Source organism: Metopolophium dirhodum, chromosome 1, assembly GCF_019925205.1.
Source record: "Metopolophium dirhodum isolate CAU chromosome 1, ASM1992520v1, whole genome shotgun sequence".
Classification (NCBI taxonomy): Eukaryota; Metazoa; Arthropoda; class Insecta; order Hemiptera; family Aphididae; genus Metopolophium; species Metopolophium dirhodum.
Window position 1 is genome coordinate 94174036 of NC_083560.1, and position 58793 is coordinate 94232828.

Sequence of the window (58793 nt, forward strand, 5' to 3'; positions counted from 1 at the left end):
CTGAACGGGGCTGTCCACAAGGATCACAGCTTGGTCCCACTTTGTGGAAGGCAGCGATGACACCCCTATACAAGGCCATCATAGAAACAAAGGTAACTAAACTGATAACCTATGCCAGCGTTTCTTAAACTTTTTTATCCGTGGAACCCTTTTTGACGTCCACTTTAATCGTGGAACCCCTACTTTGTTTTCTAGCTTTTAAGCTTTTTGTTAGGATTATTTGCAAAAAAAAATATAATTATTTCATATACGTACTTATATTGTGTTACTTAATTAAAAGGTACTTAATTAAAAAATATGTTAAAAATAAATAATAAAAATTGTATATAATTTTACTTTAACAATAATTACTTAATGAGATGTGTGAAATTGCTTTTTATTATTACAAATATTTTTAATATTGGGCTTTATTGATGAAAGTTGTAATAACATATTAGGTTCGGCTTCAAGTCTGTTGCGGTATTTTGTTTTTGTCGATACATAGGTAGAGAACCCCGTGTCACACATATACGTGGTTGCAAATGGTAAAAGTGCTAACACGGCTTTTTGTGACAATTGAGGATATTCATCTTTTGAACTGCACCAAAATTCTGCTAATGGCATTGATTTAAATTTTTCTTGCAGCGATGAATCAGATGTAAATTCAATAAAGGTTTCATATTCTTTTGCTGACATGGCTGGAGGTCGTGTATTGACAATAAATGGATTTTTAATCCACAGTTCATTTTTATATTTCACCAGTTGGTCATTTGGAAAATACTGGTTGAATCCTTCACTCAATCCAGTGAGGTGCTGAATAATTTCCTCAATGAAAACTTCATTAATTTTGACCTCTTCCTCTTCCGAAAAGCATTTAACTGTAGGAAAGCAATCAAACTCGTTGGAGCTCATACAAATTTTCAAAAATCTAACTTTTTCTTAAAAGCATGAATTTTTTTGTGTGCAGTAAAAACATTTACGTGTCTGCCTTGAAGTGTGAAATTAAGCTCATTTATCTTTTTAAAAATATCACTTAAATAGGCGATTTTAAGTAGCCACATTTGATCAAGAAATCGATCTTTTAATTCGAAATTGTGTTCCAAAAAAAAAAGCACGTACCTCGTCCCTTAATTCAAAAATACGAGTTAGTATCTTTCCTCGAGATAACCACCTGACCTCGGTATGTAAGAGAAGAGAAGTATGTACACTTTCCATGTCCTCACATAGGATTTTGAATAAACGATTTTGAAGAGGCCGAGATTTTATGAAGTTTATGATTTTTACGAATTCATCAAGAGCTTTCTTAAAACTAACAGATAACTTTTTTACAGCGAGTGCCTGTCTATGTATCATACAGTGGCTACTAGAACAGATTTTGGCAATATTTTTAATACGCTGTACAGCTCCATTAATTATACCACTCATAGCCTTTGCTCCATCGGTACAGATATCAACGCAGTTTTCCCATGGTATTTCATTTCCTTCAAGAAATGAATTTAGAAGATCAAATATTTCAGCTCCAGTAGTACGTGTTGGTAGAGATTTGCATAAAAGAAGATCTTCCAATAATGTGCTTTCGTGTTGATACCTAACGATGACAATTAATATTGCAAGCCCAGCTACATCGGTAGACTCATCCAATTGTAATGCAAATTTGCACGATTTGAGACAAAAAATGAGTTCATTCTGTATATCGGCTGCTAAATCATTGATACGATTAGCTACCGTGTCATTCGATAGTGAGATTTTAGATATTTCTTTTGCAGATTTTTCATCTAACATACATTTTACCATCTCCATAGCACAAGGTTTTATAAGACTTTCGGCAATTGTGTAAGCTTCACCGCGTTGAGCTATTTGATAGCTAACTTAATAAGAAGCTTTGGTTGCTTTTTCATTCACAGTTTTTGTGGTTTGAACCATACAGTTTATTGATTTTAATAGTTCATCACGCTTTCGAATAAAGCATTCTACATTTTTTTCTTTAAGTTAACCGTGAACAGATTCTAAATGACGACGCATTTTAGCTGGAGCCATAGAGCTATTTGTGAGAACTTTGCTGCAAATAACGCACTGAGGATTATCATTATTATTCATAAATCCTTTTTTAATCCATCTCTCCATATTGCAAACAAAATAACAAAACCAACTTTGAGACAAACAATAAAATTATAACACAACGCACTCGAATATAACGCACAGGTCACAAGACACGCGGTAGACTGCCGCGTTATATTGAAACGTTGAAACGTTATTTTATTAATTTATCTGTTTTTCAGAAACAGGGCCAAACTACATGGCTTCACGCTCGCTTCTGACCCCATTTGCGAGTGTGACCAGAAGCCGGAAACAGTGAGCCATGTCCTCCGATTTTGCTCAAGAACAAAACCAGCCCGACTGAAACTAAAAAGGGCACTCAGAGAGGAGGGAATTCGATGGCCTCCAGCAGATGGAGCAATCCTCACGTCGAAGAAGTCATATGAAGCCCTGGTCACCTTCGGTAAAGAAGCATTGACTAATAGGTCAGACCGTTAATTTTGGATAAAACAAGGTCAAAATGATCTCATGAGTCAGGACGCGGCCACCGTCATCGACGGATGGCACAGCACTCGGGGTGTCTCGAATGAGTGCGTATGGCGTAAGTGAGCAGAAGCGGTGAGACACGCCCGAGTGCATCCTGACCCGGGTCGCACTCATACGTCAGGGACGAGGAGACAGGCCCTGGGGTGGGGGCCTTGGAGAATACCACCCCAGTAATCCCTGCTTGTCGTAGGAGGCGACTAAAAGGGATCAGGCCAGCCGGGGCCGACGCCTGGGGCGGGGACGCTCCGAAACCTTCGGGGATTAGGGCGTTGGAGGTTCTAACCGCGACCTCGAGAAGAGCGGGTTGGTCACTGGGCTTAGCCACCTGGTGACGCCAGGATGGCGAGGATCGAGGTTCTGACCGCGACCTCATGAAGAGCGGGTCGGTCACTGGGCTTAGCCACCTGGTGACGCCTCTGGGAGGCGTAGTAGGGCCCACCGTGAGCCCGTGGTACACGGCCCGAATCTCGGGAGGACCATAAGCAGAGGCTTGCCGCCAACGACGCTTCGTCCGAGCATCCAACCATTGATGCTCTTTACCTAACGGGAAAAGAGAATGGTGCTTCGGGATGTGAGAGGGCCCCTCGGTGTTGAGCGATTAACACCGAGCCATCATACGTCGATCGTGGTGAACACTGCCTCGACCGACGGCGGATTGGTTTCGAAGTGGCAGTTTGCTGGAGCATACTATGTGGTTAAAGGCCGCACGCTTGGCCAGGGGAAGGCGGCTGAGTGACGGGACCGGGCGGACTCGTACGGCGACAGTCGGCCGGGAAAGCACGGTCCCTCCTTAACGCTCACCCAGCTTATCGTTGGAGCTATATTCAGCGAAGGTTGTCCGTGACCATAAACGGAAAGCAACATGGATAGATTGCGGCCTCACCAAGGTGGCAAAAGGCACCTGTATGCCCTAGCCGGATGGTATGGGCATGTTGTAGAAAAGCAGGCCCGGTGCTCGTGGTCCTTAGACGACGTGCGGCCGTCAGCCTCCGGCGGCCCTCTGGCCATGTACTAGTGTGGGGAGGGTCCGTCGGTTGGCGGTCGTATGCCTCTACGGCCCTTGACTAGCACCTAGTGCTAATATAAGGTCCGTAGTTGTAGTCGGATGGCTGGCCGCAAGGCTGGTCAGATTGACGTCAAACCCGGGAGCTTCGTGTCCCTATATACTGGGGATCGAGGAAGGCCCACCTTGTCGCGGTGATCCCTCTTGGCCATCCTTCGGGTCGGTCGCCAAGAGGCCTTCAAATCGGGTCCGTTAAACTAGTTGTGACGGGCTCCAGGCGTCGCGTGAGCTGTTACGTGGCGCCAAGTCGTGCGCTCGCGAGCGGCGAGCCTATACCTCGGGTTGGGAGCAACCCGTGAAAGAAACCAGTCGTCCTGCAGTGTCGTTCGGCTGGTAGGCGTCGCGGGCGTAACCCGGCCTCAGGGTCTGAGGGCCGTCGCGGACGGGTGTTCAGGCGCCAACCCTTAGCTGGGGCGATCACCCGAGGACCTTAACCAGTTCACGGGTGATCAAGCATGGTCGTGCACTTAGCTGTGTGCGGCCTTGCGTGGAGAAGGACTTCCGGAGGTTGGCAACTCCGGTCGTAGGCGCCAGGAAACCTGGCGGCAGGAATAAAACGCAAAGGAGTAAACCTCAAATCACAACATGAAAACTAAACAAGTAAATGTTGTTACCGCCCCAGTGGTGTCGGAAGCCACAGGGGTAGTTGATGTCGGTTTTAGTAGCCTGGCCGGCCTCACCTTTACCGACCCAAAGCGATGCGATGTGGAAGCCCCACCTTCTGACAATGGCTCTCAGCCAGAATTTTATGACCATAATTACAAGCCTCTAGGCGACCACTTGACCGAACATGACAATAATATTCTGATAATAGATGACAATGGCTACGATTTAGTTGAAAAATCAACCATAAGACTCAAGGGCGGCGGAGATACTGATAGTATATCATTTTCAACCCCCCTCACAAAGGGGAAGAAAAGAAAAGCCGATATTTATAACAGCACAACCTCGAATAAATCGGAAGAAATATACTCCCAGTGTATCGATGACCAATGCGAGTTCATTGAAAAGGTAGTCACGAACACAAAAACCTTAATCGAGGATATGGTTAAGGAAGCCTATGTCGCCAGACGTTGGGCAGAGGTGTTGAATCATCAATTAGATGAGTTGCTCATCGGCTCTAGACGTCTCGGTATGGCAGGGTCTAAAATCCTCGGCGCTTGGTCGGAGCAGCGGGTTATGCTCAATGAGTCTCGTCAAACGATTGGCGAACTGTATTGTGACTTAGGCTCATTACGAGAGAAGCATAGCACACTCGTAAGCTTGCATGATAAATGTTGTTCAAATAATGACTGCATAATAATTGAGCCCACAATAGGTACCTCAGGGTATCCCGCACTAAGAAAAGATAAAAGCCCAGCTCTTGAGTACATGGTAATAGACCAAGACGCGATAAAGGTTGTAAGTCCGTCAGGCCAGTCGTACGCTAAAAGCGTTAAGTCTAAACATAAGGAGGTAAATAGGGAAAAATTCCCAGCTCTAAAGCCCATACAAGTAAAAACGTCAAAACCGAAAGAGACGAAAAAGAGCAAATCCACACAGGGTCATAAGAAATCTCAAGCTAGGGCCAGGGAGACCAAGGTCGGATCTCGCTTTGAGGTTGTGAGTGGTCCCGAGGCTTGGAAGGAGGTCCGCAAGTCGGTGGAACAAAAGATCGTTTGCCCAAAAGTCCGCATTGTAAGTAATAAAACTGGAGTGGTTCTGTTCCCGGAAAATCCTGAAACACTAGAGGCGCTCAGAAGAACTGGAAAACTTACTGAGAGAAAACCCGCACTGCCCCGAGGTTAATTGTCAAAGGGGTTGACAGTATGCTCGATGCTGATGTTCTGGCTTGGAGCATTGGCAACCAAAACCCAGATCTAGGCCTGACCGAGGAGGACATACGGACAATAACTCCACTGTTTAAAACAGGACTAAGGGATAAGATCACTGTCGACTGGGTTATTGAGTCTCGACCATGAGACCTTCCGTAAGCTCGAGGGCAAGACTGCCTACCTTGGTCTAACCAAATGCCGTATAAAGTTATATGAGAGTATCCCCCAGTGCTATAATTGCCAAAGATATGGGCACACAGCCAAAACTTGTAAAATGGCAACTCCAATCTCCCGAAATTGCGCTGGTAGCCACAACTCAAGAGAGTGCGAGTCAATAGTAGTAAAATGCTCCAACTGCAAGAGCACAAGCCACAAGGCATCCTCTAAAAACTGCCCGGCCAAGTTAGCAGCAGTTAGGACCGTTCTCCGTCGAACTGACTTTGGGATAACCATGCAGACCCCAAAATGAGCTGCCAAATAAGTTTAATCCAGCACAACTTAAATCGGGACCGTACGGCTAGCCACCAACTGAGTGCTGCCTGCAAAGAACAAAAAATTGACTTCGTCCTAGTACAAGAGCCACTTGTCACTCAGGGTAAGATATATGCCTTTGAACGATGCAAAAGTCACATTAGCAAGAAATCGGGCTCTGTTGTAATCGTCCTGACAGACCGATTTCAATGCATCAGCCTTAGTAACCTGACGTCTAGCTACGTAGCAGCAGTGAAAGTCACCTTCGGAAACCTACCCCGAGACAACGTGGTGCTTGTATCGACGTACTTTAAGTACAACGTGCCGACTATCTCACATCGAACGCCTAGATCAGGCTTTATATTATATAGGCTTAATAGCCAAAACAAGAATCGCTGCAGACACGAATGGGCACTCGCTGAGATGGCTACCAGAAACCGCCGAGGCAGGCTAATCGAACAGTTCGTGGATAATAATGACCTCACTATTCACAACGCTGCGGGTCATATGAAAACGTTCTGTCGACGAGATAACCGCTCGTCTAACATTGATGTCACAATGTCAACTAAGAATATCGAACACACCATTGGTAACTGGTCCGTCAGTGACAAAACTGACAGTGACCACAGGGTCATCACTTTCACAATGAAGATAAATAATACCGCCAAACCCGTAAATGATGAAAAGCGATATGACGTTAGGACTGCTGATTGGGATCTGTTCAACAAAACCCTCTTGAGTGAAATTGGTGGCATAACGAACTCTACCATTGAATCCATGGCTATGGGAATAAGCCGCGTGTTGGCCACAGCAGCGGACCGCGCAATCCATCGCAGGAAACTGGGTGGTACCTCTGGGAAAAATATCTGGTGGTCCCCGGTCCTTTCCACGCTAAGACAAAATCTCGTCCGTAGGAGGCGTGAAGGGCTTAGAGACAGAAATAGGCGGGAATACAACAGGCTTCGAAATGAATTCCTTACCGAAATAAGAAACCACAAATTGGCAGCATGGAAATGTTTTGCAGGCGAACTTAATACCAATCCTTGGTGCAAGGCATTCCGATGGGCTAAAGGCAGCCACCCTTTAAAGAAGATGCCTAGTGCTATGAAAATGCCTGATGGATCCCTCACATCGGATTGTAGGGAGACGGCTGAACTTCTGCTTAATACTTTTGTCCCTGCAGACCCAGCCAAAATAGACCTTGATTTCCATGGCCCTCTCCCGATAATAGTACCACCTAGTCCTGAAGACATAAAAGCCGCAATATGGCGCATGCGCACAACTGGTGCCCCTGGCGCAGACGGAACATCTGCAGGCATACTGAGAAAGGCCTGGCCAGCTCTTCGCAATACCATCACTGAGCTCTTCAGTAGATGGATTGCTGGAAGATCGCCAAGCTTGTCATTATCCCCAAGCCGGGCAGAACCGACACCCAAAACACGAAGGCCTTCCGGCCAATAAGCCTACTACCGGTTCTTGGGAAAACACTTGAAACGATGATAATCAGGAATATAGGAGTAGAAACAAAGCTAAGACTCCTACGCAGAACAGCACGGCTTCACAACTGGTAAATCAACTATCAGCGCCCTCAAGGGTGTACACGACCACATCGATGTGTCAAAATCCAGACACATTTTCGGTACATTCCTGGACATAACAGGCGCGTTCGATAACGTCAGGTGGTCGCCCCTGCTATCGCAGATGAATACACTAGGTGCATCGCACTTTGAGAATAATAAGTTCATACCGTCAGAAATTGGCTAGAGGGTGTCCACAGGGGTCACAGCTTGGTCCGACCCTCTGGAAGGCGGCCATCACACCCATATACGACATAATCCCCGAAACTAGCATCACCAAGATTATCACCTATGCTGATGATATTCTGGTCATGGTAGGAGCCGCCAGACCAGTAACGGCTTTTCGTCGTATTGAAAGTCACCTAGACACATTGATGAACTGGGCCACCATGTACGGTCTTGAGTTTTCTGCAAATAAGAGTCAACTGCTATCACTCAAAGGCGGCCTCAAGGCCGGCTATAGCGTTGGTTTTGGCACTAGGGCAGACGTGCCCAGAATTGTCTCGACACCCACGGCCAAATATCTGGGAGTACATCTTGATCCCTGACGGAGTTTTTGGGACCATATAAAAAATGTCAGCTCCAAATCACACGACATGTACGGACGCATGAGGAGACTCCGATCCGCTAACTGGGGCATGGGACATCTAGCGGCCAGGACCATTTATAGAGGCGTCTTCCTACCCCGCGTCACATATGCGGTGGAAATCTGGTCAAAAGGTACAAAACATGTAAAAAGTCAAAAGAAGCTCTTAAAAGCCCAAAGAGCCCCTCTTATAGCGATGACCGGCGCATATAACACCGTCTCAACTAATTGTCTTCCAGTCATCGCGGGGACAATGCCCTTGGACCTAGATATTAGGCTTCATGCATATAAAAGAAGCATGTTAGTAATGAAATCACAATAGCTGAACTATCCACGAGAGAAGACGAGCTCTTTGAGAAATGGCAGCTTAGATACGACACCTTGCCAAAAGGCAACTGGACAAAAAAAATGATCCCATCGGTGAGGCATAGGTTCAACCTCCCGATGCAATTGGATAACTACACGACCCAGTTGTTAACGGGCCATGGGGATGACGCGGTACGCAGCAGCCACCAGTACAAAGTACAGCTACCGCAGCGACCAGTCTACACTTTTCGTCAACCGCCACTACGGGCTACAGCGCGACAACGCCAACTCTCCCACCACGCCACAAAGGCACAAGGTGGGACGGGAAGGCGAGTCGCGTAGAACGAGTACCGGCCGTCGTAGACCTGTCACTAGTAAAAAGACACCCGTTCGACAACGAGACACGCACCACGACCTAAACGACACAGATATATTCACATATAGCCGTCGACAGTTGTTCGTTTCTTTTTGGATATTCTCTTTTTTTTTGTTATATACATATAATTATATCTCTATACGTGTACCCGCTACGGGGAAATAAACATCAATTCTCTTCTGACCACAACCGAAATTTGCGTTTGTTAATTTACCTCTCGATTGTGCCACCCGACCTACCCATCAACGACCGGCCTCCGCGGACCATCTGCCACCACCGTCGTAGCCGTGTCAGGGATTTCCGGGCGAAATTGCACAGTTCCAACCTTGTCGCCGATCCGATCTGTGAGTGCGACCGGAAACCTGAAACGGTGAACCACGTACTTAGGTTCTGCCCGAGGACAAAGACCGCACGTGTTAGGCTGAAGAGGGCACTCAGCGATGAAGGTATACCATGGCCACCAGCAGACGGAGCCTTCCTCACCAGTAAGGCCTCTTACGAAGCACTTGTAAGATTCGCCAGAGAGGCTCTCACGAACCACTCGGATAGATAATACAAACATGGATATAAAAAATTGAGGTCGTACCTTATGGGTCAGAACGCTGTTATAGGCGATAGGCGGAAGGCATATTCTCGGGGTGTTAGGTTAGATTACCTCCGAGGCGCCCGGTGCTCGTGGTTCTTAGACGACGTACGGTCGTCAGTCCCCGGTGGTCCTCTGGCCATACGCAAGTGTGGGTTGGTCCGCCGGTTGGCGGTCGTAAGCCTCTACAGCTCTTGACTAGCACCTAGTGCTAACATAAGGTCCGTAGTTGTAGACGGAGGTCATGTCGCAAGGCATGTCTGAGGTCATCAAACCCGGGAGCTTCGTGTCCCTATCTAGCAAAACCACAGCCAAGCGAACGGGCTTGGAAAAATCAGCGGGGAAAGAAGACCAGATTAGAGTCAAGCTCAACAGTTGAGCTTGACTCTAATCTGGCATTGTTCGGAGACATGCCGAGGTGTAGCATAAGTGGTAGACCCGGACCAAGGCATGCGGTTTCAGCCGTTCGTCTCCGGGCCGACCTTGAAATACAACTACTCGCATCGTTTCCCCACTTACTCGGTAGAGCTGAACGCGCGGTTCCGGCCGCGGGTGCGTCCGGCCTTCGGTCGTCGTCCCGTCGCGTCGTCGGTTTGCCGTCGGCCTGTGCCCGTTCGTGCCGGGCCGTGGTTGAAATTCCGGTAGCGTTAAGCACCAGCCGAGGGATCCGGGCGTCAAACCGCGGACCGCGTCCATCCGCGTACGGCCGACCGTCAAAAGTCGCCGTCTGCGTTTGCGGCGTTTCCGCGGGCCCGGTCCCTGGTGCGATCCGTATTCCGAGGACACCGCCAGGGGTGATACAGGGTTATATAATATTTACTGTGTATACCAATTAAATACCTTTAACTGGCATAACTTATCCGCTAAAAAACTATGAATTCACCTTTTGGAGAGCAGTGAAAAATTTTTTAGGGTGGTTGGTGTAAAAATATTAAATGCGAGTCAAGAAAAAAAAAGTTCAAGCCGCCACTGCATTCAAATACACTTCACTTAAAGGAAAATATATGCGAAATGTCGGGAAAATACATACAATCTATCGACTCGAGACCCGACTCCACGTTAGGCGATAGGCGTCGACAGCGCTCCCAGTCTTAATCTGTCTTCCCAATAAGAAATACTATGTTTATCTTAAAATTGTCGAAAAATAATTATTGAAATGTTTATCTTTCTTTTTGGGATTATTAAGAATTTTGAACATTTGATAAGCAAATTTGGCTTCTGATATAATAAATTAATCTGATTGGTTCCATTCTCGGCCATTTTCGATAGTTAAACAATCGTGACTTCGATAGTGAAGTGTTTCTACCATGTATTATAATTACCTTGGTTCTGCTGTACAAATGATTACAAGTGGGTCACTGTATTGGATGGTGTTAAATTTGAATTTAATGATATAATATTATCATTGTAAAGGTACGAAAAACAATTCTAAACGGAGACGGTTTGTCAGCCAAGGATATTTTATATTATTATTAATACGGTAGCCGATAAGTTGAATTAATAATTAATATTATTTGTTTATAATAATATACTTAAGACGTTTCAAGCGCCCACGAATAATATTTTTTAATTATAACATAAAACTATAATCGTTCTTTTTCGTTTAAATATCTAATTTTGTCCAATCTTGAACTTAAAATAACTATAAAAACTGTATGAAGGTAGACAAACTTATAAGACATTTTGTATTAAATTTTCAAATCTTAGATATAAAAGAAAAGTGAGCATCGCGCTGACATAGTACCTTAATACTCGTATAATATTTTTATCGCCACCACTTAAATGGTTGGTCTATTTTAGAATAAACATTAAGCCTTAGTAAGAGTTAGAATACCTATCATGAAACTAATAAACTGCAGTTTTGTTTTTTACAGTTGTTTTTTTAAAATTATATAATGCATAAGTATAATAATTAAATAATGCATAGAAACACTGTTAATAAATATTGTTAACGTATTGTTAATGTTTAATAAAATGCATAATATAATATAAATTATGTTATTAACTATAAAGGTAGAAACACATTATTGTCACATCACGTGACATCACGTGTTGTCATGTGAGCTAACATAATGATACATATTGATAAAAATATGCGGAATATCGTTTATAATTATACTTTAATGTATATTATAAAAAAACAGAACCACACTGTTATCACGTCATGTTAGTCACATCACGTCACTAAAGTTTTGCGTGAAAGCACGTTTTTGTTTTCTGAACATCCGCATTTATAGGTATACGTCACGTCACGTTTTGATCCGAAATTCTAGTTTTTTTCACCTTTGAGGTAAATTTTTTTTTAAAAAAAAAAGGAAGAAAAAATAATAGAACTGGTGCGAGAACATACATTTTTATATAACCGGATATCGTGATTACCGTGACCAAAATATACGAAAAACAGCTGCAGCGTGGGAGGAAGTTGGAAGAGAGCTGAATATTTCAGGTAGTAGCAAATTTGTTAAATTGTTGTACTAATATTAATTATACTATTATACTAATAATAATTAGTACTATAGACTAATTAATAGTATATTTTAATATTTAGATGTACTAATATTAATTGAATTTCCCGTCGCTAAAAATCTAAAAAAAAAAATTATATGGATATAATAGTTGAATAATTTAGAGCTATTTCATCATAAATTTAAAATTAATACACGTAAAAACATAGTTAATTCTATTAATTTTTATGAAATTCAAATCGTAGAAAAGGAATTATGTGACTAGTCTATTTAAAAAAAATATATATATATTTTACGTGATAAATAATTGAGATTTTTATGTTTTATATAGAAAAGTTCCTATTTTAGGTGAAAAAATTGAATTTATTAAAGTTTTAACTTTTTACGCGTATGCAAAAAAATCATAACTAACAATTTTTAATTTGATTAAATATCGTAAATTTCACAATTTTTAATCAAAAAACACATTATTGTAAATGTATAATTGTTTTTATAATTATTATGATGTTTAATACATTTTTCATAGGACCAGCAGCTAAAGAACGCTGTTAAAAGCTAAAACGATGTTTTAGTAATGCCAGAAATAGGCAACGTGAAAAAAAAAGTGGTATGGCTTTAAAAAAAAAAGTTTATGAAAATATGAGCAACAAACGGCATTTATTTTACCTTATTTAAAAAGGCGAAAGTAAGTTAAAACTATAAAACATTTATTTAAATATTTTATTAAATAGGTATTCATTTTTAATTTTTACATAAAATTTCCTTTATAAAGACACAGAGTAATTTAGCGGCAGAACAAGAGGACGTATCAGTGGAATCTGAAGTGGAAGGAAATACGCCGTCAGTCAGACAGACAAGAAAGTAGGCATGATATTCAAGACAATCAAGTAAAAGATGACTGGTGGTCGACGATACTGAAACAACTAGACAGCGTTCAAACAATTTGAAACTTTTACGAAACAAAAAGCAAAAACGGCTAACTGATACTACGTCTCAACAAATGATGCAGATTTTAAAGGAAAATGCTGAGTTACGTAAATAGTTACGTTAAGTACGAAGGAAAAAATAGTATTCGCCCTTTACAATCAAGATCAACAAGTATTTTGGAGTACCTTGATGACATGGATTTGTTTTTTTAAGTATGGCCAAGATGACCACCAATCAGATGGCATAATATGAACAAGCACAAATAAAACTTGCTTTGAGTAATTCTGTGTTATCTACAGAATTAAGACTCAATAAACACATATCCGAATATAATTCTCAAAATCAAATGCAAACTTAATCATTTTATTTTGAATCTTCGTCTTCGGCTGACAGCATTCATCCGATTACGTCACCATCAGACTATTCAAGTTTAGGCAAAGAATATTCAACTAACGTTGAAAGACCAACATTATAAATGACGTCTCTTCTAATGTATATAAAATAATATTTTAATTTTATGTAATTTGTATGTAATTTATGTATAGATTATTCATAAGGCTCAATAATAATGTCATAAATATTTATAAGTACACTACTTATTTGATTATTATAATTAGTAATTAATTATTTCTATTTAACTATTTTCTTACCTCAAACAAACAGCTAATCTTTCTTCAGAACTAATAGCTCTCCAAAATAGAGTGTTCCGTTTTTGGATATCACTTCGAATTAATTCATGTAAGTAGTTAAATTCTTCTTTGCTCATTCTGAAATACATATGAAAACGTTTCGAACATTGGCGTAATTTGGGAACTAAATGGTGAAATTTACCTAATTTTTCACGGTTTTTGTTAATTGTATGGACCCATGTTCGACTAAATTCATTAACATCTTCTTGAAAAACGATTAGAGCAGCAACAGTTTCAATTTCTTCTTCCCAGGTTGACGAATTAGTAGAGCTTGCACATTCCATTTTTTAAGTATTAATTATTTTAACGGTGTGATTGAAACAAACTTCTCGAATGACTGGTGACGTGATATACCTAGTAGGTGTTATCGTAGTGTGTTTCTGAGCATGATGTCACGGTTTTATTTTGTCAATGTGACAATAATGTGTTTCAACCTTAATTATACATTTTAAAAATAGTAGCTAAATATTCAAACTCAATAAGTTTATTACTTAAACGTTAAACGTGGATTCAATTGGTAGGTACATACATTTTTCGTCTACAGATACGATACACAATAGGTATGCATTGAAAACAATAGATAATTTATAGTGTATTTATCAAAAAATAGTTGAAACCCTTAGGTAGGTATTGTCAAAAACGAGTTAATAAAACACAAACACAATAATAATAAAATGTGATCCACGTTCACTTAAACAAATTTTTTTCTTATTTTTTAAATACCACTTATTTTTTTACATAACACATATGCGGTAGGCAACGAATTAAACTATTCTAGCGACAATATAGCGTATACAATATCATTATTAAGAAAAAATTGGGCGCTTAACACAAAATTATTACATAATTTACTGCTCACTCAATTAATAAAAATGTCACCTAAATCAAATGTGGTCGCTTACTCAGCATTTTTTTCATACCTGTCGTTTACAGCGTATAGTTTGATCAATGATAACACGTTATAAAATCATGATATCACTGCATGACAACAATCTATGGATCCGTTAGAGCGTTGTCTACAACGCTAGATAGCAAGTGTCACTTACAACAAAAATATCGTTTACAGCAAATAGCTTTTTAACTGACGATATATTAGTGATGAAATTAGCCATAAATCGGAGCTGTCGACTTGTTTACGAGTCAATCTGTCTGACTTGAATTTTTGTTGACAATGGTTGATAATTCACGCTGTTCTGTGTTAATTTTTTTTACGCAAATGCTGCGTAAACATATGTACACATATGTATACATATGTATAATGGCTAGAAATGGCGTTTCATAAATGACTTTCACAAATTCTAAATACTCTAAACAGTCACAAATACGATTTACAAGATTCCGTTACTAGACAAACAAATGTATTATTTCTTAGTGAAACTGTTCCAAAAAGTGGGTTAGCCATTTACCAAAATAATAATGATGTTATCAATATTGTGAGTCCGAATATTGAAATTAAGTGGCAAACGTCATCGATGTAAATGTTAGACACTCAAATGTTGGAGATATTGGTGCTTGCTTATGCAAACTGCAAAATGGCTTAGAAATAGTCATAGTAGGTAGTAATTTGCAGTACTCCGAATCCAAAATTGGACAAGGTAGAATATTTTATTCATCGCACTTTACTCGAGGACACTGAAGACAGGTCAAAAATACTTGGTAGAAAGTCCCATACATTTCCACTTGTTTTGGCTGGCGATTTCAACATCGACTTCTCTGATAAAAATCAGAGCGGCTGACAACTTTTCTCTTAGAAAATTAAATTTACAAATGAATAGTGTAAATTACAAATCCACAAGAATCTACTACAAAATATAATGGGATCACCATCGATGCCGTATTTTCCAGATATTTGGAGGATAATATTAAGTCTCAAACTTATGTTTTTTATTTCAGTTATCATAAGCCTATAGTTTCCATGATACAAATTCCTGAATTTTAGGCTTTGGCGCTTGGAAGAAATACAGAACAAAATTTACTCGACTGAAGAAAAGACTGCCGAAGTCCATTTCGAAAAGACAATAAAACGTGCACCGGCCAACCGATTTATTGTGTCATTACTGTTTCGAGACGAGTCAAAACTAGGGAAATCGTACAATATCGCGTAACGTCGATTTTAGAGTTTAGAAAGACGGCTGGCGGCCGATTATAGGTCGTAAGCTTAGAATTGAATATACACATTTTTAGACGAATATTTGTCACATGAAAATTGTACCGCTCGAAGAACGCGATGTATGAGACAGAAAGAAACCGGGATCCGAATAGTGTGTACATTTTTTTTTCCTAGATAAAACTTATGATAATATCTACAAAGAGCTATACATTTGATTCGGTGTGTGTTAATATACGCTATAGTCAAATTGAACATTTTTTTAAAAAAAAGTTTTATCTATTTTAACTGCTGATTCAGCACAACCGTTCAATTGTGGATGAAATGGTGACTCCTTCATATGTCTTATACATAGATTTTTGGAATATGATCAAAATTCAAAACTAGTAAAACATTTTGCGCCATTTGTAATATTGTTTTCGAAATACCGATTCATGCTATCGTTTCCGAAAACTTGTGTATGACGATTTCTGCTGTCATATTATTTACTGGAAATACTTCTAACCATTTTGTGATTACATAAACTAAAATAAAAAAGTATTTATTTTGTAAAGAGGTCCAAGAAAATCACAATGCACTCTAGTGTGACACTCTTAGCCCGATGCCAGTTTTTCAAATTTTCCGCAATTATATAAAATTTTAAAATTAAATTTTAAATTTTAGTTGCCACCTTAAGCGTAATACATTTCTATTAATCTACTTTCCGATATCTATTTATGGCAGGAAGGGATGGATAGGTAGTATAATATCAATGTTTAAAATAATACTTCACGGGATTAATTCTCAGGCCTTGTAGAATTGTCTGATTTTGATAACTATTTTTTAATCTGAAAGAAGACTTCCACAAGCCGCATCGAACTCCGATTTTTATATTATTTTAAATTATGGTATAACATAATTTAAAAAAAAAACCGCATAAAATTGTATTATTTTATTAAGTGTGAGATTAAACTTTTGAAAAACAGAGTTCGATGGGGCCTGTAGAATATTTCCCTCTACTAATTGAAAAATTATCAAATTTGGTTGATTCTACAGAACAGGATAATTATTTCCTTAGAGCGTATTTTTGTGTACTTTGGCATTGAGTGACATAACCAATTTATGTTAGCTTAGGTTAGGCTATAGATTAAATTATGAAACAATGTTTATGGTGAATTAGACAATAACATTTACAAGAACTAATATAATACATATTAATAATTATAAAATTATCATTAAAATTTAATCATAAAAACAAGTAGATATTATTATAAGTTTTATCTAGGAAAAAAAAATTTACACACTATTCGGATCCCGGTTTGTTTCTGTCTCATACTTTGATAATAACATTATTTTCATACTGAATCTCCTTTCCATGTTTCTCATTGTTTTGTCATGGTATTCGTCGGAGTTTTCAAGATCTAGTTTAATCTTACGATTTTCTTCCTCTAATAAATCTTTTTCGTTCGTTATCTGTTTTAATCGCACTTTAATACTCTGTAATTCTCTATTAAAGCTGTTTAATTGTCTTTTACAATTGTTATAACTTTTATTTTCCCTTTCTAAGTATTCATTTCTTTTTAGGAGTGCTTGAGAAGAGTCATTTAGCAATTTTGTTTTATTTTCAATAATTGACTTACGTTTTTGTAAAAAATGATTATCTTCAGCAATATACTCCAATTTGTGTTGCAACGATTCAGACAATTCCAAAAATTGATCTAATTTTTCTTCATATACCCCTTTTAATTCTTCGATTTCTTTATTGTACGTATCCATCAATATACGTGTATTATCATTATGTAAGGACCTAACTGATCGTAATTCTAGGATATGTTTTTTTTGAACAAAGCGAATCGCGTATTTTTGTTCTTCATCTATTTCGGCTAAATAATGAGCTGCAGTACATTTTATTACATTGGCCCTGTCATTTAAACGTTTAAAACTTCGTACTGCCAGATTTGTTTTTTCGTTTGTATGTTGTGCGCTTTGTTTTTTCAAATCATCCCGAAGCGAATGATTCAATAAAAATAAATCATTGTTATGATTTTCCCACTTTAAATCTGTTGCTTTTTTGGCTAATTCACATTCCAAACGTTTGACGTCCAAATTGTAGGTGTTTTGATAAGTAAACTCTTCGCGTTGCATACGTAATCGTTTTTCAAGACCCTGTATTAAAAATGCATCATCTATCGCTTTTTTTTCCATTTTAGTCATCTCTAATTGAAGTTTATTGACGGATTTATGTGCGACTTTCATAGCTATATTTGCCTGATTTCGATCAACTTGTAACAATGATATTTCTTTATCTTTTTGTTTAAGCATAGTAACACATTTTTTTGAGTACTCCAATAGTTTACTAGGGCTGAGTTCCGTTATATTCACTTCATCCAATTTCATTTTTAAATTTGAAACAAAGACGATTTTCAAAATGTTATAATTAGGTAAATAAGTTTTGTGTATTAATAAAATAACTAAATAATTTTAATTATGAGAAGGTTACGTAGTAACCATAATAACAAATTGCAATATTTTTTTTTTATGTTATTACTAGCATACCCGTCTCAGCTCCACCCAAGCGTGAGTGTGAGCAATCACAGGTAGGAGTAGGTTGCAAATAAATCTAGAATATACAGAAATTATTCAAAACAATTTTTATTAATGTACTGTATCCTAAGCAAAAAAAAAAGTTCACCTTCTTAAAAAAATTAAATTTACAAAATATCAGCTTACACAATATTTTTTGTTTTATCCATCGTCGGCAGTAAAATGAATTGTTTCACGGGATTTCCAGTTCTGGAGAGAGCTACGTATGGCTGACCATGTGAAAAACAATCTTCGCGCAGATCAACTCCCACTCATGTAAGTGTCTGCCCTTGCGACTTATTGGTGGTGACTGCGAAAGAAACTGGAAATTGCACTCTTTTGAACTCAAACGTCAAGTCTAAAGGAATCAAAGGAATTCTTGGAATAAAAGCAAGCTCCCCGGTGGCTGGACCCGTAAGAATTATAGCTTCGATCACATTATTACGCAGAGCCGTAACTTGCAACCGCGTTCCGTTGCACAATCTGGAAGGGTTAAGATTTTGAAGCAACATAATCGGAGTTCCTATTTTCAATCGCAACTTGTACCGTGGAAATCCTAGGGATCTAATGAATTAAGACATTTGGTTGGAAAATTCGTTGCTTCAGCAGCCGGCATCGAGTCTAAAGCAAGATATTCTCTCAGTGTGCCCGGAAAAATCTCTAAAATGGAGTCATTCAATTCATCAGCGGAACTGTTTAGTGGCGTGAGAATAGCTCTTTCGCAGAGCCAAGTATACGTCTTTTGCAGTAAGTTTAGGATGTCAGGATATACGCTTGATATTAAAGTCTCAATCGATCTCACAACTTTTCCGACTTTAGTATTGTCGTCTAGTTTTTTTCAAGAAATGTGGAGAAAGCTGGTTGGTATTATTCAGTAGACTTTCCATAATGTCAGGCTGTTCATGAAAAGGTGGCAGATCTACTTTCCCCTGCACGCAGCATAGGCCATCGTTTGTTTTTGTCGGAAGTAATTAAATAACGTGACAGAAGAACCTAATGAACTTCAAGTGTAAAGTCACTTCAGCGTTACCCAACTCCCTGTACACTTTGTGACCGGACTACTACGGACGGATCGAGACATCACCGCAGTATCCATGTCAATACATGCGGAGCTCTATCTATATGCCCCAACCGACTGCGGGACAATGGCAACGAGTAGAATAAAATGTTGGCGAATCTGGAACTATCCAATTTTCATAGGTGCATTGGACGGAAAACATTATGTAATTGAAAAACCACCAAAAACAGGCACCACGTACATTAATTATAAAATATAATAACATTGTATTATTAGTTCTCGTTGATGCAAATTATAAGTTTATAACTGTTGACGTTGGGGAATGTGATGGTAGAATTTTTAGAGCATCATCTTTTGGACAAGCCCTTACTAATGGGACTTGTTGCGTACGCGATATATTTGTACTTATATAATTGGTAAATACCGTAAAGATTATCTGTATAGAGCAGTAGTTCTCAACCGGGGTGACATGTCACCTTAGGGTGACGTGGACCTAGCTTAGGGGTGACGCAGAATTTGAACAAGAAAAGAAAAAATTTAAAAAATAAATAAATAAAAAATAAACAATCGATTATTTTTTTGAAAATAATGGAATATCGTGGAGTGACTGTGTTGGAATTTACACAGACGGAGCTCCAAGTATGACTGGGAGTATCAAGGGATTTGTTACACTGGCTAAAATAAAAAATCCATTAATCGTTAAGACCCACTGTTTCATCCACAGAGAAGTGCTGATGACAAAAACGTTGGGTAGTGAACTCAATTCTGTTCTGAGTAATTCCGTTCGTATGGTCAACTACATTAAAGGAAAGCCCCTAAAAAGTAGAATTTTTGCCGAAATTTGTGAATCAATGGATGCTGATTTCACAAATTTGTTGTACCATACCGAAGTGAGGTGGTTATCCAGAGGAAAGGTTCTGTTACGTCTCTATGAATTGAAAGAGGAACTTTTGCTGTTTTTCATGGAAGAGGAGAACAATGAATTTACATGTTATTTGGAATACCACGACTGGATATCAAAATTCGCATACTTGGCTGATATTTTTCAATATCTTAACCAGGTTAATTCTAGTTTGCAAGGACCATCAGAAAATATTTTAACTTCCACCGACAAAATTTCAGCCTTTCAAGAAAAAATGTCCGTGTGGTGTGCAAACTTGGATAAAGGAAATACAACTATGTTTCCACTGTTTACGGGCCAGGAAAACTCCAGTCCTACCGTTCTAAAAATCATACGAAGTCACTTACAGACTTTACAAATGTCTATGAAACATTATTTTCCAGACTTAAACGTTGAACACTACGACTGGATTCGGAACCCTTTTACTTCCATGGTACAAACAGATGACTGTGAGGTACAACAGGAAGCAGTGGAATTGAAGAACGACCGAACGCTTCTAGTTAAGTTTAATGAGGTCACGCTAGACAGCTTTTGGGTGGCTCTTAACAATGAATACCCTCGATTATCGAAAAAGGCTATTGAAGTGCTCCTTCAGTTTTCTACGTCTTGGTTATGTGAGCATGGCTTTAGTGCACTAACAAATATAAAAACAAAAATCGCAACAGACTCACAAAAACAACTATAGAAGACGATATGAGACTCGCTCTTTCCACCATCAACCCTAGGATTCCCCAACTTTGTAAAAAACACCAGAGTCAAATTTCACATTAAATTTATATAAATCATTATTTTTTTTTAACTTTAATTTTTTTCTGTACTGTATTTTTTTTTTTAATAAAAGAATAATTTTAATATATACAGCTAAGATTGTTTATTATTTTGATGTTAGGTTTTTTTTTTTTTTACATTACACAGTTAGGGTGACGCGATGTTTGATTCTAGTGGCTAAAGGTGACATGAATCAAAAAAGGTTGAGAACTACTGGTATAGAGTATAAATGTATAACATTATTTAATGTAAGATAAGATTTTTGTAGGCCGTGTGTTAGTGTATAATTTAATTGTATTGATAGTGCTAATATTACGTGGAATTCACAATTTAATAATTACTATAAATTATATAACTGGTATTCATAAAACCAGTCGCAGGTAATCAGCGACACGCGATTGCAACACAGTAACACACAATAGATACCGGCGGTGGACGGTCAAAGTCCAAAAATAATGTGAAACGGTGAAGACGTGTTGCGTTCATCTACTGTCGATCGTCAGCCCTAATAACAATAACAACAATAACAATAACTAATAACAATTTTTATTGTGTTTAAATTATATATTATGTTAATTAACAAAAATATCAATCTAATCAATTGTAATACTCTAATCGAGTAATCAAAAAAAAAAAAAAAAGAAAAAAAAATGTAACTAATAATTATTATCATGTAAATTGTCATAATAAGACAATAATTAACCATTTTATTTATGTACTATTGAATTATGTATAATGTAAAAACATTGTAAACATTATCTATGTAAATTGTATTATCTATGTAAAATTTAAATTTTAAAGCTTTTTGTAGTTCTACAAATTGTAGCCCTACAAAAACCTTTGAAAGGGCGGTGAGGTGTAACGAGCTGTGACTATTTAACTAATTACCTAAAATATAACACCTTTCTAGGCAGTAGATCAAAGAGTAGATCAAAGTGTATATGTATACGTAATCGTGTATAGTACACGCCGCGTAACATTAATAATAATAATAGCGTATGCGCTGCGTGTGTAGTAGTACAACGAATATCGAGCGTGACCATGAACAGCGTGCGTCAATATATATATGACTACTTATATAAATAACTCGCATAAAATATCCATATAGATCGTGTGTGGTACCTATGGAATAAAAGTAGATCAAAGTGTATATGTATACGTAATCGTGTATAGTACGCGCCGCGTAACATTAATAATAATAATAGCGTATGCGCTGCGTGTGTAGTAGTACAACGAATATCGAGCGTGACCATGAACAGCGTGCGTCAATATATATATGACTACTTATATAAATAACTCGCATATAATATCCATATAGATCGTGTGTGGTACCTATGGAATAAAAACGCCACACATGTACAACCACATATATATAGGTTCAACTTCCTACCGTGGGCGAAGCGCGTGACAATCCCACGAGATGGCCATATATGGTTATCCAGAGTAAAGTAGGGACAGGGACTGAACCATCGAGGAGAGCTGATGGACAAGCGTTCATCAGACGAGCAACCGACGAGCTTAGGAACAGTCATCAGGAACTATATAGTAACATCTCGCTAGATTTTAGTCGTATAATTGGACTTAGAATAATTTTTATATATCAATAACAGTTAAATAAATTAAATAAACGTAACTATATTATACTTTAAACTCAAGTTCTACATTTCTACCTTCATCCTTCTATTCATTGACTGGGGCACGTTACACCATCTACAATTACAAAAAAAAAAAATGATACAATGCAAAAAAATAAAATATGAGTACAATGTGCTAGCACTTAAATTCATTAGGCATACATTTTTACCTGGCGTTGCTGCAAGGTATGGCTTACGTTCAACAACAAATAGTCCACACTTTTGAATAAGTTTTTGTATTTGAAGACCTGGGGGCAACAACCAGACATCTCCATATTTTGGTCAAAATCACTTTTTCTGCTTATATTATCAAAAAAAAAAAAAACACACGTCGATTGGTGCAACAACCAGACATGTCCGATTCTTAGATACTGAGATATTAAACAAATGGAGATGTCTGGTTTATTATTTGATGCAACAAACAGACATATCCGGATATGTCTGGTTGTTGCACCAAATGTTGGCCATACTGTAAATTGTATACACGTGATATCGTGATATCATTATTTTATTGCTTTTCGCGGCATTATTCTTTGATAATGTTTATCAGTAATAAATAAAGTAATATTTCTAATGATAAATTCATATTTTTTATAATTAATTTTTTCTAAATATATTATTTAATAATGAGTGATATTAGTGGTATAAGTGATTTAAGTTTTGACGATTCAATCAATGATCCGGATTATTGGAATCCAAATTCACCGATCGAAGTTTCAGACTTTGAAAATATTTCCGAATACGAAACATTATGTAATAGCATACAAAATAAAAAAAAGCCGAATAATACGGCTTTTAATGTGGAATATGATGACAAGTTCGTGTAATAGAAGCTTCGGATGAAGAGGACGACGTACAGGTTATTAAAGGTAAAAAAAAAACTAAAAATCCTGAAAATTGGAAACGCAATAAATGTAAGAATGCAAAGGCGTCTGGAGAAGAACATATCAGTTTGCGTGGTAAGTTAGTTTTATCGAGGAAAATCGGACCAGATTGCAAATGTAAAAACAAATGTTTTATAAAAGTAAGTGATGTAGAAAAGAATATAATTATAAATATGATTAATACAATTGGCAATAAAGAGAAGCAGGATACATATATTGCGGGTTTAATTAAATTAAATAGCGTAGCTAGGCGTAGACCAAGTATTACTGATAACAGCAAACCTAAATCATGTAGTTGTATATATTTTATAAGAATTAAAGATGTAGAAAAAAGAGTTTGTAAGAAAGCATTTTGTTCATTCTTGGGAATCGGGAAAAATAGAGTTCAAAGGATTATAAAGTCTCTTCAAAAAAATGAACCAAGTCCATTCAACAAACGCGGGAAACACGTAAATAGAGGTAATAAAATAAATGAACAGGTAGTATTTCAAATTCAAACTCATATAGAAAGTTTCCCTGCCCGCGAATCACATTATAGTCGAATAAAAAATGATTCAATGCGATATTTATCTCCAGACCTTAATATGATGAAAATGTATGAGATGTATTTGATTAAATATGAAAATGACAAATGGAATCAAATGCAGGAAAATAACAATATCAAACCAATAGTTTCGTATGATTTTTATCGTAAATATTTTTCAACAAATTATAAGTTATCATTCGGTTATCCGCGTGTTGATACATGTCAGACGTGTGATAGACTTCAAAATTTAATAGCGGCTGAAAAAGATAACGAATTAAAAAAAAATTGGAAACTGAAAAACAACTTCACGTTTCTAAGGCAGAAGTTTTTTATGTTGATTTAAGACAAAAATCTGAGGAAGCTAAGTTAGAAAATAGTGAGATAGACGTCGTATCGTTTGATTTCCAACAGAATATGCCGTTACCACACATACCTTGTGGGGACGTCTTTTACAAAAGACAACTATGGATCTACAACTTCTGTATACATTCCGGAAGAAGTGGAAAATCTTATTTTTTTATGTACGACGAGGCTACAGCCCATAAAGGTCAAAACGAAGTTATAAGCTTCTTAAATCATTACTTTTCTAACATTATGGATCGATCTGTAAAAACAGTATATCTTTTTTCGGATAACTGTAGTGCCCAAAATAAAAATTTTGCGTTAACACAATTTTTATATTCAATAACGGCTAACAAAATTTACGGGATAACAAAAATAATTCACAGATACCCAGAGACGGGTCATAGTTTTTTGCCATGCGATCGGGCTTTTGGTATAATAGAAAAACGACGAAGAAAACTTGAGCGTGTTTATTTACCGTCAACTTATAAAAAACTAGTTCAAGATACGTGTAAAAAAATTAAAGTAATTGATGTTGAACAAAATATGATATTGAATTACTCCCAACATACCAAAGCTTTGTTTAAAAAAACTGTCAATAATAGGAGCAAAATAAGTTTTTCTATTCTAACTTACCGTTTTATAGAATACACACAACATGGGATATATTCAAGTGTATCTGTACATTCTACTGCCAAAGACCATTTTATACTTCAAAAACCTAAAACTACATTAAGCCTACCAACAAATGATTCTTTATTATACAATGGTCCATTGAGTATTAAAGAAGCTAAACTGAAAGATGTGAAAGATCTTGCATCTAAGTATGTTCCTTCTGAATATTTATGGTATTATTCAAATCTCAGATCAGGTGAAAATGAACATACTGAAGCATTAATTGATGAAGACTGTAATGAAGACTGATTAAAATAAGAATATTAAGTTTAATACTAAAATTGTATTTAAAAATAATGTATAATATTATTATGTTTTTAAAGATTTGACTTTCATTTGTTTTTTTTTTCAATATTTTGTTATATTTATAAAAAGAAGTATTTTTATATTACTTTTTACTATAGTTATTAAGTTTAAAACTGAGATTTTATTTAAAAATAATGTATTATTATGTTTTAAAAGATTTTACTTTCATTTATATTTTGTTTTTATATGAACTTAAGCTAAGCCTATAGTTGTTGCCTATAAAATATAACATAATTACTAATAAGTAATAAGCGTTAAAATGAAAAATAAAAAATAATATGTACATGTAAAAAAATTAGTAATTATTCTATATAGGAGTGCCATTTGGCAAGGATCAGTATGTGTATTAGAATCCCTAATTTTTTGTCTGTGTTTTTTGGTGGGTTACAAAATATACAAATGCAACTATATGATCTAAACGTAAAATTTAAATACATTATAAAACATTCTTACTGCTCCTGAAAATGCGTCGTACTTTGTCTTGTAACTCATTTTACTCCATTGTCCATCCGCGATTACTGGGCACATAGGTATGCCATCAATATCGACATAATTTCCTTCAAATGCCATTTTTTTTTCTTCAATACCAGCCTGCTTCATAACATTCCAAGCAGAAGCTTCTATATCTTCACTTAACACATCACTATATTTAATATAAGTAGTAGGAGCCATGCATGGTATATCTAAGCACGCACTAAACTCTGCCAGTTGAGTAAATCCTATATTGATTGCATATGTACCATTTATAACGGCTTTATTAATCGTAATCCAAGTCTTTTTTTTCTGATTCAATCGTTGTTAATAGGTTACACATTTAAAAATCCAAGTCGTCACAAAACCTTTTTTTATGGGTTAGGTTTTTTTTTTTTATTAATGTTTTTGTGCTGCTGAGATTTTTTTAAATTACAAACATTGCACAACTTACAAAATATCAAAACAATAGGTTTTGGAATATAATATTTATCTTTTAGAGCATACATCATTTTATCACGACCTCCGTGTCCATTATTTTTGTGAATCGTATTTAAAATTTCAAAAAAATTCTCACTTGCTACTAATTGAACAATTGGCTCATCATGGTTTTTTCTTTTTTTTACCAAATATTTTGAATCACCTACTTCCATAATATCATATTTTTTAATCAATCTATATTGCTTACTATTTTTTTTGGTTCCTGGTATTTTAGAAGCTGCTATTTCAGAAACAGCATCGGATATTGTAGCTATTGTCCATGGTTGTTTAACTGCGTTCATTTTATTTTTATAATAATTAGTAACTTCATTGTTAAATTTGTTCACTGCTGTTACATTTTCCATATTATGCACTCGTAAGTATTAACGCACTCGATGAAATATACTGGGTTTACTAACGTATAGTTGGTACTGTAGTATGTACCTACCTACAGTATGTTGACAAAAATAGGTACAATGAAAATTTATAATCTAATCTACTGATTAGTCATTATCTTGTAGATTCCATCAACTATTAGGTATACGTCGTCAATCCGTATCTAAATCTTTAAAATAGTCGGTTGTAATGTAGGTAAAAACCAAAAATTTGAAATCTATACGATTGATATGATTTTATAAATACGCTATTGCGATACAGTTTATGAGTAGGAACTAGAAAGTTATGTTTTAGTCAATATTAAAAAAAGTAGATCGTGGACCATTAGATATTCAAAATACCTACCGTATATAATTATTCAGTTTACATGTTACATATTATAATGTACTGTGTTATTATCAATAACCCTTAAAATAATATAATTTAAATTATGTAATAAGTATAATCAGTAATAAATTACCATATAATATTTATTGTTATTATGATTGTAATTCTTAAAAGGTCTAACTGCTGTTAGTCTGTATGCAATGAGTCTTAAACACAGCAGGCTGTTTGGAAAAATAATAAGTAATTCGCAAACGGGCTACCCCATTGCAAAGAGCCTAGTCTTTTTGCAAAAAATCTAATTTTCCATACGGCCTACGACATATATATTTATAGTAATTTTTGTATACATTTAATAAACCTGAAATTATGTCGTTGGCTATCGCAGACATGCAATGCGTTCTTGGAGCAAACAATAAATATTTTATTAAAGAATTATCTATGGTCGACACAGAAACATGGGCGAGCCAGCTTGGATTTTTAAAAATTCTAAATCTAAGCAGCAACAAATCTCGTAAAACTAATAAATGGCTAGAACATAACTATCATAAACTAACTGTAGAATATGGTGATATCGAGTATGAAGAACTAAGTAGAATATTGAACTCTTTAAAGTTCTCATGCATTTACGTCAAAGGGGATCAGAAAAAACAGCTTCTTACAGAATTTATACCCCACGTGAGTACCCCACATGATTACCAACATCGAAGACCTCGGATGTCCACGTTTGGACCAAATATGTGATGAAGAAACTCTAACTTGTTGTATTTTTCATATGGAATTCAATCCAAAACAATGTACATTCTATAAAGTATTTGGTATAAGAAAATGGTTTATAAATAATTCTTAAAAATGTTATTGTATACAGTATATTAAATAAACATATCATTATATTTTAACATTGTTTTTTTTTTTTTATATGTCATCATATATACATACATATATGGTATCATATATGGTAACATTTACACGATTATCAATTTTATGTTTATAATAATATCACCATCCATTGATCTGAAACAGAAAAAAACATGATTAACATATTATCAAGCCTTAATAACATTTCTAAAAAACATAATATTTAAAGAAATTGTTATATGATTTATACATGATATTTTTACAAAGTTTTTTCAGGTTATTTACAGGTAGTTTAGTTATATAATATTTTAATCAACTAAAATATAAAAAAATAAAAATAATCAACATACTATAAAAAGAATTATATACATGCTAATTATTTTCATAAAACTTAGTATCCTTCATCCTCCATCATTGCAATCAACACTGCTTCCACCCGCTCAAGTTCTTTAGCTTCCCTATACAATTCAAAAATGATATAAGTAAAATAAAATATAATATTTTTAATGTTTTTATCTTACTCTAAACGATAATGACCATGAGCTAAGGTATGAATTTGGTCCTCTAGCACATGTCTCTTATCGTCCGATTGGTTTAACGCTAATTTGACTGATGAAATTGTTTTCATCTGATGTTTGTACGATATAAATTAATTGTTTACTCTAAACGTGTATAGTCATTCGATGATGATGTATGTCCAATAGATTTAAACAATTCAGATTGAATGATTGCCATAGATCGCACACTTTTGTCATCGATCATTGCACCTTGCCAAAACAAACATTTCTTGTGATTTGAAATGCTTTAATGGTTTTTAACAACATGACCACGTATTCCTTTTGCCTTGATTTGTTCAATACCAGCTATATTAAATGCATAAGATTTAGCTCGTAAGGCAATAAATTGCCTTATTACTAACCCTTTACATTCATCAGTGAATGTTCCTGGCAACTTTTTTCTGTCGACACAATAGCACAGTGGATATTTTAACTAATATACTGGGCGACAAAAATGTCGCCCAGAGAAAACTTTTTGTCACCTAGTAGTTGGGTTTGACCAATAATTATTGAGAATGAAAAACCCATGTGACCATTCCCTGTAGCCCATAAGTATCCATAGAATAATACAATATTACAATGCAAGGAAGTGTGCACGCGACAATGCGACATGTTTCATCTGGTCGTCAGTCGTCCCGGCAAATATCTACAAATCGATTGTTTTTGATTTTATTTTAGTACTTGTTCCTACAAGATATTAGCTAAATAATATTATTTCACTTCGAACCTTTAAACAGTTTAAACGTTCAAGCCTACCAGGTTACACTAATACGTCATACGATACTACGACGACAGGACGACATTCGTCACTTTTGGTACCTAAGTATAAAATAATTTAAAATCTAATATTTTATACTTGGACTTATACTAAATACAGTACCTCTTCTAAATAATAATAATATATTACAAAATACAATAATCCTAAATGAAATATACCTATATACTTGCATAATATGATACGTATAACGTATTACCATTGGTTATAAATACTAGTAAAAATAGTAGTATTAATAATCAATGGTATAGGTGTAATATTATTAATATTCTGTAAATTTCAATGAATAATCAATATAATAAATATTATTATAAATTATTATTTATTAATTAATATAATTAATACTGAAAAGTTTTTTATAAGCTCATAATATGTTGCGTGAAATTTTTTTTTTTAATGTCGCCCAGTGATAGTTCCTTAAAATATTAACTGCAATACCATAGATGATCAATTTAGAAATTTGAAGTATCCATGCGTTGTAAAAGTTCAGTGTTGTTCACCAAATCATTGTAATAATCTACCGTCTTTATATTGTAAATCAATGAATCTGAAAAAAAAAAAATATTTTAATTAAGTCATTACATATTACATATTATATATTTATATATATACCTGTGTCCGTGTATGTGTCCGTGTACATCAGTTGAATATTGTCACCATATTATGTTTTTACCATTGATCCGTAGTGGAAATCGAACATTAAAGTTTTTGATATGTCCAAAATAGAAAATCCTACGTAAATTGGTTTATCAAATTTTAATATATCTGCGTTCATATGTATTACGACCAGGTTTTCGTTGTATATTGTTATGTCCTTGAACGTATTTTGGTTAATTAACCTTATACACTTTTTTTCATCACACAACAGCAACATTCTTATTAGATTCCTTACATTTTCCAAAGTTTTTCCTGAAAGTAAAGTTAGTTTTAATCAAGTTTAAGCTAATTTAGTTATTCTAATTAAATAAACGTACCAAAGACTGCATTATTCATCAGTTTGAAAAACTCTCTTTCAAAATCGTTCATTGCATTTTCCCGCATATTTGTGTTTAATCGTATATAATTTTCAAGCCATGGCGATTGATCAAATTTCAAAAGTCTGTGCACCTTAATAAATAATAATAATTAATAATAATATTAATAATCATAATATACTATAAGTTATGATAAGTATGTGCAGTTTTTAATACTTTTTTCAATACCAATCCTGCTTTTAAAGCTTGTTTTAAAGCCGTATAATGTATTACATATTTTTTTTTAGTTTGTAAATTGGCGATGAGTTTTTTATTTTTGAACCAGGAGGAGCTATTTTCTCTGGAAGGTATGGTAAATCATTATGAAGGTTTTGTAATGAAACTGGGTAAGAAATATCTATTTCTAACGCATAGCCTATCTCCGATTCATCGTTGGTATTTTCCAATAATTCTAAAATATTTTCGTTGTTTAAATTTCCGTTATACCATTCGAATCCACCCTTAGGCATGTTTTTTGACATTTCCCAACCATAGCTGAAAAATTAAATACAATTAATATTCAATAATTTTAATGTGAAAGGTATAATACATACAGATTCGTTGCGTCCAAGTACACAATCCATGAATCAGGTTTTGACGGGTCATATTCTGGAACCTCTTTATTATTTGCGCAGGCATATCGCATACTCGCTTGGGTAAGTCCCCCTCTAATCCCCCCCTCAATCATCAAAATTTGATCGTAATCGCTCAATAGTTTAAGTTCGACTTAAGTTATCTTCAAGTTATCTTCAAACAGCAGTCAAACGACATCCCCGGTGATGTATAATAATAATTAGGGTCTAATCCGTACGTTTTTAAGCATAGGTCTCTAAAGTTTTCGAATACGTCACAGAGAAGCATGACATCAACTTTTTATGTACCAATTGCTATATTCACCTAGATTTTGGAAATTGAAGTGATTCCATACTCGAAGCGCATGTTGGTAATCATCTTCGTCTATGTGTACTTCATTTAATGTACTGTAAAATTCGTTTTTTTTTTTCGTTTTTTGAATTTATCCTGCAATTTATCCCAACCGTCTGTATACTCGTATGGATAAATGCCTTTCCTAGTTACCATATAAATATCGGTGTTGTTAAATATTTTTTTTATTTCTCTAAATTTATCTGTGTCACATTGGGCTAAATTATCGACGAGTTTTTCTAAACTAGAAGCCATAAACCTACAAGTATCAACGAATCTAATTTGAAACCTATTTGTAATATATTTTGTAAATGAAATAAATTTTTCTTCCGAATTAGGTATTACACTAATCGATTGGGTGTCGAATCCTAGCTGGGTGACTAAAAAATGTGAGTCATAACCCGAGAGGTTATGGAAAAAACATGGTACAAAATTAGGTTATACCATTAATAAATTGCATTTACTACATGTAGTTCCTCTGTATTTTCCGGATAAATGGTCATGATCTTTTACAGGTAAATTATTGTTGTTAAATTTACATTTACAAAGTGGACACGTCCCTCGGTCAGCGATATCCCGGTGTAATTTATTTTCGTTTTCGTTCATTATAATTGGCACGTTTGTATTTAACAGTTTTTCTATTTTTAAACCGCCTTGAACAATTTCTTGCAGACATTTTTTTGCAACGTCACCTTTGCTAAAACTCGAATCCCCCAGGAATACAACGGGAGTCGTCACAATTTCATATTTTTCTAACGATTCCGGTGATACATCGTCGCTTGCTTTAACATAAAAACAATAACTCATCACGTCATGATGGTGAATAATTCTAGTATTTAATTCAAAATCGCTATCGTTTTCTTTTTGCAATATCGATTCAAAATCTGCATAAATTGCAAAAGGGTGTTTTTGTGTACGATTCCAATTTGTAAATTTCATATGCGTATTCGGTTTTGGTAATAACGGTTCATTAATTTATTTTGATTGCAATTTATTTTATGATCTTTAAGTTTTTGATCGGTGTCAGCGCCAAAATATGTTTTAAAACATCTTTTACACATTATCATAGCATGACCGTGAAAAGATAACTGCGAACCGATTAATTTTGGTAAATTAGTGATCCTACGATAATGGTGATTACCATTTCCATCTCCGAACAATATTAGATCGTGGTGGTCATCTAACTCTTCGTCGCTAACTTTTGAAGGGTAAATAATATATGATGTATTTAATTTTGAATTATTATGATTTTTTTTTGGTATTTTCTTCACATTATTTTTATATTTATATTCTCCGCGTTTTAATCTATAAATATTAACTGAAAATCCCGGATTTAGTTTTTCAAATTTTTCGATATCTTTTAACGAAACAGGGAAAGATAAAGTTGTAAAATCTAACATAATCTTTCGGCATGAATCGGATAGACTAGCTTGGCTAATATGCTATACTTGAAACACTTTTCGTAATCATTTTTTACATTGATAGTTGATTTTTTCGACTGTATACTAACTGGCAGTGGTATGTATGATGAACCCCCCAAAGGTTTATAAATATTAACGTTTATTATTAATCCGTCTAAACTATATAATACATAACCGCTTCCCTTAAGAACCATTTCTTCTTTTTCTTGCAGTAACTTCAAAAAATCTACTTCCAACAGTTGATTTATATCGTCCGCTTCAAATATGAACCTCAATTGTGTTTTAAATGCTCTGTTTTGTTTGTTATCCGTATTTGGTAGAATATATGTAGCCTCTAATTTTATATTGTACTTAATTGATGACTGTTTAACTGCATCATCGATTATTTCATACAAACCGGGCTTTGAAATTTCTAAAAACTCCCTAGCATCTATAATATTATCTAAATTCTTCTTATAAAATTCTGTACATAACCCTTTAAAAGCAGACTTTGTTTTTACGAATTTCGTGCGCGTAGTCTTGTTCATTCGGATACGTTTATTATTAACCATTGATTTAGAATTGTCGTTATATTCTCGTTTACCTAAATAAATTAACGCTTTGTTTTATTATGTTACACTACATTTTTTTTTGTGTTATAAGAAAATTATGAAAATTATTACACCCGTTTAATAAAAAAAATCTTACCTTGATTCTCGCAAATATAGTCGTCTTCAATCGTATAAATCGAATTATCATATCCATCATCATCATAATTCGTTTGTTGTGTTGTCTTGCACGTTTGACAGAGGTTCACTTTGGGTTTGATGAGACGGTCCAGCTTCCATGTTAGGCACAAAGATCTGTGGTGCGATCTCCATCTGATCAGGTTGATCGTTTGATACGATGACTGGCGGAATAATTCCGACATCAATACCTCTACGAGGTGTATGAACATTATCAACTCCTTGTAAAATAAATTAATAATTGTTAGAAAAAATTCTAAAAGTAGGTATAATTAATATTATTTAAATTTATTTATTTTTATGAAATATCGTGTACATACCATGAAAGTTTTTAATGTGACGTAATAAATTGTCTGCCCGAACAAACGATGTTTTACACACGTTGCAGATAATTTTATGTGTACTATGAGATTTTTCATGACGTTTCAAACCATCTTTACGAGTAAACGACGATGAACACTTATCACAATTATACGCCATATTATTGTTTATGATAAAGGTAGAAAATTTATCGAAAAATATAACAAGTATATTAATACTATAAAAAAGACAATTAACACTGGGTAAAAGACAATTAATACAGAGTAAAAGACACAGCGATCGTAAAATGTATGTGTCCACCTTCGAAAGACTGGAGCCAACTGCGCGGACATCGCCACTTAGTGTGTCAGCGTCTGTTGATCATAACCAAAGACCGGATTTATATGCATTTAAAATGTTAAAATATGCATGCAAATATGCACTTAAAAAGTTCTGAATATGCACTTAAAAATCATAAAACATGCAAAATAATTTTTGATTATTACAGCTTTTTATTTATGGTAAAATTATAAAATCAAAACATTTATGACGAAAATATGCACTTAAATATCACAAAACATGCAAAATAAATTTTTATTACCTATTACAGCTTTTTATTTATGGAAAATTTATAAAATCAAAACATTTATGATGAAAAAAAAATAATAAACTACAATATTATATACAATATATTTTATGAATTTATGATTGTGATAAAAAATATATAATTTATTTGTTATTGGAAAAACAATAAGTAACAATAATATGTTCCATATTGATCTCAGTTAAATTATGACGGCGATTTGTGACAATATGTTTGTATGCAGAAAAACTTCGTTCCACATCAACACTTGTTATGGGTGCATATTTAAAACTTGACAACATTTCCGGGGAAAAGTGTTTGATAGAAGAACTTAAGTCAACATTCTCACCTTGGTGTATTTTAGAAATTTCTTTTAAAATTAGCAGGCCTTTGTTTTTTTTAATAATGTCGGAACATTTTTTTTTAATTAATACGCTATTTTCATTTTCTGAAAGATTATTGATAGCATTTGTAACTTGTTCAAATATTTCTAAAGCATTTATGAGTAGCAAACCTGAAGTCTCAAGCTTTTTAATACTTTCAACAATAACCGAAAAATTTGTTTTAATATAAGTTAAATCGTTAATTATATTTGATTTAGTTAGAATTTGCTTACAGTTTTTAATGCTTTTTACATCGTCTTCTGGTAGGCTTTGTATAACATTTTTAAAATTTTCGAAATTATCTGCATAAAATATTGCTGATTCTAACCAAGCACCCCATCGTGTTATTATAGGTTGGGGCGGTAATGGTTTATTAGGTAGCATTTCATGATATAATTGAATTCTATAAGGAGCTTTCAAAAAAATCTTTTTTCCGTTGTTAATTAAATCGTTTATTTCATGAAAAATATCCATAATATTTTCTGCAATCCGATGAATCCCGTGAGCAGCACAAGTCACATGAATAAGATTGGAATAAAATGGTTTTAAATTTTTGGCAGCCTTAACCATATATGGGGCTGCATCGGATAACATTAACAAAACTTTTTCGTCATTACCTCCCTCTGGCCATAATATTCTAAGACAATCATTTACAAATTTTGCTATAGTATTATTGTTTGTTTTTTCAAGAACTTTAGATGCTAAAAGATAAGATTTTGATGGTGAATCAACATTTAACTTTCCAACAATAAAATTCGCAACATATTTGCCTCGTGGGTCAGTAGTTTCATCGATACAAAAATATATGAATGAACTTCCTATGTTTTCTCGTATTTTTGTTAAAATATCTGTGTAACATTTGATTACATAATTCTTTCTTAGGGTACTTTCATCAGGTATATGTAGATGAGTATATTTCTCCAAAAAAGACCTAAAATTGGTATTTTGTAATTTATGCAGTGGTATGTTAGAAGAAATCATTGCTGAACAAAGTTCTTGGAAAAATACTGATTGATTTTCACTTGAAGTTGACTGTTGGTTAACGAATGTTTGTTTAGAAGTTGGAGTTTTTGAATATTTTTCGTGTGAAAATGACTTAACATGCTGATCAATTTGAAACTTTTTTTCTACTACGACTACTTTATTACAATACTGACAAAAAACTGAATTATTATTTAAGGTTTTGAAAACCTCACCTGATTTATTATACGGTTCAATCCATTTTCTAAGTGATGGTAATTTTGAACTTGGAAACTTTGGCATTGTAATTTAAAAACACAAACAATGTTATATAAAATTAATATGTGTTTATTTAGAACTACGTTGACGTCGTTGACTATTGCCGAATGTACACTTCGAACTACAGTCGTTAGTCTGTCAGTCTGTGTTCTGTAGTATAAATAAACGATAGTCGATAACTTGATAATGTTAGATAAGATAAAACTATACGACGGGAAAATCAGTATACAATCTGCCTATTATATTTTTAAAAATATTTTCAATTTTTGTGTTTTGAACAAATTTGTGTATAATAATGGTACATACAGTTATAAAATTAAATAAAAATATTTAAATATATACGTAATATGCAAAAACATGCATTTTTATGGAAAATATGCACTTGTACCCGAAATATGCAAAAATATGCAAAATAAAAATTTGTAACATTATTTATTTAACTATGATTGATGAAAATCCATTTACTGCATGTAATAGCTTATAAAAATATGAATATGCATAATATGCTAAATCCGGTCTTTAATCATAACTATTGGTGGAGGTGGTAACATTTTGAGCCATGGGTTCTAAAATATTATTTGAACAATACAGACATAATTCCGTGATTCCCGTAATGTTTCCAATTATTTTGTCGAACATTTTATTTGGGTAAAAATAATTGTTATGTTACTAAAGCTGACTACGTGTGTGATCACCAACAATAGTGGTTTATTTTCGACCCTGCTACAACAATAGCACTATATAGCAAAACATATCGACATGCTTACAATAGATTTTCTTACCATTGGCTCTTGATAAAAAGTTAACACAAAGTGTGTGATTAACTTCAATTATAGTGGTTTTTAAAACCTTAATATTTGTTTAAACTTTTTATTCCGGTGTTTGAAAACCTGAATATATCCAACACCCGAAACCCGAATTAATGATTCGGGTTTTGGGTGCTGCATGTAATCGTGTGGCCAAATACCAAAATAACAATTTTAAACAAACGTTTGGGTGTTAATAACCATTATTATTCGGGTTAATATTGGTTAATACGAGTGTTCAGTAGTTCAGAAAAATACTGTAAATATACTGTACATATTTTAAAATGGTGGTAAGTGGAAAAAAAAACATTGATTGCGTTTCTGTTTTCATTAACTTTAGAAATAATTTTTTTCTTTTACTTTAATGAGTTGTTGTGCTCGTAAGTTTTCCAAAATAACGGTTTTCGTCGCTAGTTCCTCGTTTTCTGTATAATTTTGACAGGTATTCGTGGAGGCAACGTGTTACAAGTTACAATTGCTATACTTGGTAGAGTGTATAGACACGCGGTTACTTGTATGAAAAATCAGTCTTTATACCTAGGTACTGTAAAATTCAAAAATTCACGAATCATACGTATACGGCAGTACGGCATAGACGTGAGTATAAAAAAATACGTAGTTGTGGTATTTAGTTACCACGACGTACACAGGTAAGTACATATATGGTTATGATATCTAACTATCTAACTGTCTAACTATCTACCTACCTAATTCCTATTTTATAAATCATTATTCATTAATTTATTTTCAAACAACAATAATCTATTAGATAGATGTTTTTAATATAATATATTCATACCTTTACCTATACATAATTATCATTTTATACATGTGTACATCTACATTTATTGTTGTATTAAAAAATTGAAAGTTAATATTGAATAAATTGTTTTAAATATGGCTCATAAACAACATTTTAGTAAGTCTACAAAACGTGGACGATTTATTAAAAAGTGATGTAGTTGATCTTTTTAGAGAAAATTCCCGAGAACGTCTAATACAACTTTCAGAAGTTATACCTAACCTATAGGCTATAGCATCTACCTCATCTCACATAAATAATACATCACACGAAAATGAATAAAGTGCCCAGTCAATTATACTCAAACCTAGTTCTTGTAGTGATACTGATGATTTATATATAATATAAACAATTATGATGAATATGAATTACTGGATAGTCCATCTTATAGTGATATTGATGGTCCTGATCGATGAACTTTTATAAGTTATACAGAATTCAGATTTTAATTTGTGTAATAATGATGCTTAATCAATATTAAAAGTTTTAGCTCAGTGGGTAGTCAGCCATAATATTACAAATGTTGCCTTATCTGCATTTTTAAAAAGCCTGAAATGCCACATGTTTCAATAAATTTCCAATTCATGCTCGTACAATTTTAAAAAACCAGTTGAAATAATCATTCTATGCATTTTAAATGAGTTACATCAGGGAAGTATTATCATTTTGGTATTTCTAATGAACAAAAGAAAATAAGTAACTTTTTACATATCTGAGAAGACTCAATATCGAGCTCAATATATATCAATATAGGAACTGACGGTATACCTATCAGCAAAAGTTCAGATAGCAAATTTTGGCCAATCCTTGGTAGTATTGAAAATGTATCATCATCTACCTACATATGTTTTTTTAATTGGATTCACTGGGGATTGGTAAAGCCACTAGATAGTAGTTTATATTTGATCGATTTGGTAAATGAGTTAAAAGAATTGTCACACATAGGTATATATACACCTTATAGAAAAAAGTATGTTGTCGTGAATTGCATTTGTTGCGATATTCCCGAAAAAAGTTTTATTCCAAAAATGAAAGGCCATACAGTTTTCCTCGTGTTCGAGGATTTTTATTGATGGTGTACGGACCACGTCACACCTAGCCACATAAATTTTTTTAAGACAACTTCAGAAGGATCTGGCAAACTTTCTGATTTGTTTTCCTATTGTAATAATTTGTGTACAGATTGTAAACTATCTTGAATACAAAATAGTTAGACTAATTTTTAATTTTAAAGTACCGTTTATGATAGCCATGTAGGTACATTGTACACTAGAAGAATATTATTGCTAAATGTACTTGTTACCTGGTCTCTTTGAGGAAGAATATCAGGTCACTCGATATGTCTGGTCATATGGATTCGTAAAGTTTGGGTTTATTTTGTGCTTGTGTCTTTTTTTTAAAATGATAAATATTGATGGATGATTATTAATTAGTTGTTCTAAATCATTAGCTAAAATTCAATAACTAATTTTATTCTCCTCAAGTTGTATTAATATAGTTTGAGGACCCATTTTACGACCCGTTCATTCACTGGTTAGTAACTAAATTCGTAGACCAGTGGTCAAACAACGTTAAAGTAATACAATAACAAATTAAAAAAAACCGGGTAAGTGGTTGTCGCTCTGCTGTACAGTAGGTGACAAGTGGGTCACTGAAATGGATGGCATTAAATTTGAAATCAATGATATAATAATATCATTGTTTACGAAAAATAATTTTGAAAAAGTTGATGTTCATACAACATTCAGAAAGTACATGATATTGCGTAACAATGAATGTATATCCAATTGCTTACCCAATTTTACATTCTAATACAAATTAATAATTCATTGTTAATTAATAAGTTGACAATAAGTTTTAATGTTTCATTATTAATATTTAAAACATTTCTTAGTAATCTATATTACCTACATTTCCTATATTTTTATTTTACAATTTTTTTTTATTTAACTATTATCATGTATATAATTATACAAAATGTGTTAATTTGATATTTTTTAATGTATTTCCTACAAATAGATCAGCGTTTCTTAAACTTCTTACGCTGAAATAGATAATCCCAATACATCACATGGATTTTTTAAAACTGTATTTTTAAGTCCTACCTACTTATATTTTTACTTATTCCTATGCTATTTTCTAATAACTTCAGGATAACAAATCTACTATAATATACTACAAGCAAAACAAAATTGTTTAAATATCTATAAGTTATGTATAATATTTTGTTTCTTATAGAGTTATCAAAATATGAATTCATTATATTCCATTGTACATTTTTTTTTATTGATGAGACACTCATGGGGCCATCCCATAATTTTGGATGAAAGGCAACATGTGTGACAAAAATAATGGCACTAAGTGATAAAAAATTCAAATTCCTAAAAGCCAGGGTACTTTCTAAAGGCATAGTTAAGGTAAAATAGTATTTTTATGTAAGGAATAGTCTTAATTATATTCCAATACATTTTTAACAATTATAATTTGTTATTTAAATGTATAGGAAATACTTGAAGACGCACGGAAATTGGCTGAAATAGCCAGATACCGATCCGATTTTTCAGTGATAAGTTAATTTTTATCGACAGTGAAATTTTGAAGAAATGCACATAAGGAGACGCATACAGAATGTGCTGACAGCGATGTAAGATTATACAGACCACCATTTTTAAGAAAAAACAAACAGCTATAGCTTATAAGTACAAAAGATGGCATTGAAAATGCAGAAATAGCCTGAGTTCGAATATATAATATAAAAAGAGCAATTCAAAGGATTAACATTTTTAAAATCTTACAACAAAAAGTACCTTGGTCGTATTTGCCTATTATTGATAAAAATACTACAGTTCTGTGGGGTTGTTAATATTTCTAGAATCTAGACCAATTATCAGTGAAAGTGGCTTTAATATAAAAAGAAATAATGATTACTACAGTCAATTAATTATTAGAAGCTACGATGAACTTTAATTTAAAAATAAATAACATGTACAATTTGGATTACAATTAAAATGTTGAAGGCGCGCGATTCAATCCACACTCGAATTGATTATTCGCGCAATGACTTGGTAAATGGACTGAATAATAATAAGTAATAAGTATGAGAAATGTTGTTGTATAATTGTATAATCAATGTGTGTCCCTCGTGACACATAAATATATGATATTGTAAAAGTAAAAAATACACAAAACATTAATTATAATATAATAATGATTAATGATGCTAGCAAGCACATGCATCCCGCACGATGCATGACACTACAGTACAAAGGTATAATAGTGTAATGACAATTTAGGTTAGAAATGTATAATAAATAATGATTGACAATAAAAATTTAATATAATAATAATAATATAAGAAAAAGATATAAGTATATCGGTAGTGCCGGTGATAATGTGATACGACGTCCGAAGACCAGCAGTGTGGCCAACGCATTATAATGATACAAATGTATTTAACTGCTTGACCGAGTTTTCCCCATTGTTGAGGAAGCTCTGTACGCCAGTGCCGTAAAAACCGGGTGTGTTAAGTGTATGGAACACACGGGCCCAGGGCCAAAGAACATTTTTAGGGGCCCACTCAGATCTCTTAGACTATCATTAATTTTTATTTAAGAAAAAAATTATAGATATAGGCGATATAGTATATACATAATTCATATAAATCATATACCAATACTCGATGACGTCTACGTACCTAGTACGTCGCGTTTCTGTTGACGCGGCGCGCGAGGCGTGAACGAAACTAAAAATAGATGTATTGATAATTTCCCGATTGTACGATAACGATAAACGAATTATATAATATTATTTTTATAGACACATACACAACACCATAGAGAATAGAGATAGACCATATTATTATTATTATACCGTATAAGCTCTATGCACAACATAAATATTAAATATCATTATCAAGTTAATCAATTTTTATTATTTTATAGTATTCTATAGTATTATTCTATAGTACTATCGTCTATCGTGTATTTTTGTTTAACATTGATCTTTGCTCATTTCACATTTGTGTATTAAAATCATTAACTTATTAAATATAATATATACCTACGTATTTACGTATATATTATAAATAAATATGCCACGAAAAATTCTAAGTGGTGCGGCCAAAAGGAAAAGAAAACAAAATAAGGAAAATTATATTTTAAATACGAATAAAAAATCAACAGTTTCTTAGGATGTAGTCAGCTTAATAAAGATAAGTACAAAATTGAACCTTTAGCATCTACTTCATGTAAGTACCTCATTTATTAAGTTATTTATTAATTTAATTTCTAAGTTTTAATTGAATGTATCGATGTTAATTTTTGTTTATTTACATACCAATATACCATTCATTAAACATGTGACAAGATGTTTTGAGTAAATTTTTAGCATATACCCAAGCTATTTTTCTATAATATATCTGTTTACTTCAGCCTTTATTTAAATAAATAATTACCAAATAATTGTTTATGCATTTGTTTAAAACAAGTTATTAAGAAAATTATGAAAAATATAAATACTTAAAAACAAATACTATCAAACCATTCAAACCTAAATGTAGAATTACTTTAAATAATAAACCAGTGTTTTTAAAAGATATTTCAAATAGTTAATTAATTAAAAAGGCATTACATTTTTTAGCTGAAACCATATTAATGAACTTTAGAGGTATTGTTAAAATTGAAGTTGAAAATGTAATAAATAATGATCATTTTGATGGTAAAGATGAAGAAGTTGAAGAAGAACAAATTTTGAACTGTATTGAAACTGTGGCATCTACTTCAAGTAAATACCTCATTTATTAAGTTTATCTTTGAATTAATTTCACATCAGTTTTAATTTCTAAATTATTTTAACTATTATTTGTTGAACTTGTTCTAAATATTGCTCTCTTTGAAATGCATAAATTTTTAAGGAAATTACTTTGGAATAGCCAATTTTCGTTAACTATTTAGTTAACAATTTATCTTAAAATTTTTTTTTCTTTTAATTATAGATATTGAGAAAATTGTAAATCCCCCTAAACTTATAACTGTAAAAAATAACAAAACTATTAGTGACTCTCATGTTGTGCTTAAGTTATTAACTTTACAATGATGACATTTTAGTTGATCAGTCTTCTGCAGGTAACTATTTAAAAAAAGACTAAATACTTTTTGTGTCTACTTAATTAATATTTTTTTTTTAATTATTACTTAGATTTGTATGGTGGTGTTATGGATTTGTTAAATCTTCAGGAAGATTTTCCAACTGACAAAGCATTATTTCCAGAACTAATAAGAAATAAAAAATCTTAAGCAAAATATATTACTTTTTGGACCATGTAAGCCAGATATAAAATTCCCAATTAACAGTGATGGAAAACGTTTTTCAACTAGTTACTATTATTTGACGACCAAGTCTGGTACAAAAATACCTCGATTATGGTTATGTTACTCTGTTCGTTTGGATAAATCATATTGTGAAACGTGTTGGCTATTTGCTGACAGAGGTTATAGTAAATTCAAGTCAGATTAGATTGACGGTATTAATGATTGGAACCATTTATCTCAATGTATACAAAGGCATGAATATTCCATTCAACACTTAGATGCTACTAAACTTCGTTCAATATGTGCCAAAACTCATACTATTGATGCTGAATTAGAAAAACAGTATTCTGATGAAGCGATGAAGTGGAGAAATATATTAAAACGCTTAATTAAAATAATACTTTATTTAACTGCTGGTAATTCAGCTTTAAGAGGCAATGAAGGTAGTAAACAACTCAATAATCCTACTGAAGGCAATTTTTTAAGGACGGTTTATTTACTTGCTGAATTTGATCCCTTCTTAAAAAGTGTGTTAGAAGATAAAAACCAGAAAATCAAATACTTAAGTGCCTCGATTCAAAATGAACTAATAGACATTTTGTCAACAGACTTACGTCGTACAATTTGCAATGAGATAAGGAATAGTATTTTTTTTTCAGTTATATTAGACTCCACCCAAGATATTACCAAAGAAGATCAAGTAAGTTTAGTTATCCGTTATACAAAAGTGAACCATGAACAAAAACAAATAGTAATAAAAGAATCGTTTCTCGGATTTTTTTTACTAAAACATCATAATTCTATTAGTTATGCTGATCTTTTAAAAAATACTTTATTGAAGTTTGATTTAAATATTTTAAAATGCCGTGGTCAAGGTTACGACGGAGCAGCAGTTATGAGTGGCTCTCTAACTGGAGTTCAAAAAAGAATCCGTGATATTGTACCTAATGCAACATTTGTTCACTGCTGCTCCCATAATATTAATTTGATTATATGTGATGCAGCAAAAAGTACAAGAAAAGTTCTTTCGTTTTTTGAAACAGTTCAAGATATTTACAACTTTTTTAGTTCAAGTTCACTTAGATGGAAACAATTAGCTTTTGGAAAAGATAAAGGATTAAAAATTAAAAATGTAAGTCCTACCCGTTGGGAGGCTCGTCATAATGCAATATTTTCTTTAAAACAGAGACTTTCAGATATTTTAAGAGTACTTTCAAATATTCAACTAACAAGTGACAAAAGTGATGAAATACATATGGCTAAAATATTACAAAACAAACTAGGGTCAGCAGAATTTATTCTTATTCTATGCATATTCAAAAAATGACTGTTCAAAATTTAGGAGATATCATTATCAAAGATGACTTAACTACCATATTTCCAGATGTTTTTACTGGTATAATCATTTTTATGACTATACCAGTAACATCTGCTTCAGCAGAAAGGTCATTCTCAAAGTTAAAACTTATTAAAAACTATTTCCGCAACTCTATAGGTCAAGACCGGTTATCTAACATCGCTATTCTGAACATTGAAAGACTTCAAGCAGAAAATATTAATGTAGACAAAATCATTGAAGACTTTGCAAATTTAAAAGCAAGAAAAAAGAATTCTCTTCGATAGCTTATAATTTAGTTTTGAAAATTTTATACTTTTAACATTTTTAATTAATATTATAATTTTATTCAATTACATTTATGATGTTTAAATTTCAAAATATTTTTTTATGACTTACCTACCTAAGAGTTATAATTATATTATTTATTTACCCACATTTATATGTAAAATTATTTAATTTTTATGTTGTTTCTAAACTACAAGTTATACTTATTGTTAAAAAAAAGTCTTATTAGGAAAATAAATATGGAGATTTTCAAATAAGTAAATTTTTTAGGAAAAAGGTGCCCAACAGAGTTTTCACACACGGGCCCAATCAAATCTAGTTACGGCACTGTCTGTCCCTGTGTGCAATTGCGTGACATCGACATCTCTGAGATGTTCAATTTAGATCTCAAATTAGACATCACATTCTGATATCCATTTGTCATTACATGGATTAGACTTAAATTAGGTTACCGTATGAACTTCCATAAGTAGGAACATTTTAATTGACTATGTGAGGTTGTAACATTAACAACTATGCGATGTTATGACAATGCTTATCAAATCAACCATATATATATAAATACACAATAGAATATTTATTCACCCAATAAGCATCGAGTATCTTTGGGAACGACACATGGACCTCGCATGATCATCTCAATGTTGACAGCAAATTAATTATTATTATATTATTTCCAAAAATAGAACAAAAACCCAAATATAGTTGATAAAAACTATAATAATAACGATAAGTGATAAACCAAATTTGTTGGTTATATCCTTGTCCGTCATTTCCTGTCGGCTGTATGTGCGTTCGCGTTGTTTCTGAGTTTTGACGATCGTTATACGTTTTACTTTTTAATAATTTTAGTAAATATACAATTTTAAGAAGAACCTGGTGATATGGACGGAACAAAAAAACAGGTAAATAATAGTTAAATTATGTTGATTACAAATAATATATGCCGTGCATCCTTTAAATTGCGTTCACTTAAATGAAACACTGAAACCATTATTTTCTCAAAGAGTTGTACATTATATATTGTTATTATGTACCTTGATGTTTGCTCTTTTGTTAAATGTGATATGTCTGTCAGCTAAAAACACCAATACAAATAATAAAAAGTATAAATACACAGAACGTAATCCAATTTTTCTAACTACTGTATGTCTGTATCGTACACAGATGTGGTAAATTGTCTGATGGCATGTGCCATACTTGTACCCCTTTTTGCCAAATGATAATGAGTAAAATGAGTTTTCCTCTAACTAATAGGTACCATTCATAAATTATAGGCTTTGAAATTAATTTTAGGTAACCAACTTACGTCACAGCTACGGTACTGATTTTTTATAAAAACAAATACACATTAGAATTGGTTTAACTACCTAATTACCTTAGCTTATTGACAGAGGTAATACAAATATATAATGTCATATAATGTTTAAAAATTTATAATATAATACAGCAGACATTTAAATAAATTAGAATATCCCATTATAATTATGTTATTTACATAAGTAAGTAGATTTTTATTTTTATTTATATTAAGTACTTTTTTTAGGTAAAATATTGGTACGGGTAAGTACCTAATCTACATTAAGTACTACATTTGTTGTAATAATATTTTATTACAGAGGCAACCTAATAATAATAATTATTATATATTTTAAATCAATATCATAAATGTATATTACCTATATAGGTTAGGTAACCTACCTTTGTATATAATTCATTGTTAAATAATTTGTATATATCTATTAATTTACTACAGCTACAATATTTAACTTGTATTATAAGTACACATTTTATAAAAAAGTAATGTAATATGTGAAATTGTCTTTTTTATACTTAGATTACATGCACTGCAAATGTATTTATTTTAGAGAGATATTTTTTATATTCCTATATTATTGTTTAGTGGATCATTGGATATTTTAAAGAAGAACACAAATACTCTGTAATTCCAGTTGAATGGCTAGTAAGTACAGTTTTTAAACGGTGTAACTAGCTCTTTTTGTAAATGGCCCCCGCACAGAGTAACGACGATGATGTTAATGAAGGGTGGTAAAACATCAGAAAAATGGAAGTCATATCCAGTAAAAATAATAGGAACATTTGGTAAGTTTTAAATTATTGCACAAAAGTGAAAATTGTAGTATTTAATGGGCAAATATATTTTATTATATCTATATTATTGTTATATCTTCTAAAGATTCATATGAAACTTCTGCTGCTAAAGAAATTCAGATATATATGTCTGAATCTGAAAATGATGAAGACATTTTAAGGCAAGGAAAAAGGTTAAAGGTTGATAATAAAAAAAATACTCAACCATTGGATTTATATAATGACAGTGAGTGTAATAATTTTATAACTAAAGTTAAATTATCTAATAAAAATATATCAATATAACTAAAATTAAAAAAAACTTTTTTCTACAAAAATTTTAAAACTATAAACCTATTAGGTGTACAAATATCTTTTTTTTATGGAAATTCTAATTTTTTAAGAATATTGTTTTCAAGTGTTAAATCAATTCTTTATATATTTAAATATTACTGTTCTTTGGGGGAATCATAGAAATACATATTTATTTTGTAGAGACAATATAAATATAAAGTTAAAGTTTACATACTTATTTTAAACTTGACATTTTGTTTAATATAGTTTTATCATATGTTTTTTAGGTAGTAACTCAAGCCAAGAAGAAATTGTTTCTATGGGCGTTTATACAAAGTCAACGTCTGTTAATGATGAAACATCGAATTCTGTTATGCCTTATAGTAATTACAATAGTATTATATCAAGTAAGATAATAATATATACATATTATGTATAATGTATATATTTGATAAATAGTAATTAGTTTTAACGATATAAATACAACATAATTAGGTATATGATTTTTTACCTAAAAAGTAACTGAAATCAGGATAGCATACATTTTTATTTATTTTTATTTTAGCTGATTATAAAGCATTATGTGGCGCAGTTGAATCATCGTTAAATTGTAAGAAAATACAAATATAAGACTTGTGTTTATTTATAATTTATTAGTGTGCAAGTAGTATTTTAATTTAACTGTTTTAATTAGTTATTATTATTATTTTGTGTAACTGTACAACCAGGTACTGGAGATCATTTTGACAATGACACTGCTACTATTCAAGGTTATTTCATGCATATTTTTTAAAATGTATACCTACAGTTCATTTCAATGATGTATAATTTTTTTTTTTGATAGGTTTAAGTACATCTACACTGCAGCTGATTGGCAACAATTTTGAAAAGGACACTGCTGCGAGGCAAAGTAATATTATGCATATTTCATAAAATGTATTTATATTTATTTTACTGGAATAATTTATATTATTTATTTTGATAGATATAAGTACATCTACACTGCAGCTGATTGACGACAATTTTGAAAATAACACTGCTGCGAGGCAAAGTAATATTATTCATGTTACATAAAATTACTTTAAATTTGTTTTACCTGACTAATTGTTCTTCCTCTTATTATTATTAGTTTTTTTTATAGATCTGATACCCATTACACCACACATTGATGTCGGACACTCTTCTACCACTTGTAGCGAATTCTGTAATGCTACAAATATGTACTTAAATAGATTAGACAAGAAGTTGGATCTTATTTTAGAACGTTTGAACTATAGCTCAAACAGTGTACGTGTTCCAATAGACTCAGCTTTTTTGAATAGTTTTCCAATGAAAGACATTGATGGTTTAAAAGAAATAGAAGAAAACATTAAGAGTGAAGATTATAAAATTAAAATGGTAAGATAACATATATTTTATATTGAATAAGTACCTCCTACATCTTTGTAAGAAACTGCTAATACCTATGTAATTTATTTTGATGTAAAAATTTGATATCTTCAATTGGTGGCACAAGTATAAAAAATTTTATAAAGAGAGTACTTGGTCGATTATTTTGTAATAAGTTGGCATCAGAATGTTCCTGGTCTGGCTTCATAAATAATTTCCGACTTGATAATCTGACTCTTATAATGATTGTTAAAGGTAATTTTGTCTTATATAATTTTTAATTTAATTTTTCTTAGTAGGACCTTTTGGTATATATAATTTTAATAACACATACTATTTTTTTAGAAATAGCTTATGAACACTTTAAAATGGATGATAGCAGTTTCGAAAACATCATTAAAGATTGGTTTAGACACGGGAGTCAACGTTTAGCCCGTGAGGAAAAAAGACTCTAAAATTGTAAGAACCATAATATTATGATTGTATGCCTACAAAATATACTACTGCATTGTTATTTCATAAAGTGTAGACTTAAGAAACGGACAGGAGAGGTAGAAAGATCACCTTCTTGTCTGTTAGGATTTTAGGCTAAAACCATGCTTACTTAGTTGCGTTTAGGAGTTTAGGCTAATTTATGTGTGGTTTGTAAACCTGAATGCAGTCGAATGATTTGCAAGGAAAATAATTGGTGTAACGCATTAAAAAAAAAATCATCTTTCATAAATTAGAATGCATCTACAACCAGATAGTAGTATGAAATAATACTGCCAAATACTTTGACTTAGCTGATAGACAATCACATTTTAATGGTTAAGTTATACTATATAAAGAGCTTAAGTTAATGTTTTTTAAGTACAGTATATTATATTAATGAAACAAAAAAACCTAATATCCTTATATGTGTATATTTTTATGAATTTCAGTTTAAAAAAGCAAAACCACTTCATTTAATGTCGAGAAGACATTTCAATCGTTACACTACCACTACCAGTATGAATAAAGAAAAAGTTGGTGATAATCAGTCTACAATATTTGCATCTGAATATTTAGTACCTACAAAAGAATCTGTAGACAGAAACGATGTACTTCCGCCAGATGAACATGAAAATACTATTGAAGGCTTGGGTTTGGTATCAACCAAAATCAGTTTTGGTAATAATTTTAACAATGTGAATATTCCTTGTGGTAGTGATAATATTGTAAATGAATCATTTAATATTAGTAATACACCATTTGAAAATTGTTCTAGTTTTAATAAAAAATTATGTCAATTGATTATTAAGTATAAAATTTCTCATAACTGTATTAATGAATTACTTGAAATTTTAAGATCTGAAGGGTTAGATGTTCCAAAAGATGTCAGAACATTATTAAAAACCCCCAAGTCCAAATCTCATGAAATTAATCATATTGCAAATGGGTCATATATACATATTGGAGTAAAGTTTATGATTAAACCAGTTTTACAATTTTATTTTGATAGTCTATTACATTTGGATACAATTTTGTTGAGTGTAAATGTTGATGGTTTATCAATTACTAATAGTTCCAAGTCTAGTTTTTGGCCAATTTTGATTTCTTTTATAAACATACCTATATTAGATAAAATAGTCTTACCAGTAGGAATTTTTCATGGCAAAAGTTCAAAACCTGGCTCAGTATTTTCTTTTTTTAAACCTTTTATATCTGAAATGATATCACTATTTTCAAATGGGATCCATATCAATGGGAAAAAGTTTTTATTTTCTATTGGCCAAATAATATGCGATGCCCCCGCCAAAGCCTTTTTATTAAATGTAAAGCAATTCAACGCTTATCATAGTTGTAATTCTTGCATTGAAGAGGGAACTTATAGCAATAAGAGAGTATGTTTTTTGGGTATAAATGCACCATTAAGAACCAATGAGTCTTTTCGTCTTAAGAGTGATGAACATTATCATAAAGGTCTTTGCCCGTTTGAAGAATTACCCATTGACATTACTTCAGTTGTGGTTTTAGAATATATGCACAATGTTTGTCTTGGGATTATGAAAAGGCTTTTACAATTCTGGAAAAATGGTCAAAAACCTGTTAGATTTTTAAATAAAGATTGTGAACAACAAATTTCAAATGAACTAGTTAACTTACACCCACATTTACCATCTGAATTTAATCGTTTGACTAGATCTATAGATGAACTTGAATATTGGAAGGCAACTGAGTATCGTACATTTTTATTATATACAGGTCATATTCTGTTAAAAGGCCGTATAAAATCTTCGCTTTATCAACATTTTTTACTTCTACATAGTGCAATTAAAATATTAATCTCTAATGAAACTTGTTTTTCCTTAAATGACCTGGCCAATAATTTTTTAAAACAATTTGTTCAAGATTACCCTAATTTATATGGAGAGGAATATGTAACATATAACGTTCACGGACTAATACATATATCCAATTTTGTAAAAATACACGGTCCACTTGACCAATTTAGTGCGTTTAAGTTTGAAAATTATTTGCAAATAATTAAGAAAACCATTCACAGTGCAAAATTTCCCCTACAAGATGTATATAATAGAGTCATTGAGCAAACATTTTATTCAGATGTACATAATATAAAATATCCTATACTTAAAAAAGAAATACCTTATGATTTTCATACACATAAAGATATTACTGTAACATTATATGAGAATGTTATACTAAAAAAATTTAAAGTTAGCTCCACTAAACTGCGTGATAAATATTTTTTTTTGTCTAACAAGAATGTTATTGTATCTGTTGAAAAAATTATGCAGCATAATAATGGAAAAATTCTTCTTGAAGTCAATGAATATGAAAATATTTCTCCTATTTTCACTATTCCTTTGTCATCAGATGTCATTGGAAATTATTTTGTAAATACTGACATAAAAAAATTTAATTGTTTAATTGACTTATCAGATTTGAAATATAAATGCTTATTTTTTAATACAACAAAAAATCAAGCAGTAGCTATTAATTTATTGCACACTGAATAAATATAATTATTAGTTATGTATAAGCCTATAGGTTTAGGATACATTATAATATAGGTAATCAAATGTAATATTAAATTCAAGTTTGTGTTATCAAGAATTTATATTAAGTGTTATTATGTATCTACCTAAACTATTGTAAATTGTAATATTATGATATATTATATTCTTAACACTTAATATTTTCATTAACAATTATAAGATTTTCAAAATAACATTAATATCTGTCTTATTTATTTACTTATGATTTAAATGCACCTATAGAGTCCTACAAGTATTTATATAATTATATATATTATATAATATGTAACAATAATAAAATAATAAATTGTGACTGCACTTGAATGTCACATGAATGTCACTATTGTGTCATCACAAAAAAGGTAAAAAAAAAACGTTCTGTGGATGATGTTTGTGATATCTATGCCTAATATTCGATAATTTATGTATATCAGCCAACGATTAAGAGACATCGCAATGTGATATACTATGGATATTTAGTTTTAACTTCCCATAAGTGATATCCCTCAACGTGGCGTTTGGCATCTCTAGAACATCGCATAGTGGTGTATACGCTTTAGAATAAAACATCGCATATCGCAGTGTGACATCTATAGAATATCTATGTTTCAATGTATTGCACACAGGGGTACCACTTCGCTCATCAAGTTCTTTTATTGATGTTCTAGGAATTTAAAACTTTAAAATTTGAATAAAATAGTTAGATTAAAAACTCTGTGTGGACTTATTGATACGATAAACTTATTATATTTATGTGCGTAAATGTACAATTTAATCATTGCACATAATATAATTAAAGCTTACTTTTGAAGTTTGAGCATCAAGCCAACTATATGTTTGCATTTTCCACTAAGTGTCCCGACTACTCATCCAAAAGTAATTTCCCCGTCTGGTGCCCGTAGAGTACCAAAAATTAAAACTGCAGAACATGGTAAAAATGTCAGTGTGGTTTTAGGTATAAATGCTGTAGGAATGTATAACCACCCTTTCTCATTTTTCCTCGAAAAACCATGGACAAACAGTTAGCAAATCGAACAGCCCAGGTACTGTTACTATTGGTAATGACAGTGGCTAGATGACTTCTGAATGTTTTTATTATATCCAGAATACTTTTGTAAATACGTAAAATCAACTCCTGAGAGTCCTGTATTATTATACTTACTTGATAATCACGCATCACATGTTTCTTTACTACTTCTTAATTTTTGTCGTAAAAATCATATTACTATGCTTGGATTTCCACCCCACACTATGCACAAGTTTCAAACATTGGATTTTGCTGTATTTGGTCCATTTAAAACATATTAGAGTCAAGCATGTGATACATTTATAACACAATTTCACTTCATTGTAATAATATGACCCGTGGATTTACAAAAAGTTAATATAGAGAAAAAAAATATTTGTAATCAACAATATTCTTTCCGATAAAAATTAAAAACCAAAAACTATTATTATGGTATACTTACTAATGACAGAATTCTAAGGAAAAAAGTTTTTGACTAAAATACGATATTTCTATTCGATCATTATGTGGGCTTGAAAGGGTTAAATGTTTTATTTTTTTATGTAACCAGATGTACCATAGTACCAATCTGTTGTAACATAAAATAAATAAAATAGGTATCAATGTAAATGTGTTAAATAGTTATTTAAATATGTTTTTTTTTTTTTTTATAATCAACAATCAGTTAACTTTTTTTTTTAATTTAAGAAAACACAATTTAAAAATTATAATAGACTAAAAAATATTACTTTTAATTAATTGGGTACTTACGAACTGAACTTAATCATTGAAAAAAAAATCATTGTATAAAAATAAAATTTAATTTATTATAACAATTATAAAATCAATCATTAAGGTATTGTTTATACAGTATAAGTTTATAAAATAACAGCAGAGTACTTTAAAAAAAAATTAATATAATAAAAATCTTATGAAAACAGTAGTAATTGTAAACATTTGTTTTTCTTTAAATTTTAACCTAGATATTTATATATATATATTTTTGTACCTATATAAATTGTTTGCTCAGGATTGGTGGTACAAAATAATGATTTTTAGAATGATACCAATAATAGGATTATGTTTTGATGGATGGAATGGTTTAGTATTTTTACCAAAGGATGTCGTTGATTTTATAAAACATTTTGTAGGTCAGTTGATGTTGTATGGATCGGAATCTTAGGGAGTAGTCAATAAAATAGAACAGATGGTAAGTGTAGCAAACCAAAAATATCTGATTTAAGTTAAGGGAGGTGGTGGAGGGAGATAGAGCACTGTTTTTATTAAAATTAATATCAAAATGATTAGTGGGCCTCACTAACAAGGATGATCAACACATATATTTCTGTCAATGTACCTTTTGCTTCATTTGAAAACTCATTAGTGTTGAGTGATTCTTGAAGAAGATTAAGTGTTTGCAAAGTTATGTAATTAGTTGGAGTAATGTTCATGTCAATTGTTGAGTTTAACAGCTCTAAACTCTGTTCAATTGATATGTCAATGACGTTGCAAGAAACTGAAATAAAAAAATAAAATAAAATATTAGTTATACTTGAATAATACTACACAAACCAGTCAAACCTAACTATTAATTTATTCTTAACATAATTAATAAGTAACAGCATGATATGCATATTAAAATAATTTAATACGTCCAGAATTTAATTAATAATAGGTACCGATAATGATAAATTATTATAAAAGATTCAAGTTATTACCATCAGAACGGTTCATATCGATAGACATGTTCAATATAATCCTCAATTTCAGTATCAGAAATATTGCAACCAACTAAAAAATAATTATTAAATTAATTATTAGTTAATACATATTATTATCTATATAGGGTACTATCTTTTATAGTATTTTTTTTTTTTTTTTTTTAGTCTTCAATCCTTAGATTGGTTTGCTGCAGTTCTCCATGCTTCCCTATCATTACTCAATTCCTTTAGTTTTTTATAACTATTCTTCCCCATGTCACTCATTAATTGCTTCATATACTCCATCCTTGGTCTTCCTCTTCCTATATGGCCTTCAACGTCGCCTTCTATGACGGTTTTTGTTAGACTCTCATGGCGTAGTAGATGTCCTATCATTTTAGCTCTTCTAACTATTACGGTATGCCATAGTATTTCCTTTTCTTTTATTCTAATTAGTACTGCTTCATTCGTTATTCTATCAATCCATTTAATTCTTAACATTTTACGATAACACCACATTTCAAAGGCCTCTAGTTTTCTTTTCTCTGTTGCACTGATTGTCCAGGTTTCACAGCCATATAAGGCAATACTCCATATATATATTTTTAAGAACCTTTTCCTTACCTCTAAGTCCATACTATTGGTGGTTAGTAGATGTTTTTTATTCTGGAAAGCCCTCTTCGCTTGCGCTATTCTACTTAGAATTTCATCTTTACTACGGCCATCTTCTGTTATTTTACTTCCTAAATAATTAAAGTGATGTACTTGTTCTATGCGTGCGTTATCTATGTATATATTAAGTTGAGCAGGGTTTGTCTTGCTGCACGCCATAACCTTTGTCTTTTTTTTATTTAATCGCATTCCATATTTGTCCCCTAATATTTTATTGACCTTAATTAAAATATTTTACAGGTCATTTTCTGTTTCTGCGCAGAAAGCGATGTCATCAGCAAATCTCAGAGCGTTAATTGTTTCTCCGCCTATTCTAACTCCTTGCTTTACTTCTATTCTTAGTTCTTTCATTACTTCTTTAATATATAGATTAAACAGCATGGGTGATAGGTTACAGCCCTGTCGTACCCCTTTTTTAATTTTTGCTATTTCTTCTTTTCCATCTATACGAATTAATAAAGTTTGGTTTTTGTATAAATTATAAATGCATCTTCTGTCGTAATACTTAATTCCAATTGATTTCAGAATATCGAATAATATACTCCACTTTACATTATCAAACGCCTTCTCTAAATCGACAAAGGCTATAAATGTATCTTTGTTTCTTCTAATTTGTTTTTCAATTAGTACTCTCAGTGTTAAAATTGCCTCCCTTGTTCCTATGTTTTTTCTGAATCCAAATTGATCTTTACTCAGATTTTCTTCTATCTTTTTATCTATCCTGTTTTTGATTCTTCTGGTGATAATTTTGGCGGCATGTGTGATGAGGTTTAATGTTCTGTACTCTTCACATTTTTGTGTTCCTTTCTTTTTTGGAATCAGTACCACAATACCCTTCTCGAAATCACTAATGGTTCTTCCCTTTAAATATATTTCATTGCATATTTTGTACAGTTCTTTTTTAACAACTACGTCTGTGTATTTAAGTAACTCTGCTGGGATTTCATCTACACCATACGCTTTATTGTTTTTAAGGGAGTCCATCGCATGATCAAATTCTGCCTGCAAGATATAATCACCTTTATCATCCTCATCTACATTATCCTCTTCCTCAAATATCATAGTTGAATTAGCTTCATATAATTCTTCCAGATATTCTTTCCATCGTTTAGCCCTTTGAACAGCTTCTAGTAATAATTTGCCATTTTTGTTTACTAGGGTTCCTGCGTTTTGTTTCCTTTCACGAAAAAGCTTTTTGGTTTCTGATAACGCCAGGTCACTTCTTCCTTTTTTTAAAAAATTTTCTATTCCCTTACATTGCTCATCTAGCCATTTTTCTTTCTCTTTTTTTATCTTCCTTTGCACTTCATTTCGTATTCTTTTGTATTGTTGTTGTTCTTGAGTGTTAGTTTGATTTTAATACCTTCTTCTTTCATTTATTAGCTTAACTATTTCGTCTGTCATCCAAGGCTTCCTCGGCTCTTTCTTTTGGGTTCCTAATACTTCCTCTGCCTGGGTCTTTAGAATTTCCTTAATATTTTCCCATTTATTTTCCTCCGACTGATAGTTCTCAATTTGTATGTTGTTTAATGCTTTCTTACATTTCTCTTTAAATTCTATTCTCTTCTCATCTTTCTTAAACACTTCTAAATTCCATTTATTTGTGAAAACACCTTTCTTAATTTTTTTGTACTTTAGATTTGTTTCCATAATAATTAGATTGTGATCGCTGTCAATATCAGCACCAGGATAAGTTTTGCATTGTTTAATTTGATTTTTAAAGCGTTGTTTAGTAATAATGTAATCGATTTGATATCTCGCTGTATCTCCCGGCCTCTTCCAGGTATATAATCTTTTTTATGGTGTTGGAAAAAAGTGTTTGCAATTGTCAATTTGTGTTGTGTACAGAACTTTATTAGTCGTTCCCCTCTCTCATTTCTGGTTCCCAAGCCATAACTACCCGTTATGTAACTTTCTTTCCCTTCGCCTACTGCTGCATTCCAGTCACCCAGGATTATAACATTCTCCCCTGCTTTAGTCATCGCCATTATTTCATCTATTTTATCATAAGTTTCTTCAACTTCTTCGTCATTATGTGATGATGTTGGCATGTATACTTGGATAATCGTTGTAATAGCAGGTTTAGTGTTAATTTTAACCATGATGATCCTATCTGTACATTGATAGTAGCTGATCACACTTTCTCCACACCGTTTATTCATGATGATGCCTACCCCAGTATGTCCATTTTCCGAGCCTGTATGAATGAATCTGTACTCATCACTCCAAAAGTCACCGGGATCTGGCCATCTTACTTCACTTATCCCTATAATGTCAATATTTAGTCTTCTCATTTCTAGTTTTAAATTTTCAAACTTTCCGCTTCTTCTCAAGGTTCTTACATTCTATGTGCCTACTCTTTTATAGTTTTGTTTTGTTTTACTCAAGGTAGTCTCCACCCGGACATCCGAACGGGAGACTAGTTTACGTCCGGAATCTTTTACAATGAGTTCACAATCCATAACTGCAGATACTAGGGATAATAAGGTGGTGGTTTCCCGTTTCCTTCCACCTCGCAGTTTTGTAACCCTTTAGATAGCTGCCATCTTCACTTACAAATGTTTGGTATGTAGCTGTACCGATCTCCTTGATCTCCATCTACATCCAATACTGGGGAAGCTGCTGCCCTTCCCCAGACCCTTTTGGTCGCCTCTTACGACAAGCAGGGATTGCTCTGGGCCTATTCTATCCCGGGACCCAGACCATTTTATAGTATACACAGAAAAAAAATACAATTTTATGTTACAGCCTATTAACTACGTTAAAAATTGGTGTTTCTTTTACTAAATATTTAACTAGTAAGCAACAATATTGCATGCACGTTATTTCAATTTCAAGTTAAAAACTAACATATCAATATAAATTTAAAAGCCTAAAATTCAAAATACTACATCTTCCACAACTCAACAATATCATAAAATACATGCTATAATAAAACCTTGATTAGTCATGCTAATTAGCTATACCTGCATTAATTAGAATTACACTTACTCATTCAATTAATAATTTTTGGTTAGGATGACACAATTAGCTGTAGACAAATAATCTCTTCTAATTTGTTTAGAAAAGAATACTTTAAATAGCTAATTGCTGATACCCAGTTTAAAAAGATTATAAGGCGAAAACAGCTTCAAATAATTGATGTGTTAACAACAATTTAAGGAATCTTCAGTTACATTCATATAATCAGCAGTAATTATTTATATTGAAAAAAAAAAAAAACAATTAGGTACCTATAATAATATAAAAAAATCGGTACTCCCAGGTTATCTTGACTACCTTATTTTCTTATTTCTTATCTCTCATTTTTTTATCATGTTTATTATTTTTATCATCCAATTAGCTGTAGCTTAAAGGGCATGCCTTTTTCCATCGTTTACCTAAAAATAATTTAAATTATATGAATTATTAACATTATCCAAATTTCAGGAAATCGGCTGTTTAATGTATATTAGAACCAATTTTGTGAAGTTAGCTTTGATATTTAAAATTTTAATATTCTAGCGAGTTATGATCATTTTTAAATTGCAATATTTTATACACACATTACTCACTTAAAAAATTTAAATATTTCTAAAAACCAATGTACAAATATGGATAATTTTCTTACATTTAAGTTTGATAATAGGTCAATTCATTCTAATAGTAAAATCTAACAACACAAAATTGGTTTTGCTGAACGTAATTTTGGTATGTAGTTTATATAACAAAGCCAACATATAAGAGTATGATATCCTCCATCTTAACTTAACATATTTTTCAATATTTAGGGTTTTATGATATTGTATAAAAAATAAGCGTTTAGGTAATTTATTAATGGTAATGATGGATAGAAATTATATATGATGGAACTTTAAATCATAATTTATGTAAACATCATATTATTTTACAAATAATATAATATATTCTAAATACCTGATTATTTTGCGCCATTATTCGTCCAGATGGATATTGTATTTAAGTTTTATTCCTAAAAACAATTTAAATCATAATTAGTTACTAACATTACCTATTTAAATTCGATAAATAAGCTACCTAATATTCAATATTGCATTTAGATTTAAATAGAAATTACTAAATACTTCATATATTAATACAGAAAGAGTTTACACAAAAAGTTCATACAATTTTCAAAAAAAATGTATAATAGATCACAAAAAGTGGGTAATGACGTGAATAAATATTTAGGAGTCTGTCTATTAATGGGCTTGGTAAATATTTCTAATATTCGAAAATACTGGTCTCCAAATTTAGGAAATGAAATTATTCAAGAAACGATGAGAGTCAACCAATTTGAACAAATTCGTCAGTTTATACACTTCAATAATAATGATAATATGTTACCTAAAGGCCACGTTGTCCATGACAGATTACATAAAATCAGGCCAATTATGGAGACTTTAAAAAACGATTTTCTTCTATACCTTTAGAAAAATCTTTATCTATAGATAAGCAATTATGTTCAAATAAAGCTCGTCATTTTCTCAAG

General features: G+C 32.4%; 5 protein-coding genes and 3 pseudogenes across 5 annotated transcripts; 3 read left to right on the top strand and 5 right to left on the bottom strand.

The window, feature by feature from the left end:
- Positions 1–1044: 1044 nt before the first annotated feature.
- LOC132946425 (zinc finger BED domain-containing protein 5-like) lies at positions 1045–1779 on the bottom strand. The gene has a single exon (XM_061016424.1). The coding sequence runs from the start codon at positions 1777–1779 to the stop codon at positions 1045–1047; it is 735 nt and encodes a 244-aa protein (XP_060872407.1).
- Positions 1780–13150: 11371 nt separating this feature from the next.
- On the bottom strand, positions 13151–17902 carry LOC132946440 (paramyosin-like). The gene is made up of 5 exons (XM_061016445.1): positions 17146–17902; positions 16842–17094; positions 15073–15165; positions 13381–13497; positions 13151–13217 (listed from the first exon to the last, which is right to left on the bottom strand). The coding sequence occupies exons 1-5, from the start codon at positions 17900–17902 to the stop codon at positions 13151–13153; spliced, it is 1287 nt and encodes a 428-aa protein (XP_060872428.1).
- A 1845-nt stretch (positions 17903–19747) lies between these two features.
- On the top strand, positions 19748–20692 carry LOC132946448 (zinc finger BED domain-containing protein 5-like). Its single transcript, XM_061016458.1, has one exon. It carries the CDS (start codon positions 19748–19750, stop codon positions 20690–20692), a length of 945 nt encoding a protein of 314 aa, XP_060872441.1.
- Positions 20693–28062: 7370 nt separating this feature from the next.
- LOC132934054 (uncharacterized) lies at positions 28063–29476 on the bottom strand (annotated as a pseudogene).
- A 2732-nt stretch (positions 29477–32208) lies between these two features.
- Positions 32209–32888, bottom strand: LOC132934552 (uncharacterized; annotated as a pseudogene).
- A 7518-nt stretch (positions 32889–40406) lies between these two features.
- LOC132946458 (uncharacterized) lies at positions 40407–43835 on the top strand (annotated as a pseudogene).
- A 2327-nt stretch (positions 43836–46162) lies between these two features.
- LOC132946468 (uncharacterized) lies at positions 46163–47147 on the top strand. The gene is made up of 4 exons (XM_061016479.1): positions 46163–46235; positions 46330–46470; positions 46805–46924; positions 47083–47147. The coding sequence occupies exons 1-4, from the start codon at positions 46163–46165 to the stop codon at positions 47145–47147; spliced, it is 399 nt and encodes a 132-aa protein (XP_060872462.1).
- Positions 47148–55959: 8812 nt separating this feature from the next.
- On the bottom strand, positions 55960–56598 carry LOC132946480 (craniofacial development protein 2-like). Its single transcript, XM_061016500.1, has one exon. It carries the CDS (start codon positions 56596–56598, stop codon positions 55960–55962), a length of 639 nt encoding a protein of 212 aa, XP_060872483.1.
- Between the last annotated feature and the right edge of the window lie 2195 nt (positions 56599–58793).

Coding starts and splice junctions, on each gene's coding strand:
- LOC132946425 (XM_061016424.1), bottom strand. CDS start 1,779: ATGGAGATGGTAAAATGTATGTTAGATGAAAAATCTGCAAAAGAAATA.
- LOC132946440 (XM_061016445.1), bottom strand. CDS start 17,902: ATGAAATTGGATGAAGTGAATATAACGGAACTCAGCCCTAGTAAACTA. Junction 13,498..15,072: donor TGTATGGGACTTTCTACCAA/GTATTTTTGACC, acceptor TATGTATTTCAG/AATGAGCAAAGAAGAATTTA. Junction 13,218..13,380: donor AGATTAGCTGTTTGTTTGAG/GTAAGAAAATAG, acceptor TATATACATTAG/AAGAGACGTCATTTATAATG.
- LOC132946448 (XM_061016458.1), top strand. CDS start 19,748: ATGACTGGGAGTATCAAGGGATTTGTTACACTGGCTAAAATAAAAAAT.
- LOC132946468 (XM_061016479.1), top strand. CDS start 46,163: ATGATGTTAATGAAGGGTGGTAAAACATCAGAAAAATGGAAGTCATAT. Junction 46,471..46,804: donor ATTGGATTTATATAATGACA/GTGAGTGTAATA, acceptor TATGTTTTTTAG/GTAGTAACTCAAGCCAAGAA. Junction 46,925..47,082: donor TTACAATAGTATTATATCAA/GTAAGATAATAA, acceptor TTTTTATTTTAG/CTGATTATAAAGCATTATGT.
- LOC132946480 (XM_061016500.1), bottom strand. CDS start 56,598: ATGAGAAGACTAAATATTGACATTATAGGGATAAGTGAAGTAAGATGG.